Genomic DNA, 68,589 nt, shown 5'->3' with positions numbered 1-68,589 from the left:
TTATGAATAAACTCAGACATATCTAAGACACGATATCGCGGTGCATGTTGTTTGTATTTAATATTATTGTCGTAAACGAGACACGGTAAATGCTAAGTTGGAATCTTGATAGGAAACACTAAAAGGAAAAGGTTTTGAGTTAGTAAAGATAGAATATACGAAATTTAAGTTTAGCAATATTAAATTTAATGAAACAATTGTTAAGATAGGACTAGTCTATAACCGAGAGATTTAAATATTTAGGATCATTTTTACAAAATGATGGAGGGATTGAGAGAGATGTCTTACATAGAATACAAGCAAGATGGGTGAAATGGAGGAGAGTGTCGGGTGTTTTATGTGACCGTAAAGTACCTCTTAAACTTAAAGGTAAGTTCTATAAAGCCGCAGTTAGACCTGATATGTTATATGGAGTTGAATGTCACGACACACGAGCAAAAGACGAGAGTCAGAGACGAGGATGTTATGGACGCTGGACATACGAAGATGGACAAAATAAGAAATGAGAGCATTAGAGAGAAAGTCGGAGTTGCATCTATTGAGGACAAACTCCGAGAGATACGTTTAAGATGGTACAGACATGTACTTAGACGACCAATAAATGTTCCAGTTAGGAAATGTGAAACTATGATAAACATGCATATCAAACGAGGAAGAGGAAGACCAAAAAAGACTTGGTTAGCAACAATAAAACAAGATAAAATTTATTTAAATATAGATGATGATATACTAGGAGATAGAGCTCAATGGCGTAAAAGGATTCATACAGCCGACCCCACCTAGTGGGAAAAGGCTTGGTTGTTGTTGTTGTTGTTGTTGTTTAGTACAAATTGTAGGACCATTGCCTTTACCTTAATTAGTGGATTTTGGTTGTGTTTCGAGTCAGGATGCTTGAGATTATCTAGGCCAAGATCTAGAAAATAAAAATTTTCAATCAAAAACTTCATCTTCCACACCAACATTTCCTCTATCTTATATGTTTCCAATTTGCTAAGTAAGAAATTGAGATGGTCTTGGTAGATCGCTTGCTTCATCAAATAATAAATTCTTAGCCTCAATAGCACTCCACCAATCCATCATGAGATCATCCTTATTCTAAATGAATCCAATCAACTCTTATTCTTCTTTCTTTTCTGTTACGACTCTTAGTTGAAGATAAATATTATAATGAACATAGACTATCTTCTCCAAGTGATAGTAACAAAGATGATTTAGCACTTTTGTTTGAATTAGAAATAAAATTGACCAATTACTTTCACAACCACATGTCTTTTGCGAAAAAAAATTGCTCTATAATCTTTTTTAAAATTCGTGGTTGATCCTCTATATTGTAACCATCATTCAACTATAAGATAAATAAGAACAAAATTAAAATAGTCTATATACATTAACAATAATTAATAATAAATTATTCTGGATTTACCTATATTCATTTTAATCTGCATGTATAATAAGTTTTTGTGCCTCCCTACCTTCAATGGTGCTTGTATTGGGAGGTTTCCCAATCCTTGGAAATGAACATGGCCTTCAATCTAACATTTTTTTAGACAACAAGTTTAACAGGAGAGTGAATTACAAACCTAGTTGTTCCTGGTCATAGAATCTCCCCAACAATAACTTTCATCATCAACCCATGAACCAATTATGATTGAAAAGGAATTTTGTTAATGATTGCTCTCATTTCGCTACCTTCTTCACTTAAAAATGTCCGCCATCATTACATCAATGCAATGTGTTGCGCATGGTGTCCAAAATAATATTAGATATTCGTACTCCAATAGTTCTCCAACCCTCTTAAAGTTGGCACCATTGTCTATGACCACTTGCACTATATGTTCTACAACAATCTCTTGAACTACATCATATATCAAGTGATATATATATATATATAAAAAGATACATCTCGATATATAAAAGTTGTATCAATATATTTATGAAATATCACCTTTCTATTACAATATCAGAAAATTGATAATGCATGTAGGTATTGTCCCGTTATCACACTTTAATGTAAACTTATAGAAGCCCAATTGCCTCTTGCACGATAGGATCCATGTGTTGAACTCCTCCACTTGTTCGTCAAAATACATACTAGCAATTTCATCTAGTTAAAGGTTGGATACCAAGACTAGACTTTTGAATGTTAGATACCATGCTACAGTAGCATGCATTATTTGCTACATTAGGTGGAATTTGATTGAAATAAAATTTGGCAATACTTTAGCGATCGATTTCTTCTTCTCCCTTATATATGCATCATCAATCCTAGTCTTATTCATTATCTTAGTCTAGGAATGCTAAGGGATCAATATCAACAATATCAATTGCACATTTTTGTTCTACGGAAGAAAAGAAGCAGATACCACCTTGTGATGACGTAACACGAACACATGCACTCCTTCTCAATGTTGATAGTTGAGTTACTTCCGCTAGTACTGATTGAACCACTTCCACTAGAATCAATTGTATCACCATGATATCACATATTTTGTTCATACTCATATTGAACTTCAAAGGCATGACTAGGAATTCTTAGCCATCTGGAATACTTTCACCATGACTTCAACTTCATCGTAGACAAGCTCTCCAAAGGTTCGTCTGTCAAAATCTTTACAGTATTGGTATTGTTTGTACTTTAATTTTTTTCACTACTATAAATTCTTAGTCATGTAGAGTACCTTCACCATGACTTCAACTTCATCATAAGCTCTCTAGAGGCTCATCTATCAAAATCGTCACATCGTTGCTATTGTTTGTACTTTAATTTTTTCCCATAATTTCCTTCTTTATTACACAACAAATTTCTAAGGAACTTTTGGGCACTTAGAAACGTCCGCATATCCACTAGCAAGATGTTTTATGCATGGGACCCCACTGTCACGTCCAATCATATCATTGCGAATGAAATCGATTCTTTAATCAACATGAATATCTCAGACTACTATTTTGGATCATTTGTCTACTCATTCATTATTCAAAAGTTAGTGTCAAAAAGATAAATAAATTCATAACAAATAAATATTCATAATTTATAGCATTAACAAAATTAAATATTAACTTATTCATATGAAGAATATTTAGCTTTAATAAAAATACTAAATAAATAAAATGAATATATTTTTGTGCAAATAGATTATTTAAAACTTTAAATAACTATTAAATTGACATAATAAAATTCATTTAAAGTTTGTTACACTTATAAATATGAAGTTTAATAAGATTAAAAGTAAACACAAATATAACTAGTGGATGCTAGCATAACAATAACAACAACCAAACTTTTATCCCACTAAGTAGAGTCGTTTATATGAATTTCCCACGTCATTGGGCTCGATTCCCAATTTTATATATATATATATATATATAAATGAATTTTATCTTGTTTATCAACCAACTCTTCTTTGTCCTCCCTCTTCCTCGATGAATGTGTATATTTGTCATATCTCACCTTGTCTAACTAGAACATTTATTGGTCGTTTAAGTACATATTCATATCATCTTAAACGTGTTTCTTAAACTTTTCCTTCAATAGGCCTATCCCCAACTTTCTTTCTAATATTATCATTTCTTATCCAATCCATCTTCATATATGATGTGTGTGTCATGTATATGTTTTCGGTATTGTTTTGCATGCATTTGTTTCATTGCATGAGCATATTTTGCATACTTTCATATCTTTTGCATTGGTTTTACTTTTTTAGTTCAGAGTACTCTGTGTATTTTATTGACAAGACGTGAATTTGGAACTTAATTAGAGTCAAAGAAGCCTTGAAGTGTGCATTTTAGCATGGTGAACGATCTAGCTGTGTCCCCTAACATGGCCATGCACCACCCTTAGAGTTAGGCGAGTAGCAGCGACAAGACTTCTAGAGAGAAACACGAGCAAGCCATGCTAGGGGCACGACCGTGCTTTTCTTTGTTGCTCACCAAGGAGACACACAACATCCGACAGGGCCAGGGCGTGCTTCCCAACATGGTCGTGGCTTGGTGGCAGATTGGAAAGCTTTTGGAGCCTTTAAAAGGATAAAGAGGGCTCATGTCGAAGGAATCAAGGGGTTTCCTAGTAACAAGGAACCCGCCCTAGGAAAAGGATTTCATCCATTGAAGAGTTTGGAGATCTTCCGAAGACGTCTATGCACACCATGACTAAGCCTTCTCTCTCTTTTCTTTTCGATTTGAGTTGTAGACTATTATTTTTCATGCCTTTGTGTCAAATCTCCATCTCCTGGAGTAGATTAACGAGTTCTAGGATTACGGAGTAGCCCGATGTATTATTGAGACTATTTTCTATTAATTTATCTCTTTTTATCACATGATGTGTTGATTCATGATCCAACTTTAGTATGCATACATGACTACAGTGCTAGCATGCATTTTCATACCATAGAGATGCGAGGAAGGACCGAGAGGTGAACCTAATTCTCCAATCTATAAATCCGAGACTCTAGGATTTGTTCACAAAAGTAGTCTAAAACCTTTCGTTACATCATCAAACATATACTTACTTATCCCAATATACTCTACAGAATCACCTTTCATTTCTAAAATTCTCCATAAAATTTGTCTAACTCTATAATAAATTTTTTCTAGATTAAAAAATATCATGTGTAAGTCTCTTCTCTTCTTGATAATTTTAAATCTGTCATCTAAGAAGATATATAGTTTCTATCATTGATCTTTCAAACATAAATTCAAATTAATTTTCGATCACTTGGGTCTCTTTTTTAAATTTTTTTAAATCACTCTTTCTCAAAGTTTCATATTATGGTTCATTAGTTTAATACCCTTACAATTACACAATTTTCTACATCTCTTTTATAGGGAACTAGAGTAATTATCCTCCACTAATCGGGTATTTTCTTTATTTTTAATATCAGATTAAATAATTTCATAAATCATTCAATACCTTGCTAGTTACATTAATCCTACTTAAGATACATAAGTGTTAATTACTTTAATAGTTTCTTTTGCTATCGTTATCTTAAGAGTTATAATATTATCTCCCTAACTACTACTACATCATCTCTTAACGAACTATTTACAATAATTCCTACTGTACTTTTTGCTTTATTTTTTCCTATATACCACAATTTAAAACCTGAATATTATATCATCTTTGCTTTCTCTCATACTCATTGTCTCTTGTAAACTTAGAATATTAATTTTTCTCTTAATCATTGTATCTCTTACCTACATTATTTTCTTAGTGACCATTCATATGTTTCATGTTCCAAATCTAAGAGAAATAATATTCCTATAATATATATTCTTATCCAACATAGGATGTGATAATTTTTGCATATTTAATACAGCACCCAAGTTCTCATAGAGATATAATAATCATTGCTAAGACATTGCAGTCGAACTTACAATGTGTTCCTTTCAGGAAACAACCTACCTAGCATTAGCGCATAATTTAATGGATCTACACATAATATTTGTCTATATTTTATGTTAGCTAGCAACCTAACACAATTCTCCTTTATCTGGGATTAAGACCGACCATGACAAAGTTTATTCGCCAAAAGTGGAGTTTACTTTATCAAAGAATGTTAGCTAAAATTTCATAAGTGCTTACGTAAAAATGTAATTTTAAAGGCTTCACTATAAGTTTTACAAGTACTACTATATAAAACTAAAATCATGGGATTGGATATAATAAATCATGATACAAAATATAATAATTTTATAGCCATATATAAAATTTCTTGATAATATTACAACAGTTAAAGATATTTATATATAACTGCTATGTTATATGGAGCTGAATGTTGGGCTATAACTCAGAGTACATGACCAGAAGATGAGAGTTGCAGAGATGAGGATGTTAAGGTGGATGCGTGGGCATACAAGAATGAACAAAATAAGAAATGAGAGTATTAGAGAGAAAGTCGGAATTGCATCTATTGAGAAAAAACTCTAAGAGACGTTTAAGATGGTATGGGTATGTATTTAGACCGACCAATAAATACTCCAGTTAGACAATGTGAAACTATAACAAACACGCATATTAAACGAAGAAGAGAGATAAAAAAAAATTTGGTTAGCAACAATAAAACAAAATAAAATTTATTTAAGTATAGATGATATAGTAGGAGATAGAACTTAATGACATAAAAAAATCCATATAGCCAACCCCATCTAGTGGGATAAAGCTTGGTTGTTGTTGTTATATAATTTCAACTTTAAGATAAATAACTTCTCTTTTCCTTATCTCCTTCTCTAAAAGAAGCTAAGACTGTTGTAACAAAGTAAAGGTAGCATTTAAAAAACTATCAAAACTTCCTCTTTCTAAACTTTTGGATTTAATGCAAAAGTACACATATTCTTGTTCCACTTATTGAACTAGAGCTAAATATCAAATTGGGAACTGCATGAAAAAAACACTAGCTGAAATCTGGAGCCACATAGCTATTAAGCACCATGATCAAAATTCTAACTACAATTGTGGTACTCAATCGAGTAGGACAAAAACCAAGAGTATACATATATAAATATAAATTCGTCAAATTTTATGAACTCATGTTGGAATAATTAAAATTTTATAATTATTAAAATATATAATTAATTTTAAAAATATTTGAAAGACAAGAAAGTAATTATTGGAATGAATAATTTAAAAAAATATATCAAAATTATCAAAAAAAATTCAAAAGTAAATAAAAAATTATAAAAATTTTAGAAGGCATGATATTTAAGAATATTTTGAAAAAAAAAATAGATCATTTTAAATTCATGAAAAATTGTTAACATTATTAAAATTTTCAAAATTATTTAATTTATTAATTTTAAAAAATATTCAAAAATTCATAAAACTGTTTTAATTTAAAATTAATGTTAAATTTAATTGATTACCATTTAAATTAATCAAAATCATTTTAAATTACTTAAATACAATTTTTATAACTAAAATTATACTTAAAATTTTATTTTATTCATTCTCTTATCGGATAAAAAAATTATATTATTATAAATAATTATTAATAAACTGATATATAATAACTAATGAAAAAATAATTACTAATTTTTTTATTAATTACCTACAAATTTGATAACTAATGAGAAGTGAATATACATAACAAAAAATTTAATTAATTAAATTAATTTAAAAATAATATTTAAAATTAAATTGAAATAGTTTTTATTAATTAGTAATTAATTAATAAAATAATTAAATAATAAATTTTATGTTAATTAATAATATGATTAGCTAATTTAGGTGATTATATATAAGAAGAATTTAATTAATTCTTGATAAATATTTATTTTAAATTATTTAAATAGTAGATTTCATATATAATCAGTTTATTAATTAATTATAATAATTTGAAAATTATTTAAACAGTAAATTATAAATATAAACAATTAATAATCCGTTATAATAAAAATTAATTAGTTAATTATGCATTTATAAAAATAATTAACTAATTAATTTATATAAGTATTATATAAATTATATAAACAGTTATATTTATATAATATTTTATCATAAATGTAAAATCGTTATATTATTAATAGTAGTTATATAATATAATATGCAAACTATTATAAATAAAATACAACTGCTATATATATATAAACAATGATATATTATTTATATATATCAATTTTAACATAAATATAATTAAAACTATTATATAATTTAATTATTTTTCTATTCCTTACCTCTCATTCCTCTCTCAATTTCACAAGCAATGTTGGCGAGGTGATCACTCTCCAACAATCGCATCCAGCAATCACCTCCGGTCCCCTCTCTTCAACTACCTATTGTTGGTGCTCCAAAAAAATTATTGTCACTTTGTTATTCTCGTCATAGCTCATCTTCTCCTCACTATTACTTCTCCCCGTGGTGATATTTCTATTTCTCATCCGTTTTGTGATCCAGATTGATCTTTTCACGTGATCTATAGAATTTTATTCCAATATAGGTTGGTTCATCTTGGCACCATATGGCATTCTCAACATGTTAATAGAGATTTTGGTTTGTTCATATGTATTGGTCAAAATATACAATGCAATTTGTCTGCTCCTAATATCAAATGAAATCACAAACCAAATCAAGGCACCAATTGTGCAACTATTGGATACAGAGCAAGTGTACATTTAAATTTGATTAGAGTCTGAATTACATAATTTTGCAGGTACATCAAGAACTATCTTCGAAAAGACAATAACCAAAAGAGAAATGGTAAACAAGAACTGCATTAAGTGAGTCAAAACAAAGTTCTTAACATGGATTATTTGAAAATAATAAAGGTTTTAATCAAAATGGTGTGGTCTGATACATTAACCAGCATAAGATTCCTTGCAAGTTACAAAATCTAGTGCTAATAAGTTGAACCCAAGAAAGCAAAATGTAGTCAGACTCGGTTTGCCTAATGACAATCAAATATATGTAAAATTCACCTGAACATATGAATCAGCAGCAGGAACCATGTGCAGATTTTCTGATCCAACAAAAGCTGGAAACATAGAGAAAATTGAAAATAAATTACTTTCTAGAGTTTCATTGCCAATTCAATAGAACAATTCCTACTATCTGGGGAAAATACAAGTTTTAATAAACAGTTAAACAAGCCAAGGCAAATGTTCAAAATTTCAGAAAAAGAATGTAAGCCATAGTTTTTCTCAGAATTCCCACGACTTCTCTAAGCCTATTTAATCAACCTAATTTAAGACAAGATCCACATGAAATCTGACTCGAATGAAGCCAAGGAATCTAACCATCTAGTATACAAACAACCTCAAATTTCTATCCACCTATTTCACCAAAAATAGCCCAACTGAGCAGAGATGTGTAGTCAATTCTTGGTTCTGAGAAGTTCAACATATAAATTGAAGATCTAAAATAAAATCACTCTGCCTTGCTAATCAGATTAGAAGAGAAGAAAACAGTGGCTGTTAGAGAATGTAGATGTGGAATGACAACATGATCTCATGGCCTGAGATGACTTTGTTAGCACCCTCATCATTGATTCTACCAAAGTAAATATATTTCAGTTAAGACATTGCTAACTGAGAAGAATCCCAAAATGATGTAGATAAATAAACCCCACTGCCATGTCTTCAAAAGACACAGTTAGATACTAATATCGCAAATGAAAGAACAAGTGATGACAAACTACAACCAACTAGGCTTATAACAACTTCGGGTTGCTTCTAGCAAAGTCAAACTCCAAAGTAAACCATTTTGCATGGTACAGACTGACAGATAATTAGTTCCAACAAATAATGAAATTTTGATAACAGTAACAAACATAATTAGGCAGAAGTCTTTCGATGTTGATTTCAGTAACTATGCCAATTTCAATAACAAGACTCAACAGTACCCTCACTGTCCTGACACTCGAAAAAGGGAAGCCAATATGGTTTTGGACTTTGATCCCCAGCTATTTAGTTGCTTTTTACCAAAACAAAAATGTTACTCGGAATATGAGTTATAATTTCTATTAAATAACTGAAAAAGATACAAACAAGCATCTCAACTCTCGAACATGCTTTACTAGTAAAGAGTATCCCAACTGAGGTCTTATTAGGATTCTACAAATATGGTAATACCAGAATGAGTGTTTTGCTGTCAAAGGGAGCAAAGATTTTCATAGTTGTTTTGTGAGATCAACACTAAATTATTCTTAAATCAATGCAGCTCCTGAGACATTTGAAATTTGAATCGGTTAATCAACATGTACAGTGATATATCTTGGTCAACAACCAAAATGTTGGACTAGTATAAACAGATTAGAATGGGTACGAGTATTGATGCATAGTCTCAGATCTGATTTGATATCATCAAAGTATGTGTCAGAACTATAGCAGTTGGAACTTGGAAGACTAAGTACAACTAACTTAAGTCATGGGTTTGAGATGAACTTCATTGAATTATATAAACTTAATATTTTGTTGCATGCACTATACAATTATACTTATAATATACAGTTATTGTCATGTACAAGTCATTGTATGTTTAATTGAGTAATTACATGGAATGAGATCTAAGTTAGGTTTCATCAGGTTTTAAATGAGTTAAATTAGATTTATAGGGTTTAAGTTTGTTTAACTTGATAAAGGCTAAAACAAAATGGAAATATATGGAAGAAACATGTCAATTATGTGACATATGAAACAGTTGGTTTCTATTTCAGTGTACAGATGAAGATGAATGCAACACCAATGCAGACTAGCATGGAACCAAGTTTTAAATTATACTTTTAACACCCATATAACTAAAAAAACGTGAATCAAGTAAACTACATCATGAAAAGCAAGGTAAAAAATTCAATTTTATTTTTGGTCTAAACTAAAAGTTGCTATTTTGTTGAACCAGATTGTAGACTCTTTAACAAATTCACATAATCATAGAAATAAAATAATTTCAGCTCTTCTATGTTTCAACCATTGGAATAAAGTTGAATATTGTTCAAAATATGAGTTTGATTGTAGGGCATTGCCTATTTTGAAGAACACCATCCATAAAACATGCCTAGATCATAAAATAGAAGTAGCTGATATTAATAATTGAAAAGGAGACATATTTAAGAATTTGTTTTTCTACCCTTAGCCTTTAAACCATGTAGTCATATATGCTCTAAGCAACACTTGGCCAACTTTTTTTTCAACATGTGTCATCAATCACACATGAGTAGAAAAATTCGATGGTGTAGATAGAGGATATAGATGGGTTCATGATGTAGTGCCTTCACATAGAAATCACATAGTCGTGACGCGTAGTTCCTTATTGCCAAGATCACATTTCTCATGCGGAACGAGTGAATGTTCATGCCTTCAATTGGACAACACTCCTTGGTGTGGCATGAAATATTTTGAAAAAGATTGCTTTGCATAAGCAAGCCACAAAGAAAGTCAACACAACCTACTTGACCCCATCACTAAGATAACCAAGCCCTTTTCCTCCTTAGCTCTCAATCATCTTCCACTACTCTTCCATCATCTCCAAGAAGACTAACTTGAGTTTCTTTAATAGAAGGCGTCCCCTACTAACCATAATTCATTGTCACCATCATTCCTAGGAAGATTCACAAGAAACTAGCATATTAGAAGCCCTCACGCCCACAAAATGGGGCAACATTGCGGTTAGAGAAAAAAATTCAATACCTATTGAGTCTAACCTTTAGCAAAGAAGAGCTGTATTTTATAGCTATTAATGCAACAATATGCAACAATCACATACATTCGATTCTACTATGACAATTGGGACCGAATCTCTAGTTTTATAAGTTCATCAATTGTAAATTCCAGAGCTTCACACTGCATAACTAGGGATAGAGAGACTAACAAATCTTAGCTCATGCTGTGAGTGTTGGTGCAATCAACCTATGGTTAAGGTTGATCAAGTTCGAATTAGGTTTCGATATTTGATCAATATGGTTGATCGAGATGAAGTCAAGATTGACAATATACTTAACCGTCAAAAACTCCAAGTAGATCACGGTTGATTGGACACTTGTTAGTTAGAAGTCAAATTGAGAATTAGCAAGGGAAAGGTCTGAATAGGTCATGGTTGACTGGACTTGACAGTTGAAAATTCAACAGGAAGTTGACAAGAGAGAAATCCAAGTAGGTCATAGTTAACTGGACAATTTTAGTGATGGAAGTCCTAACAAAGAATCGAATGTTAGACATATAAGTGGAAATCCTAATAGGTCATAGAAAATCAGAAGTTAAGCATGTGAACGGAAGTCCTAACAAGCCATAGAATAACGGAAGTTGGACACATGATACAAGTCCTAATAGGTCACGGAGGATTGCATGTTGGGCATGTAAAGGGAAGTCTTGATAGATCATAGAGGACTGAATATCGGTCATGTAACAGAAATCTAAGCAGGTTATGGAGGACTGGATGTTTAGCAAGAAATGAAATCCTAGGAAGTCAAGGGTGAGTGGATGCTAGGCCAGGTTGAAAGTGCTAGAGAAGAAGATTCTAGGCAATGAAAGTCTTAAAAAAAGTCGAGGTCAACCTATCATAAGCATACGAGGAAGCCTCGGAGACTTGGGATCTCTTAGCATAAGAGAATTCGGTGTGAATAATGGTTTTAGCACTATGAACAGTATTTTTGGCACTTCAACTGACACAGTCGTACTAATCGACTAGCACACCTAAAACCATAAGTTGATTTATGATTTTTGCATTAGTCAAATGTTAAGAACAAAGTAATCAACTAACGCAACTAAAACCACAAATTGGTTTATGATTTTGAATAAACCCTCAACTTCACGGTTTTGCACAGAAAGTTTATTAGTCGATTATGGCAGTTGACTAACTTGAATTCTGAGAGAACTGAATCTTCGAGTCGACTAGGTCAATCGACTAGGAAGAGTGTTAGTCAACTGATATACACTTTCCAACAAGTATTAATACAGATTTGAATGTCCAAAAGTATTGAATGGTCAATTAATCACCAAATAAAGCAATCAGTAGACTAGTGGGATGCAAGCAGTCAACTAATGCCTAGAAATTTCGAAGGATACCTGCTCGATTTGAATGATGATATAAAGCTTCAAGAGACTTCATCTTCCATAAAGAACTCCGACAAAACAACTTTCATTCCCCTGTGTTTTGTGCAAGAAGAAAGTTTTGTTTCTCAAAAGATTTTCTTGTGTTTTACATTACTACTCCTGCTTTGAAAAGTTATTTGGCAAGGAGAAAAATAGTGGTGTTTTCGGTGGACTCTAGGATCATGGAGTAGCAACCTAAAAGTTATGAACAACATAAAATCAAGGTGTTTCTACTATTGTGGTTTGATTAAGTGTTGTTCTTTCCACTGCGTATTCAACATTACATAAGCATCAATCAAACCTCGAAAGGAAGCTATTCACACTCCCCCGCCACCCCTCTAGCAGCACAACTTTGAGCTGGTCCAGCAATGAGAACATAAAAGTTGTAGCAAGCAGATCACCTTCCAAAGCGATTGAGACTAGATTACTAAAAATTTCTAAAGACGTAATACTCAACTACGTCCTTTTAGTTCCTCAACTAAACTGCAACTTACTATTAGTTAGTAAATTCACCTGAGATTATAATTGTGTTATTATATTTCCTCTAACAATTTTAGCTCATCTCATGAGACATAATAGTCGGTAGGGGTGTCAAAAATGAACCCGACCCAACCCGAGTCGACCCGAAAAAAATCAAGTTCGGGTTGAGAGTTGTCAGGTTCAAATTGGTTCGGGTTGACCCAAGTTGACCCAAATTTAGGTTTTAGTGGATTTTCGAAGTTAAATCAAATTTTATTTTAAAAATTAAGATATTTTTAATGTATACCAATATTAATGTTAGTATGATAATGAAACAGTATTAGATAAAAGTGAAGAATTATTTGAAAAATAACAAAAAAAAAAAGTCATTTTTAATCTTATTATTTGGGCTATTCGGGTCAGGTTCAGGTTTAGGGGTTTTGGGTTGTATCGGGTTGGATCGAGTTTAGGTTGAGATTTTTTATAATTTTTTTTCAACCCGAACCCGACCCGACCCACCCAAATTGACACCCCTAATAGTTGGTATAACAAATGGATCACTTTCCAAAGCGATTGACACCGGATTAGCAAAATTTAAAAATACCTAACACTCGACTTCATCCTTTTAGTGCCTCAATTAAGCTACAGTTTACTATTAGTTAGTAAACTTTCCCAAGATCATAATTATGTTACTAAATTTTCTCCAATTTCTTATGAATTTTATGTCTTGGACCCGAAGATGATTGGTAATGGTAAAGAGTGCTTAGGGTTTTATCTACTCGAGGCGAATGATTGTTCTAAAAGGAAAGATCATTCTGCGTCTTTAAGTCAAAATCTAATTTTTGCTTTTCGAAGGGGTCAATGCTATTATGTTATGGTACTATAGTTTAGGACATCAAATTGTATATATCCTACAAATCTTTTTCTAGCTCTTTTTAACGATAACAATCCAAATGAGTTTCACTGTGATATTCGTCAATTCACAAAACATGTTGAAAATTCTTATCCTAACCTACTATACAAAGAATTCCTTTTGCATTAATATATAGTGATTTGTGGGGATTGTTGACCAAAAATATTATTGGATCGCGTTGGTTCATAACATTTATAGATGATCACACTAAACTTATATGAGTTTTCCTAATGAAAGAAAAATTAAAGGTCGGTCTAATATTTCAAAAATTCAATACCATGGTTCAAATTCAATTCCAAACCAAAATCCAAATTTTGAAATCAGACGATGTAAAGGAATATTTTGCATTCATTCTTAGTGATTTCGTAGTAAGTCAAGGGATCATTCATCTAAGCTCTTGTGTTAACATACCTCAAACTAGAATTGGGGAAGACATATTCACTACAATCTACCTCAGCCCCGTGTTAAATCATATTTAAAACACATTATTTGCACATCTCATATCCTCCATCCCTCTCAAGTTTTTTAAACGCTCCGCTATTATCCATATTTATAGCCAATACAGGGGAAAACGTAATCCCAGAGTCATTAGTGTATTTTATTGGGATATTCTTCCCATAAAAAGGGTATAAATGTTATTCTCCAATTACAAGAAAATTCTAGCTCCATGTATGTTGCATTTTTTGAACATCAATTGTACCCAAAGGCCAAAGTTAGATATTCAGTGGAGTAATTTCACACAAGAGTATCGGCTTTGGGACATTAATGTGATAGATATTCCTCATGCTTCATCAAATCTAGTCGATACCCAGATAGAAACTTTCCCTGCTCACCAAAATGAACCCACAATCCCATACCTTGACTCATCACCAAAATGAACCCATGATCCCATACCTTGACTCATCTACAGAAATGTGCGAACTTCCAATAGCACCCCCATCCCTGCTCACCAAAATGAATCCTCAGTCCCATACCTTGACTCAGCACCAAAATGAACCCATGACCCCATACCTTGACTCATCTACAGAAATGTGTGAACTTACACACACACACACACAAAAACAAACATTTCTACTTCTCCAACAGTTATTCAGCCAAACAAAATTCCAAGTCTCCCTAGTCTTTTTGTTCCCTAAACACTACTCAATCCAAAAACAACAAAACCCTTAACACCTATCCAATAAGGAAACAAAGCTAAAGGAGATAGAGCACCAAGTACCTCATGAGCAAATCCAAGAATCAAAATCGGACTCAAGATCAAAAAAAAAAAAAAAATACAAGGCAACCCTAATCCTAAGTCTTCTAAAGATAGCGATCTTCCTATTGCAAAACAAGAGAGTTAGAGAATGCATAAAACATGCAATCTATAACTTTGTATTGAATCAAGGGTAGGTTCGACTTAGTAGCACAAGGTCAATTGAATAAACAAACTTGAACAACTTATTAACTAAATGAATAACTTTGAATACATTTGTGTTCAACTCGTTAATGTTCATGACTAGAGATTGTGAACTATTCGTGTGTCCACAAACAAAGTTTGACAAGTTTAAAAATATAAAAGTTTCAGATAATCAAATAAGCTTGAATTGAGAGTTCGATAATAAACAAACCAAGCTCAAGCGTGTAAAAAGGAAATCAAGCATGAACAACCATTTCAATGGCTTCATCATTTTAAGCTCGGCTTGGCTTGACTCAGTTACCTTATCAAGCAAACTTGAACACCACAAAGTTTGGCTCGATTTAGCTCATTTGCATGCTTAATCAAGGGCTATATGACAAATCAAGTGTTTTGTGGCAAGTTTGGACTAAACATGGATTCTTATATTTATACATGAAGCTCTCACAATATTGAAATGGAAGGCTACGATTGTAGAAAGATCCAATTACTAGAGAAGATTGAAACCTACCATCTTGAAAGTGCTTTGTAGGCTACAAATGTGTCATTACAATTAAATATAAAGAAGATGGAAATGTTGATTGGTTCACGACTCGACTAATTGCAAAAGTATTCACACAATCCTATAGAATCAATTATGAAGAAACTCACTCCAGTAGCTGAATTGAAGATAGTTTAAATTCTCCTATCTGGTCACAAATCTAGACTGCTCACTCCATTAATATCAAAAAATGTTTTCCTCAACAAAGACCTAGCAGAAAAAGTTTACATGGGCATCCCTCCTTAATGAGTCACAAGTATGTAGGTCGAAACGATCATTATATGAATTTAAATAATTCACAAGAGCCTAGTTTGACAATTTACCAAAGTAATCAAGTAGCAGTATGGTTATAAACAATGCCATGGGATCACTTGTTAAAGTTTCACCTCAAGGGAGAATTGTTAACCTTATTATATATGTGGATGACATTATTCAAACAGAAATCATATGCAAAGATAAGCATACCAAAGAATTCAAAATTAAAATTTAAGAAGCTTCAGGCATTTTCTTGGAATGAAATAACTCAGTCAAAAGTAGGGATCTTAGTCTCTCAACAAAATATGTTTTGGCCCTTCTGAGAATAACTGATGGTCAGATGCAAACCAACAAAGACTCCCATGGACTCAATAATCAAACTATGAACAAAAGAGGATTGTGCACCAGTTGATAATGACAAATAGCAAAGACTCGTGGAAAAAAAATCATATTTGCTTCACACAAGACCCGCAAGATCCGGCATTGGCTATTTGATTAGTATAGTGAGCCAATTCATGAATAATCAAGACATGGAGGCAGTTTATAGGATGCTCAGATATTTAAAACTAACATGAGGAAAGGAAAGGGCTTTGTATTTTAGAAAATAGATATATATACTGACTAGGCAAGATCAATAGTAGAACGAAAATCACTTCTAGGTATTACACATATGTATTGTTAAATATTGATTTTTATATAGAAAAAAATCAAATATTAATAATAAATTAGCCGATAAAATATCAAATTAAGTTTTCCAAAAATTTTGAATCGACAAAATAGATTGAGTCGGACATTAGAAATGAAACTTAGACATCAAGTTGAATTCGGATTGAGTTTGGATTAAATCCATAAGATAGGCGCAGGGATTATGATTACGTAGATTCAAACTGGGGTCCATTTGTGTTTGATTTGGCCAATTTATGGCCAAACCAAATTTTAAATAGATTAAACTAGTTCAATCAATTTAAAACCCTCACCATTCACACCACCTCTCCTCTTCTTCTGTCCACACACCAGCTTCCCATCTCCTTTCTCCTCCTTTTTATTCTCCCCTTCTTCTTCCAGCATCAGAAGATTGCAGCTGTTCCTCCCTCTTCCTGTATTCTTCCCAGAAGCAACTCTTGCTTTTACTCTCCTTCCAGCCAACAGCAAGTCCAGCATCTCACCAGCAACGACTTCTCCTCCTCAATTCCAGCCTCCAGCAACAGCAAGCAAATCCTATTTCCTTTATTTTTTCCTTTTCCAGCAACACAGTTTTTCCTTTCGTCCTTTTTCTAGCAACCCCAATACAGCAGCTTTCTTTCTTCTTCCAGCCAAAAACAGCTATCCACTTCTTCCTTGTCTTTTTCTATCCCACCAGCAGAATAGCTTCTTCCTGTTTATTTTCCAGCAAGAAGCCAGCATCATCTACTCTTCCGGCCAACAACAGCAGCAGCTCCACCAGCTGCTTCTTCCAGCTAGCAACCATGCCTCTCCTCCCCTCCACGCACTCAGTGCAGGACAAGCAATAAACTTTTCTTCTGCTCAGATTTGGTTTATTCTTGGCTGGAAATTTCAATTAAACTTTATGGTTTGAGAAATCCTACAAATTGTGTAGCAGTAATGTTGCTGAATGGACTTTTATTTCGGGGGAGATAGATCGGAATTTGTTTTAGTGACCTTAGAAGATTAGTGGATCCTTTTGCATCCTAAACAACTTATACTAATGTTGTTCATACCAGTTCATATGGTGTAAACTATTGTTAGTAAGTCGTGTTTAGTGATGTTATGGGTTATTAGAAGTGAGATTAAGGTTGCTAGGATGCTTGGTATAGGAAAAATAAATGGTTGATTTGGACTAATTACGATTTGTAGCATAGGTTTGAATGAAACATTTATATTGTTTCATTGATTGGGGAAAGGCGAAAGATTTTAAATTTAGAATCTCATTTTTAGGTTGACATTATCTAGAATTTGATAACTAAATAAAGTTGGCATACAATAGTACGAGGTATCATGTAGAAATTGGAAATATATTGAGGTAGCAACATTAAAATTTGGTCAAATGACTTCAAAATTTAGTAAATTTTATGTTCTAATAATATTATCATTATTAGATATTTATTTTGAGTTCTAAGTTATTTTCATATTATATTTGTAGATAAGAGTTCGAGTGTTGTTACTTGGAGTTCCGAGCTTTTAGCTATATATAAAGGTGAGTAAATATATCCTTTAAATTGCATATATATGTCCTTGTGCATGAATGAATAGATAAAATGGATTATATATGCTTGTATAACTACTTTTGAAAAATAGGATTAAAATAATATTTAAAAATAGTAAAATGGGTTTTAAAATAATTAAAGTATTATGGAATAAATAATTGATATCCTTTTATATTCACATGGGAATTAAGATGGCTATTGTAAAAATTAAAATGAATTTCTAAATTACTCTTCAGTTGATACTAGCTATATATTACTTAGACCTTCTATGTTATTTGATGATTTATATGAAGCTACTTGCACTTTCATATTGTGTAACTCATATTTGCGAACCCTATATGATACATCAATAAATTAGCATAATTTATACTAAAAAGTTAGTTTAGGTTATTTGTTCAAACTAACTAATAAGATGTGAAACTAGAATAAAATAATTGTAATAAAAAGAATTCCAGTAAAAGAATAAAAATATTAAATGGCACTATACGGATGTAGTAACGAATAATCGCCGGTGGTCAAGGTTTAAAATCTCATACCATGCCGGATGGCACGAGCAAAATTTGTTGTTCCTCCTGCCAACCAACATCGGCACCATGGGCAACCGTGATCCCACAATGATCTCTACAGGGTCGCAGGGATGTCGTGATCGCGCTATCCCGCGGGTCGTGGGGGAGCCGCGATCCATGGGTTGTGGGGGTGCCACAATCCCATAGGTCGCATGGGCGTCGCAATCTCACGGCTCACATTTTCTTTTTACAAAAAAAAAAATATTGTATTTTGTATTTTCGTTTTTTTATTTTTTTAATATTTAAGTTAAAATTTTCATTTTAAAACCGAAACTATATCAACATAATATGATACCGAAATCGCATCATTGCGGTTATAAACCGAAACTTCACTATTTATTTGTGCGCTGCCGATATATTATTGTATATCACCGGTAAGTGGGTTTTTATCTTCTATGTCAAATAACTTATTACATTTTGAGAATACTGGCTCTAATAATTCATTTTTTAGTGAATTTGCTGATAGTTGATTTTTACTAGACTTATAGCATTAGTTGTAGCAAAAGATGATTATGCTCACCCCAGGTGTCACTCATAGTCCATCCTCTGGTTATGTGAAGAGAGGTAAATCACGGAATCAACTTATAGCCGACCGCCAAATTGGCTAGGAGGTGAGAGGGATTTTTTTCCCTGAGGGCATGTGCCCTCCGAGAATTGATCCCTTGCCCCATTGTAACAAGTCTGTCACCCTCTAACGAACTAGGCATCATGAGTATTTTTTTTTTTGAATAAGTGGCTGAGACCCTCTTTTAATACCCTATTGCACCATGAAGCTTGATCTTGTACATAACTTCCTCAAGATTCAAAATTTAACTTGAGAAAATATGTGTGATGTAACTAAAAGTTGTGCATATGAAGTGTGCAAACTGTCTCTAGTATTTACTACCATGAAAAATTGTGAAGATTATACAGCTGTAGGTATAATCGAATTCTAGATGTACAAGGATAAATAAAATTTTTCTCTAGCTTCACTCACTTCAAGTTATAGGTTAATCTTGGAATTAGTTGATGCCACAAATAAAGATAGAAAATTTTGTCCTTTGAGTAATCAATACCATACAAGTGCATTTCTATTTAACAAGCACACCTCGATGATCATGCGCATAAACTTCTTGTTGTATTTGCTTAATCTATTTTTCTTAAATTATCCCTTACAGAAATAAGTTAATAATAATGGAAATTTTCTGTCAAACAACAAAACCAAATCATATCAATTGAAAAATTAGCAGTCAATTTTAAACTACTTAAATTCCTGCAACTATGTTGGCTTACCAGATAGTATCTGTGTGCCCATACCATACAAGTGCATTTCTATTTAACAAGCACACCTCGATGATCATGCGCATAAACTTCTTGTTGTATTTGCTTAATCTATTTTTCTTAAATTATCCCTTACAGAAATAAGTTAATAATAATGGCAATTTTCTGTCAAACAACAAAACCAAATCATATCAATTGAAAAATTAGCAGTCAATTTTAAACTATTTAAATTCCTGCAACTATGTTGGCTTACCAGATAGTATCTGTGTGCCCATCAACTTTGTAAACAGAAACATTCCGAGCCCACAAGCAAAAGCCACAAAAAGTAGCATAGATATCTGATGTTGTACTATTTTTCTATCCTGCAACAATAATATTCAATTATCAACTGATGCTTTACAGTGAAAGAAACCAAAAGAGGGGAGGGGGGAGGCATGGAATCTTCCACAAACATACAATGCAAGTGTTATGGTGGAAATTGATAAAACTTTTATGTAATTTGGTTTCAATGGTATGCCAAAACATAAGTCGAGCATATACAAGACAGGTAAATAATCCAACCTATAATAACTGGTAAACAATAGATATTTCGATTGGATCATTAATTAACTAATAGATTATGCTTAAGTAGGGAGCTAAATTAAATATTTAAATGGACATGTTTGCACTTTTCTTGTAGTTTATTCACTATTCATGCTTATTGGACTGTGAGAGAGGATGTTTAACAATAAATCAAGAAATTGTGTACCTTCCACTAGATTGTTAGGGTGAAGTATAGTCCAAAGGAACCATTGACATGCATTAATCAATTATTCAGATAATATAAAAGTGATCACGGTATTGATCAATGCTTAATTACAGTTTGCTTTTTTAAAAGTAAAATAGTATAGCACAAATTAAGAGTACAAGAGGCCCTATAGGAGTTGCTTATGTCCGACATAGTGTTAGATCCGAATATCCTCCCAAAGACAGATATATATAAATTTGCACACTCCTAGAAATTTTCTCACTGTCTAGTTATCCCTCACCAAAGAAACTACTATTTCTAGCCCTCCATGCATAATGTATCATAAAAGACAAGGCAAGCTGACAAACCTTTATCAACATTATGCTCCCATGATAATGCCTTCCAAAAACTCGCATCATTTGCTGATATATGGACATCTCCTATCACATGTGAAGCTAGTCTCTAATCCGCCTCCTATAACTCTGCTATAGGGGGCATCCAAAGAATAGATGGTCTTGTGTCTCCGGCACCTGTCTACAAAATGTGCACTGACGATCCTGCATGTACTCCTTTTTGTCTCTAGTGGGAATATATCTCTATGCTAGCATATAGAGGGTAACTGTGTGACTTGGCTGTACATAGGTCTTCCACATTGTCCGGACCATGGCTTCTTAGGACTATGATGCCTAAAGAAGTCATATGCTCGAACACATCGTCATCCCTAGCAAACCAATTTGCTAGCCTCTGTCCAACGACCTCTAGTGATCCAGCAGCTGATGAAAAAGATCTCATATTTGCAACACACGCTTGATCAGAGGAGAATCTGTGTGGGTTGCTTCCCAGGTCCATACATCTGCATGCCTCAAGTAAGTATGGTGGATCCACTTTATCCAAAGTGCATCCTCTTTAGCTTGTATCTGCCATAGTACTTTAGCCAAGATGGCTAAATTCCATGCACGCAAGTCTCGAAACTCCAAGCCGCCTTCATCTTTGGGTCTGCACATATCTGCCCATGACATTGGTGGGAGTTTAGAAGTGCAGATGAAAGACATGCAAATGTAGTAAATGCGATCAATAATACCCAAGGGTATTGGCAAAATAAATAACCAAAAGCACTCCACTCCCTTAAGCACAGAAGTAATGAGTTGTGCCTTGCCGGCATATGATAGCGTCTTCTGCGGCCAGATGTTGATCCGACGGACCAATGAGTCGAGTAGCGGGCTGTAATCTGCAATCCGAAGACGCTCAGCAGCCATCGGAATCCCGAGGTATCTGAAGGGCATAGTGCCCTCCTGAAAGCCCGTGATGGACAGCAGCCTCCTGCGCGTCGTGTCGTCCACTCCAGCCAGATAGATATTCGACTTCAGTCTGTTCACCTGAAGTCCTGCCGCCGCCCCAAACTCCTGTAGACAGGTGGACATTGTGTATGTTGCATCACACCTACTAAAAAGGAGTAGATTATCCACACAAGCCAAGTGAGTCAATCTGAGGTGAGCAAACCGTGGGTGAAACCTGAAGCCCTCTTTGAGAGTGCACTATTGTATCTACCTCGCAAAGATCTCAACATTTATACCAAATAAGTAAGGCAACAATGGGTCCCCTGTGGCAGTCCTCTGGCCCCTCTGAAAAGTCCAAAGGTTCCACTATTAATGGCTAACGAGAATGAGGTAGTTGTCACACATTCCACAATCCATGCCATAAACCACTAGGAAAATTCAGTCCAATAAGAGCCTCATGTAAGAGATCCTAGTACACTGAATCAAACGTCTTTTGAAGGTCAATCTTCATAGTGAATTTGGGAGAGATGTGTTTCTTGTTGTATCTTTGAAAGAGCTCAATGCATAATTATAGTTGATATATAGAAAGCATTTTTTGCAATTTCACACAATGCTATTAGGTTGTTAAATTGATTTCAAATTGATTATATTAGGGATTTCAATGATTAATCAAATAATTTATATTTTCGCATTAGGAATTTCAAAATCAACAATCAGATTTCAATTGTATCTTTAAAATAAATATTATTCTTAAATATGAATTTGTTGTCATATTAAATAAAAAAAATTGTGTATATTATTTTCAAATGATATTGTATATTAATTGACAAGAATGAAGATAAATAAAGTTTGAAAATTGAAATTATGGAGAAAAACTTTAGAAACTAAGATTTGGTTTACTTGGGGAGAAAATAAGAGGGGCGGAGAAAGAAGAGGTAAAGGAACACAAAGTGTAAACAAATCATTCAAAAAAACTTTGAAACTAAAAATTGGTTTACCTTTGCAGAAAAATAAAGGAGGTAGATGGAAAGGATCACACTGTTGTACAGGGATCATGAATCATGGATATTTTTGTACTATTTTCCCATCCTCTTTTCCTTTTTCTCCTAGTTATCCACACAAATGAATCAAGTCTAAAGCTTTTAAGTAGAAGAATGCAATATTAAACATATAATTTCATTGACAAGAAAAGAAAATAGCATGAATAGTTAAAAGATGGCATTGATGGAATTATTAACATGGTTTAAAATTTCAAACCATATCAAAATTTCAATTTATGACCAGAAGGATATAGTCTTGATATTGTATCATAGTGTGCCGATACAGTTTCGGCATTTTATTAATTAAAAATATTATTATAATATTTGATTATTATAGATACTTATTATTAAATTAAATAAATATTTTAAAAATTAATATTAAATAAAAGTCAATATAGGATTAACTGAAGTTCAGAACTAGGATTAAGTAGGTTTAAATTAAATTGAATTTAATTTACTTTAAAGAGAAAAAGAATTTTTTTCTATATGTTTAAGATGATAAGAATAAAAAAAGAAATTAAAATATGGGGGAGATAGCAGACAATTAAGAGGGGAAAGAATTAACTATTAAAAAAGAAATTAACAGTTTAAAAAATAAAGAAAAAAATTAAATTGAAAAAAAAAACTCAACTCACTATCTTGAATGAGGCCTTCGCGAGGTCTCGCTCAAGACCTCCGTACAACTTCCGTGTGGCCGTAGGGCTTGCACGAAGCCTTCTCACGGTCGCAAGGCCTCATCCTAGGTCTCCACGGGGTCGCAAGTCCTCACACAAAGTCTCTGCGCAGCCGCAAGTCCTCACGCGAGGTCTCAAAGCGGTCATAGGGTCTCACATGAGGCCTCTGCGCAGCTACAAAGTCTCGACCATGAGGTTTCGTTCGAGGCCTCCACGCAATCTCGGGTCCTCACGTGAGGCCTCCGTGGGCCGCAAGGTCTTGCGTGAGGCCTTACGCGGCCACAAGGTCTCGAGCAAGGCCTCCGCGCAGCCTCAGTTCCTACTCCACAGTTAATCGATCCTTTAGATAGATCACCCCTGAACACCCATATTTTTCTCCTTCACAAAACTCTTCCAGAGGCAGAGACACATCTTATAAAATCTCAAGGAGCGAAATCACCTTTTTCTTCTTGAGGATCTATAATGTAACATGCTCATAAATTGCTAGGAACGTTAGCCTTTAATCCTGCTCCAACTCCTTTTATAGCTTTCATTCAATTGATTTATCATTGTTGCTCGATGTCCATTAGTCAACTATTGAGTATTTCATTGTTGTCGTTAGCAAATTTTGTCATTGTCGCTTTGTATACAATTCCCTCCACGCACTATAGCAATAAACGATTGGAATTTGTCAACAGCCGACTAGAATTTGTAATCGACTCACTAATCGACTCTGCTATGAACAGAATCATTCTCCATCGACTAATAAACAATATCAATCAACTCAAATTACCACAAATGGATCATAACCCCAAAAATCTCCTCATTTGAGATTTGGGATTTCTCAATTGATTAGTCCATCAGTGACCGGATCAAATAACCATGCACACAACCACTTTTATCCAACCATACCAAGTTACGACAACCATTTGTCAACTAGTGCGCTAACTTTGACCATTTCTAAGGTCAAGTCCACCTATGTTGAGATCCTACCCTTGCTCAAGTATATTCTCTTAACACTCAACTCTCACGAAGTTATATCTACCTAAAATTCATCTTATAATATGCCACGTCCTTCGAATACACCTAAGCCTAAAGCCCCTCTTCATGTCATTCTTCACGCCTTTACCTTAAATTCTAGTACCCTCTTCTAAGATTTAAAATCTTGACCCATGCCGAGGTTTCTATCTCAAACCAGAACAATACGATTTCGGTATCGTATCGTGCCGTGCTGATACGGTTTCAATATTTTTTATTTATATATAATAATTATTAGATAAATATATTTATGGTGTATAATTTAAAAATAAATTATATATTGATTTTATATAAATTCTCAATCATTGGACAATGTAATATGATTAAAAAAATAATTAAATATAGTTTTATTTAAATAAAATTAATCTATCAATAACTTGAATTAAAATTGACGCATCATAATATATTAATTAAAACTGATACATCATAATATATTACTTTACTTATACCAAAAGAAGCAGCGTGAATCAAATGAAAGCATTGACTCTTAGAACATTCTACTTAGGTAAATAATATAAAATTTAAATAGTAAAAAAATATCAATTAAACAGTAAAATAGTAAAATAGTAAAATAGTAAAAAAAATAAAATAATAAAAATATATCAAAACATAAATTTAATTTTTAAAAAATAATAAAAAAATTAGAATATAAATCAAAATTATTATATATTTTTTCGAATTTTGAAATGGAATTTAAAATAATAAAAATATTAAAATATAAATCAAAATTATTATAATTTTTTTAAAATTTTAAATGAAATTTTAAATATTAAAAAAAATAATTTTTCATAATATTAATTAAATAAAATTTATTTTTAAAAAATTTAATATATTTTTTATATATTTTATTTGGATAATTAAATTAGCATTTACAAAAGCCTGTTTAAAATATCACACATGGGAATTGTTTAAATTAATTAAATGAACATTTTAATTTTTGATAGTCAAAATATCGTCACAGGGCAACGGCGGATCGCTGGGAGCCGCGGCGAATAGCGGCAGGATGTCTGGCAGCACCAAAGGCGTCACCGGACGCTTCCAGCGGCGCCTAAAGGTCCAGCAACGCCGGAGGCGTCCCACGATGCCTCCAGCACCATCGCGGGAGCGTGATGCCTTTGGCGTCAAAGGCATCACGGGATGCTTCTAGCGCCTCCGAAAGCGTCTGGTGACGCTTCCGACGCCGTCGGAGGTATCCCGCGACTCCTTCGACACCACCTGATACGCATCAAGACGAGGAATCTTAAGGTGCTGGTTTCGGCCGAGAGGCGGAACCCTAAAAATCGCTTGTACCGCTCGACACGGAACGACATTAAGTCCATGCCCTTTTCTCTAATGCTCCTTGTGTATCCCTCAGATGCTTCACATCATCCTTCACCGATATTCACGGACCTCATATGTCCATCGACCTTAGTTGTGTCAAGTCATCTCCATGTGTATTTCTCCAAATCCTGCAAGACTCAAATATACACATCAAGACCAAAGGCAAACCTAAATTAAACACTTTTCCCACACATCAAAAACTATTGTATAACCGTTCTTAGTCACCAAGAAGATCAATTACACCAACAATCTTCCCCTTTTAATTTGTGACAATATATTTAAGTTAGATAAAATATGAATAAAATTTTGGACATTAAAGTAGGTTTATACTGTGCTCTCTCTCATAGGAGGTTTAAAATTTCAAATTTTGTCTTCAAGGTGAGAAATCTAAGTTTCTAACTTAAATCGTACCATTTCTCCTCCCCCTTTGACACCATCAAAAAGATTGCACCATCCAAATCATACTTTAAGATATTTTATCAATTATCAAAATAGTGTAAACTTGCATTTTGAAACATTTCCAAGTCTGTAAACTGAAATCAGAGATCTATTTCATCAAAAATAACCTTAAAACTTCGAACCTGAAGTTTTTTCTTAAGCCAAACGACCAAGTAGTAGTCAACTACTCCAAGTACCAATCAACTATTAACTTTGAACATCAACTGATTTCTAAACTCCTCTAGGGAACCAAGTTTAGAAATGCATTAACAATTCATGAAACCTTGAAAAAACAATGCATTAACAATTCGTGAAACCTTGAAAAATCATGAAGTTTGACAAACACATTTGTTTTAAGTCATTTCATCATGGAAAAATAATTCTTCATAAAAAGCCTTTTTAATTTTCAAAATTGACTACAAACTCAAAATTCCCAAAAAAAAATTTGTAATTATGTATCAACTTTGAAACCCTTGTTTTGACTTCTTAAGTTTAAAATCCATAACACTAAGTTTTCAAAACCTTAAATTGTATTTTTCAACAAAAAAAAATATCCTACCATGATCTTAGAACCAATTGTACACTATAAATACATTGGTCTTCCCCATAATTGATCAATGATTACTATCTATGGTTTCATTAAGATGCCTCAAAAAATGTGAACCATTAGTACCATCGTAACATCTCATATGGTATCTATATGTTTAACACAAAAATTAAATGATACCTATAGTTTTGTTGTGAGATATAAATAAGGTATGTGTTCATAACATTCTACCCATGCTAAGTACCAAGTCAACCATTTATAAATGATGTGAAGTAATTTCCATTATGGTTAACTATCTTACGATCCTCTTAGAGGTAAGAATCGATTTGGGCATCCAAAATTGGTTGTGTCCAACCGGATTCACCAAATACTCCTTAAGGATACATTTCCTAGCTACCATTCTTGCCCTTGATTGCCCCTAGCAATTAGATTGTAGGATCTTTCATGCTTTTACCCTTTGTTAATTCAGTCTTTAGCTCCTTATAATCACGTTCAATGCTCGAGGAGTTAGAGCTAATGTGAACTTTTCTAGAGCTAATGTGAGTTTATACTTTTTTCTCTTAAGCCCTTTTTTCTTCCTCTAATTTTTGAAAATTTTCAAGAGAATGAGCAACTTCTAATCTATCCTCCAAAATATTAATTAATTCCTTCAAATGAATATTTTTACTTTTGCTTTATACAATAATGGAGTTAAACTAGAAATTGCATCAATTAAATTTTTGTAGATGGAAGAGACAATTCATCAAACACATTGTAGGCATGAACCTCCTTTCTTCTTCTCCTGATGAAATTGAGACACCATCATCAAATGCCATGGGGCAATACTAGCCTGGTACCTATTCCCTCCTTCCAATGAAGATGATGATGAGGAGGAGGAAGCAACGTATATATCATCCCATGTTGCTTGCAAATTCCTCTCCTCCAACCTTATTTTTTTTCCTTTTGCCGCCTTCTTCTCTTCCTTTTTTTTCAATAAGAGGCATTGGTCTCTTATTAATGTGCTCGTACCGCAAGCATACGGTGTTGCCAAATAATAAAAATATTGAAATCGAATACTAGTCCAAATGCGAAACTAGTTATCTAAATGAATTGGAATCAAGAGAATCGTGTATAAACAAACTAAGAAAGCAAATGAGAAGTAGTGGGGAAAATCAATTTTAGGAAGCAATTTTAGGACTTCGGTTTCACCACGCTGATCATTGACACCCTAAAAGTAATTCACTCTTTTACCTATGTTTTTGATATGCATGAAGGTAGTCTATCTTGAGGTACCCAATACTTCCTCACAATATCGCTATATCTATCCAAACGTAACGTCTACTTTCAAGGTAACCTTACTAGAGCGATCACTGTCTTAGGGAGACTCTTGTCACAATGCCCCATGATCCTCTAAGCGTTATCTCTTACTTGGTCACGTCGAATCAAGATAGACCAATTAAGCTTCGTGATAGCCAACGGAGCTCTCAAAAGATTTTGAACTATTTTCGTGAGCAAACCCTCAAGTTCAGGCTTGATAGGTTAGAGAATTTGGATCACCTCTCGGTCCTTCCCTGCATTTATGTGGTATGACAATGCACACTAGCACCGTAGTCATGTATGCATACTAAAATCGGATCATGAATCAAACATGTCATGCATTAAAAAGAGATAAAATAATAGAAAATAGTGTCAACAATGCATCGGACTACTCCCTAATCCTAGAATTAGGAAAACTACTCCATGAGATAGAGATACAGCACAAAGACATAAAGAATAGCATTCTACAACTCCTAGCAAAGAGAAAAGAGAGAGAAAGCTTAGTCATGGATGTCGTAGTCGTCTTAAGAAGATCTCCAAGCTCTTCGATGGATAGAATCTTCGTGACTCCTTGGAAATAACTCTCTCCTAAGGTTCCTTGTCAAGAGGAAACCCTTTGATAGGAAGGGGAGAATCCCTTGATCCCTCAATGCCATGTAGCCGCCACCCCTTGCCTCCTTTTATAGTTTTAAATCCTTGTCAAAGTATTTAAAAAAGTAAAATAACTCTAACATAAATTCCTAAAAGGTCGAGGCGACTAACTAATTTCCTAAAATCAAGGGAGCAACTAACAAATATTTCCTAAAATCAAGGAGAGACTAATAAAGTTTCCTTAAAATAGGAGAAACGCCACCATCTGACCACGGTCGTGTTGGAAAGCACGACCAGGCCATGTTGGCTCTTAGTCATCAATGTTGGGTCGAACACGGCCGTGTTAGGGGACACGGCACCTTGTTCGGCTTTGGATTCTCCTTGTTAGAGGCATCAGTGCAAAACATGATGCACAGCCGTGTCAAGGGACATGGGCATATCATGCATCATGTTGCAATGCATGCTTCCAAAGACTTTTATCTCCAATTGAGCTCTAAATTCATGTTTGTCAATGATAATGCAAAAAGAGCAGTTTTTTGAACTAGAAAGAACAAAACAATACAAAAGCTATGAAACTATGCAAAATATGCTCATGTAATGAAACGAAATGCATGCAAAACTATACCAAAACATATGCATGAAACACATATCACATATATAACCTTCTTCATGGCAATTAGAGCATCTTACCCTGCATTTGTCATTCTTCTTCTTCCTTACATACTCTTAACATCATTTTTATAAAATTTTAAAGTTCTAAAAGCTATACTTACCTTTCTTATCATATATGCCTCCACATTGCTACTCATGGAAGAACACGATGATTCAGATGATGATTTCAGTGAAGTGGGAATTTCTACTTCTTCCCTTTATCCATATTTGCCACAAGAGTCACTCCTCTTAATCTATGAATCTCTACTTCTTCCAACCCGACATCGTGTTTCATGCAATTTGATAATCGAAAAGAAGTCATCCAAATATTATACCTCTAGATTCTTTGATTTATAAAAGGAATCTACTGTGAACATCCACTATAGGGTTCTTAAGTCATTGATCATACTCCTTAACATGTCACAACAAGAAATTGTTTCTCTAATGTTTCTCAAACCAGTTACCAATTCTTTGATCTGTGCATATAAACTTGCTAGTTTCTCCGCTTCCTCCAATTTCAAATTATTGATTTATGATCTTAGGTCTTTTCTAGCTAATTTTGCCTTCATTGTTCCCTTATGAATTTCAACTAATCTCTCCCACAATTCCTTGGCACACTCATGTCTTCCAACTCACTTGATCTTAGGGGAGCACACTCAATAAATGATGTTTGGCTTTTGAATTCACCATGTACTCCTTCCTTTTCTTCTTGGTTCATTTATTATCTTCTAATTCATTCCCCTTATTGTGCCAGGTATTAAAACATATAAATAAGAAAGACATGATTATAAACAAAGACACTAAGATGTAACGTGGTTTGGTAGCCTCAACACCTACTCCATGATCTATTAATCCTTTAGGTGGATCACCCCCGAACATCCACTATACTTTCTCCTTTGTGGAACTCTTTCATAGGCGGAGAAATCTCTTACAAAATCTAAAGGATTTACAAAGAAATACATTTTAGAATGCTTAGAAGAATTACAATAGAGCTTTGGAATTGCTTGTAATATTATTGGGAATGTTAGCCTTCAATCCCACATAGCTTTCATTCGGTTGGTTTATTGGTCAACTTGAATTCTTCAGCTGTTCAACTATTGTCGTCGGCAGGTTCGACCGTTTATCAATGGCTCCCTCCATGTTGGCATTATAGTAGCAGTCGATTGGACTTTGTCAATAGTCGACTCACTAGTTGACTCATTCACCAACATAACTAACCATTCTATTCACTGGCTAATTGGACCCAATCGACTACATTTGTCTAAATTTCACTAGTAAACTCATATAGTTCATCCATCAATTGACTAGACTGAATAACCACGAATAGAAACCACTTTTGTTCAACCGTTCAACCATCAATTGACAAGTATTAAGTACCAACTAGTACACTAACTCTAATAAGTTTGCTTATATTAAGATTCTATCATTACCTAGGTACAGTCTCTCAATAATCAATTCTCAAAGGATTATACCTGAAGGATCGAGAAAGTGCGATAGAAGGAGGGGAGGTGAATATCGCTTTTTTAAAAAACTCTTTCTTTTGGAACGTTTAAAACACGAGTAGTGCAGCGGAAAATAAAAGCACGTTTTGGTTACTTGGTTCAGAGTCTAGATCGACTCCTACTCCAAGGCCCGCGATCCTTAACCGTGTTGGTTGCTACTCGGAATATCGTCCTAGTTCCCCTGTATAAAAATTTGTACAAGCATAAAACTATCCTAGCTACCCATATGCTCTATTGAAGTTAAATTTGAATTGCAAACGATGCTTAACATTATTAATCCAAATTGTCCTTTAGAAGTTAAACTTGGATTGAAAACGATACTTAACATTTTTACTTCAAGTCTAACCAATGTGATCTTCCTAAGTTAAACCATATTACAGAAGTTATCAAATATCTATTTCAAAGATCGGCTTCCAGGTTAAACATGGCGAGGCACTAGGCCTTCTTGGGTATGGGATCATCCACCACTTCCTAGACAAAGCCTCTCAAAAAAATCGGATATTTAACTTCTTGCAGTAAACTAGGTTTAACTACAGAGACCTCAATAGAAACACATTATCGAAACATGAAATCGAAAAATAAAATCGATAACAAAAACGATAACTTAAAACCGATAACCTCTCTTGTGTTTGGTTTTTCAAGATCTATATAAAAAATGAACTAGTTATGATGCGGAAACTAATAACTAGTTATACCTTTGGTAGCTTATAGACCTCTTGATCTTCTGATGTATTCCTCTCCTTCTCTTGGACGCCGTGTGGGCGACGATCTTCCAAGATGAAATCCACCCAAGCTTCTTCCTTTGCTTCCAAGATCCGGCCACCAACTAACCTCCAAGGGATGCTAGACAAGAGAGCTTCCTTCTCTTCTTCTTCTCCTTCAAGCAATCGGCCACCAAGAGATCACCACACTAGATGTCGCCGGCCTCCAAGGAAGAAAACAAAAGGAGAAGAGAAACGGGCAAGGGTCGTCCACCAAAGGATTGGAAGAGATGAACAGAAGATGTGTTATCTCATGAGGCACCCCTCCATCTCTTTTATAATCCTTGGTCTTAGCAATAAAGAAAGTTTTAAACATAATTAAAACTTCCTTATATTCCTTGCCAATGACTAAAAAGGAAAGTTTTAAAACAAAAAATTAAAACTTCCTTTAATGCTTATCATGGCCGGCCCTATACTTGTGCTCCAAAAAAGAAAAGTTTTAAACACAAAATTAAAACTTCTTTATTTGTTTCCGGTAAGAAATTAAAAAATTTCTCTTTTAAATCCCTTGTTGGTTATAAAAGAAAAATTTTATAAATTAAAATCTCTCTTTTAAAATATGTGGATGGTTACAAAAAAGGAAAGTTTTATCAAAAATTAAAATCTTCCTTTTAACTACAAATAAGGAAAGATATCAAACCTCTTTCTTAATCCTTTGTAGAAAGCTATAAAAGGAAAGATTTTAAAATTTAAAAACTCTCTTTTAAAACCATGGCTTCCACAAAAGGAAAGATTTTAAAATTTAAAATACCCTTTTATTTTAATGTGGTCGGCCACCTAGCTTGGGCTCCAAGCTTGGCCGGCCATAAACTTGGCTCCAATCTTTGGCTTGGTCGGCCATAGCTTGGGCTCCAAGCTTGGCTTAACTGGCCACAACAAGATGGGTAAGAAGCTTGGCTTTAAGTGGATATAAAGCTTTATAAATAAGAGGCTACAACAGAGACCGAGGAATTGGTTTTGGTCTCCCGATGAGCTTGAGCTTCCCATGTTCGCCCCGAACACTTAACTTAAGTTCATCAATAATAACTCATACCACTAAAGATTTATTATTGAACTACCGCACCAATCTCATATTATATTATGGGCTCTTTCTTATCATGAATGTGTTACTCTCCCTGTGTTTAAGAAATCAAATGTCCATTAATTAAATAAGTTACTAACAACTCATTTAATTAATATCTAGCTCCAAGAGTAGTACCACTCAACCTTATTATCATGTCGGACTAAGTCCACCTGCAGGGTTACATGACAATCCTTATGAGCTCCTCACGCGGGCATCATCAACCTAGATTACTAGGACACAGTTTCATTCTATAATCAACAACACACCATATAAAGTATAATCAACAACACACAGTTTCCCAACTTATCAGGTATATTGATTTAACGAACTAAATCGCATCCTTTGATAAATTAAAGAAATAAATATTAAGTATATGTGTTTGTTATTATATCATGATTAAGAGTACGCACTTCCATAATAACAGAGGTTTTGTTCTTTTATGTAGTCAGTATAAAAAGAAACTACCTCAAATAGTCCTGCTCAATACACTCATAGTGTACTAGTGTAATTTTATAGTCAAGATAAACTAATACCAAATTACACTACAATCATTCTAATGGTTTGTCTCATTCCATCTTGGTTGTGATCTATTATTTACAATTCATAAGGAACTGATAACATGATCTTCTGTGTATCTCCTCACACCATGTTATTTACAATATAAATTAAATGGACAACTATACTTAGCATAAATGTAGACATTTGACCAATGTGATTCTTATTTCTAAATAAATGTTTTTACAAAAAGCTAGGCTTTTAGTATACATCCTAACAAACCGCACCCTTAGGCAATCCACCAAAACTCTTCTTTCTGAAACCTCCGAAAATAAGCAATTTGTACGGTGAAATGAGTAAGATAGTAACAGCCTACTATCTTACTTGAAATTAAGTACAAAGCAAGCTAAATAAAATATTCCGATACTAGATGTAGGATGAAGCTCGGTCGGTACTTCTTGGATGGAGTAGTCGCTTGCTTGGAGATGAGTAGTAGACTAGTTGAACAACAGTTTTACAACGGATGAACTCAGAACCAATTCGTTGCCCAGCGGCGGACCTCGAGCTCCTTTTTATAAGAATAGTCAACATTCGGTCGACTGATACTCAAGTTCGATCGACTGAACTCGCTTCCTCCCTTCTTCGCTGAGCTCCGATCAAATCTAATCTTCGAGCATTAATGACACTTAATGATTCGGTCGACTCATCCTATTATTCAATCAATCGAACGGTGAGTTTTCCTCGTTCGTTGAGATTCATTAATGTACCTTTAATGTGATGATAATTCGGTCGACCGATCCACTGCTTCGGTCAACCGATCTGGCTAGCTTCCATCTTTGCTTCTGATCGATCTGTACTGTGTCACATCATCAAGGTGGTCGACCAATCCTCTGGTTCAGTCGACCGATCAAGCTTCGATCGGAATATGCTCTGCTTTAGTCTGAACTGATCTCTGGTCTGAGTCAAGTTGGTTCGGTCGACCGATCCCTACGTTCGGTCGGTCGATCCTTGCAACACAGAGTTAAACAGAATATTCCTGCAACACGAAGGTTAACACAGTAGTATATATAATGCATGAGTAGTATTAGACAGTAGAACTATCTTAATCTTAACTTGGAAACCTTTTCGGTTTCTTCAGTTGGATCAGCGACCTAGGGTTTGTTCCCTTCCGGAACACGACCTCACTGTCGCTCCTCCAGTTGCTTACCTCAACATATCTGCCAAACCTTTATCCTCTAGACCTATTTGGACTTTTGTCACTTAGCATTGGATCAGCCACCCAGGACTTTCCCTCGATCTTCGGTCCCCCAAACCTATCAAGTTTCCCTGCCAAGTGTCAAATCTTCTTGACCCACTTGATCTTTCTGCCTGGCTTCCACGATTTGCTAAGTCTTTCCTGCCTAGCCTCCAACTAGGACTTTCCCGGTTGAGTAAACAACCTGCACACTTGATCAACTTGTTAGATCACAACAAGACTTAACTTGAACCTTTGACAATATCAAAACTCATGTTCGATTCTGGTGCGTCCTACACCAACAATACTTATCTCGAAAACATCTTCCAATATGTCTCGTATCCTTTGGATGCACCGGAGCCCATGACTTCTCTTCAGGTCATCTTTCGTGCCTTTACCTTCGAATTTGCTTCCTCGGTTCTTCTCTGATGGACCCTGAAATGCTCCTAACCATCGGATGTCCATAGACCTTAATCATGTCAAGTTATCCCCATGTGTTTTCCTCCAAGTCTTATAAGACTCAAATACACACATCAAAACTAAAGGCAAGCAAACTTAAACACTTTTCCCACACATCAAACCCTATGATGGTTACCAATCACCACGGAGGTCAATTACACCAACAATGATAGTTTTATTGAGATTTGTGTTGTCATTGTGTGGCCCCATAAGCTTAAAAAAATCTAAAAGACCGTGAAATAACAACAATACATTATCAAAATAGAAATATTTTTGCAATTAAAAGAGAAGAAATATAAAAAGTTAATAAAACAAAAATGATAATACTAAGAAGAATTGTGTAACTACTAGAAAAAAAAGAACACTTATATATAGTTCCAATAAGTGATAAAATGAGAAAAATAAGTTAAGATAATCAAAACATACTGAAAGACGAACAAAAAGGTTTTATGATGCATCCTAAGTTGCTTTTGGCATTTTTCTTTAAATAGGTGAGCCAAGCATGTTGCCTATGGGTGATAAAGAAAAAACTAGTTTCGTTCGTACTTGAACCTATTTAGATTAAAAAGAAATACCAAATTTAATACATTTTTCCTCTAGAGAGAGGATGTTTATTTTCTAAAGAGTTAATTTTTGTGATTGATAAAAACTAAATAATGCAGAGGCATGTAACTTTTAAGTGTTAGGCACTTTAGATAATAATTATAATCATGCTAGTTATAAATATGTCCATATAATACATTACTAAATTGAATTTTCCATTTTAAAATTGGCATATACTTTTTCTATATGGAATACTAGATTTGATTAAATATTATACTTAATTGAATATATGTTAATCATTTTTTTCAATAAAGAAATTTTAATATTGTTTATTCCAAGGTTTAAATCTCGACCCGTACCGAGGTTTCAGTCTCAGACCGGAACGATACGGTTTTGGTATCATATCGTGCTATGCCGATACAGTTTCGATACTTGATTATATATATATATATATATATATATATATATAGAGGTTGTTGTATTAATGTTATGTAACTTGACCATATATGTAAAAACTTCTAAAATAAAATTAGACATTTATATCAATAAAAATGTGTTTTATATATTTAGGAACTAAGAATATAAAAATAGAGAAGATATGTATTATAATATTTATTATTTCAAATCTCAAATTATTCTAAGATAAAAAAAAAATTATCTATAATAATTATATAAATTAACAAAAATCATAATATATATAATAATTATATAATTATAGTTTATAAATATTCTAAATAATATTATATATATATACATAAAATCAAATTTATTTTAAAACATTTATTTATATTTTATTTTTTTTAACAATTAATTTTTTAAGAATTATTTATAAAATTTTAAAATTATTATAAATTTCAAAACTATTTTAAATTTATAAAAATAATTTAAAGTTTGTTTTTAAAATTATTTTAAATTATCTATTTTTACTTTAATCTTTTTATAATTTAAATAAAATAATAAAAATATAAAATTATATATTTTAATTAGATCAATTAATTAACCGTTTCTTTAATTAATTATTAATTTATATAATATAAAACTATAATTTATATAATAATTAATTAGAAATTAGAAATTAGAAATTAGAAATTATATATAAAATATAATAGTTTTATTTAAAAGTTTTAATAAACCTTAATGTTTTCTCAACCTCTCCCATCACGATTTTTGCACTCGTCGCCGCCTCACCCTAGCCACCGCCACCGCCGCCGCCTTACCGCAACCGCCGCTTCGCACCAATGATTCGAGGTAGGTTTTTATCCCCAAATTGATTCGTTTTTTCTTCTTTCTTCCTTCTTCTTCATCCTTCTTCTTCTTCCTTCTGTTGCGCCCGTGTGACGCATGCGAAATTGTTGTGCGTGCGGTGCCGGTGCCGGTCCCGAGTCGGAACGATAAAAATCGCCCGTTTCGGGCGGCACGGCTCGAGATTTCATTCACTGGTTTATTCCAGCCGCATATACAATTACATAACATGTATTTTGCAGTGTTGATTGTGCATGCTGCTTACATACGCCTTTTAAAACATTGACAAGTTATAAACTTTATAGTGGATCAAAGTGAGGGAGAAAGAGGGACACAAAACAAAACTCTAGTTAATGCAATTAATAGTGGTTCAATAAAAGTAAATATTAGTAATAATGGAGTTTTACATAAAGTTTAATGGTGATAATACACAGTAAAAAAAAATTAGATATCAAATGAATTTAGCAATTACATTTCTTTTGTTTGTTAAAATGGCACTATCGCACACCTTGCACACCTTACATGTTAAAACATTTTTCATTTAAAAAATAAATCTATTAATCATTCTCTATTGGTTTCACTTCTATGCTTTCACAATTTCATGTGTATTAATTAAGTAATATGTTTCATATTTTTGATAAATTGGTAATTATAGCTAATTCGTAACATATACTAAAGTAGGACATGAAAGATAGGTTCTAGTCAATCATCCTATTTAGGTAAGAGATAGAAATTGTTGGTGTTAAAAGCACCAAGTAATCAAACCTGATTTTGATATTGACAAAGGGTTCAAAATTAAGTTGTGTTATGAGCTAACAAGATTAATTAAGTGTGCAGGTAGTTCAACCAGAAAGTCCTAGCATTTTTTCAACTTACTTAAGGGGAGATATCAAATTAATGGGAATGGAGCATTTTTTTCAAAAGGAAAGCCCTAGTTGCAGCTAGGCAAAGAAGTCCTAGTCTGTGGGACTAAGCAAAGAAGTCCTGGTTAGTGCGACTAGGCAAGAAGACTTGGTTGATCTATTACACCATGCAAAAGTCTAGACGGGTATAGAGGCTCGGACATCTAGTAGTTCGATGGGTCTAGAGGACCAGATATTGAGAGGAAGCCCTAGGTCAGAGGATCAGATGCTGAGCAGAAATTCCTAAAACTATCAAATTATTTCTGCTTTTATGTATTATTATGCTTGTTATGCTAACTTTATAATGCAGGAAGGTAGTCGGAGTCCCAAAAAGGAGCTAAGCGTCCAGAAGTCCGAGTGGTCAGATGGATTTAGGCGTTCGGGATGGCCAGAATCCAACCACGTGTGCAGCTGAGTTGCATGCTCTAATTGGCTGGCACACGTCAGCTTCCAAGCGCTAGGGAGTGGTGCGACGTCCGGGAGTGGTCCAGCGCCCCATAAGGGATAAAGGTGACTCGGATAGAGTTTCGACTTAGTGCGGCCACATCAACTGTCCAAGTGTCCTGAGGTGGTACAAGTGCCTGGAGTGGTCCAAACATTTGGATATGGATAAGTTAGCGAGGAAAGGGAGTGGGATAGGCCTCAATAGAGATGTCTGGAGTAGTCCAAGCGTCTCAAGTCAACCTAATAAAGGCTCTTTGTCCAAGAGTTCAGTACAACTTTTTCTAACATCTTCAAGCACTCCAACTGTAGTTTCACTCCCGAAACGCCAACGCCATAGTTATTTAAGGCGTAAGGTGCCTAAAAGCGTATAAGTGTGGTGGAGCCTGAGGCGCAATGCACAAGGTGAGGCGTACGCCGTACCAAAGTAAGGCACTCCGGATATAAATTTTTACAATTCAAATATATATAGGGAATTTCTAGTAAAATATTTCACTAATAAAACTATAGTGGATAAAATATTAAACAATAATGTAAATATAAAATTCACTAGTAAATAAATACATTATACACATAATTCAAATTACAAAAAAAACTTCAAATATCTAAATCATCAAAATCTTTCATCATCTTTCTCAATGATATTATTATCATCATCACCCGATGTTTCAAATTTGTATAGTTGAATCTTCATCACTTTTCTAAGACCAAGCGCCTTAAGCGCACCTGGTGCCTCTCACAATACGCACGCTTAAGGCGATGAGGCGCAAGAGACTTGCCTAGCTGCGCCTTACGGCTAGCGCTTTTAATAACTATGACCTACGCTACACCGAGACTCTACTCCAACAAACGTGCAAAAGTCTACAGCTTAAGATTGTCAGTATACTTGGTGTATAATTTCATTTCGTCTTATTCATACTTCATTTTTAAGGACGCTAAAGTTGTTACCGATCCTAACCTTTGTAATCGACAGATTGATAGTGAATTGCCTATCAAAAGTGATCAACGATAGCAGAGCGTGGACTAGCAACATAGCTGTGAACTACGTAAAAAAGAAAGGTGTTAGTGTTGTTTCTATTTTCTGTTTCCGTTGCTATCTCTCGAATTTCCAAAAAATCGTGAAAAAGCAACACAGGTTCTTCCCCCCCCCCCCCCCCCCCCCCCAGCGCTCAATTCAATCCTATGGAAATCACCTCAAACTAAACAATAATTACTATTTTTCATATTTCCAAAGAATGCTCATAATAATGTTATAGTAGATCCCTTTTAGTTGCAAGAGGAAGTTTTATCTTCCTTTCTCTTCTTTCACCTTTTATATTATTCAGTGTAATTCTCCTACCAATACTAGTTGCTTATACTAATCTTTGCTAATTTAACCCATTGCTTATCAATTTTGACGCAACTAACTTGGGCACTGTAAGTGTTTACTACATTTAAACCATATTTACATATTATATAATTGGCATTCCAGATTAACATTCAAAATTATTCACAGAGTAGCCATCTTAAAATAACAGAATAGCTGTTGCTACTAAAGAAAATGGTATTTCCTGTGATGGATTTCTGAAATTATGATGATACTTCATTTATAAATTCCCCAAGAGAAAACAGGTTTCTCTCTTTAAATCCACAATCCGCTTTAACTTTCACAGTATATGAACTTCCAAAATTTGATAACAGTGGTCTGAGCTCATTAAAAGCACCTAGTACGACAATGAGACTGAGCATTTACCTTCTTAGCAAGTGAGGTGGCAACCATGTTGGAAGTGGCAATCGACAGAAACATGAACACGTAGCACAGGTAATCGCAAAACACTGTCCCCGGCCCTGATAAAAACCAAACACTCCATAATCGAACCCGATACAAGTAATTCCACACCAAAGGGAATCAAACCAATTTAAATATCGGACCAATAACAGGAACCAATCAAGTACCATTCAAGCAGCCATCAAGGAAGGTAATTACCAAGCGCAGCGAGCTCCAAGGAGCTTCCCTGGCCTATGACCATTGTATCGATGAGACTCATCAACGGACCGCAAATCCAGAGCCCTGTCGCCGGCCCAGCAAACATTACGATATCCTTCATTTGCTTTAAAATGTTAGGGGACTCCGATTTCTCGTCCTCCGCCTCTGCCCGAAGAATTTCGACTTCAGGTACATCCGTCTCAACACTATCACCCTCGCAAAGCATTGAGACACCATCGACGATCTCGTTACCTTGGGGATCGCTTCTTGCGGCCGCAGCGCGCTGCGGAAGATCGCGAGGACTGGCTTTGATTTGAATCCTTGATGTGGCGACAACGGAGAGAGGCGAGAAGGAAGCGAGGCGGCAATGCGGACGAGTAAGGCGGGCGAGGGAGTAGCCGGGAGGAATGAGCGGGCGACAGGTGAAGAGGCGGAGATCCATCCGGAATGGTAGACCTTCGGCGAGGCGTGTAGAGTACGCACCACTGCGATTCAGAACAGAGAGCACTAGCCCGCTTAAATTAGAAGTGAGACCAGTTTCGAGTCCGACACAAGCGGACGGGAATGCTTTCGGACACGTGCGACACCTGGGTTGAAACACGTGCTGCACTTTTAGGTTGTGTTTAGAGACGTTAAATTAGTTATGATATGATGGTAAATTAGAGAAAAATTCTCAATCATAATATTAACTTTGCATGTAATATTCATGTCTAAAAAATTTTATTTTTACTCCCTGTATGTAAAGTATTACTTGTTTCAACTCCCTCATACAAATATTGATACCTAAATTGCCCCTCAAATTTTCCAGATACAAAAATTCCAAAATTGAGTACAAAAAGTTTAAAAATGAGTATAATTCTTCTTAAAGTTAGTACTTTATATTAAAAATCGAGTATATTTTCTATCAAAATTGTCCCTCTTATTTTTTAGGTATAAAAAGTCTAAAAATAAGTATAATTCATGTTAAATTCAGCACTTTATACTATAATCTAGTACTCTATACTATGATCGAGTATATTTTCTATCGAAATTAACCTTCATATTTTTCGGTACAAATAGTCTAAAAATGAGTATAATTCCTATTAAATTCAGCACATTAAACTAAAATCGAGTATATTTTGAGGTGAAAAAAGAATCGTACTCAATTTGATAGAAAATATACTAGATTCTAAGTTAATATACTTAATTTAAGAAGATTTATACTGATTTTTAGACTTTTTGTACCTAAAAATATCATGGGCAATTAGGTAAAGATGTTTGACTGGGGAGTGAAAATAAAAATTTTCATGGATAGGGACTGCATGCAAAGATTTGTTTGCCAATAGGGACTGCATGCAAAATTACCCATGATATGACTCATATACGACTAATCGTACTATTTGAGCATCACGTGAAATTGATGGTGGCAAAAGATAAATATATTTGTCTCTAATATCTTTATAAATTTATCTCGAGGTTAATATAGAGAAGGTAAATTACGAACGATAACTACTTAATCTTACCATTAATGGACTCACTTCAATTGTTAAAAGTGTCCATGTCGTCATCTCTGTCTTGGAATAAGATAAGAGCTCAGGACTATACAAGTTAATTATTATATGATAGATTTATAGAATTAAGCAAGAATCGAATCTTAGTAAAAATCGAGGAATTACCCTCTGGCTAGTTTTGATTTCTGATTTACTCCCTTCCAATAATATAGAACAATTTTCAGGGTTGTTGGAGTGAGGGATTTCATCTTTTACAGAAGTATTACAAGATGTTTAAGCCCTCGAGGGAATGGTTCATGTCGAAGACCTCGAAGGTATGGTTATGAGGTAAATGTTTGAGATAAGGCTGCAACTGTCAGGGGGTCAAAATTCAACAAAGGATTTTACCACTTTTGTAGACCCTCACCTAGGCATTTGCCACTTGGGCTTCCCAGCTTTACCCCCCTCCCAATGGTAGTGGACAACCTAAGGGGGTGTTAATGTAATAGTTCCATATTTTTTTTATTATGAGATATCTAACGTTCCCATAGGGTGCCCAGTTGATTAGAGGATGACAACTTTGCTACAATGGAGTAAGGGATCAATTCCTGATAAGCGCATACCACCAGAAAAAAAACTCCTTCCACCCTCTAGCCACTTCGCAGCCGGCTATAAGTTGACCTTGTGATTTACCTCATTTCACATAAACTGGAAACGGGTTGTGAGAGACGCCTAGGGTGAGCGTAATTACCTTTTACTATAATATTACGAGATGTATAATGCCCAAGGAATGTATGGTAGTTTGTCTATAGTGGACAGGGTTCAAGTCCTAGGGAATGCATTATCTGTGTTCGTCCCGTCATACACTTAACACTTATGCTCCTGATGAGCCTCTTTCCATTAATGTGGGTCTATCACTTAGGGGTCGTTAATATGGTGATTCCATATTTTTTTACGATGAGATGTCTAATTCCCTAGGGGCATAGCACAGTTGGTACTCAGATGCTGATTCTGATTTACATTAGGTCGAGGGGTTAATTCTCATGGGGTTCATTTTCTACAAGAAAAAATCTTCACTCATATAGGAGCACATTGCATACTTTGATTTGCCTGTCTATATCTTGTTATGATACTAAGCCACTTGGGATGAGCAACATCATATTTTGTCACATATTACAAGATATCTAATGTCACTAGGAATTGTGTAATGGTCAAAGCTAGAGTGCATTTTCAAGTAATCAGGTTTTAATTTCTACACAAGAACATCTACGACAATTAAAGTACTAGTGAAGTTACGACATCATGTCAAGAGTCACCATACTTCTTGAATTTACTGAAAGGAATATAAGACCGAACCATCTACCTTATTTGTCGGATTATAAGATCTGAAATATATGATATAAAAATATATATATTACTAGATGCCTAATATGATATAAAAATATATATATTACTAGATGCCTAATAAGAGCCAAAGCCTTTGAGTTTGAGTTGATTCAACCTCTCAAACTTACAATTTTAAAAAATAAATAATCAAAACTAAAAAAAATTAAAAATAGGGAAAAATAAAAAAATATAAAAATAATATATAAGTAGAAAAATAAAATGTTTGATCTTGTCTGAAAATTGAGAAGATGGCTAGTTGGGGATGTGGCTACTGTATTGACTAGATATAGGTCTCATTCCGCTCTGTAACACAAGAAATGTTAGTGCCGAGTCAGGAAAGGGATTCCCAGCGTTGACCCTCCAACATGTTAGTGCTACTCGAAATTCCGTTCTGCTTCCCTTGTACAAAAATTTGTACAAGCACAGAATTTTCCTAACAACCTATGTGTTCCTCATGAGTTAAACTTGAATTGGAAACGAAACTTAACATTTTTACTTCAAGTTCAACTCGTGTGTTCTTCAGTAGTTAAAACTTGGATTGCAAATGATGCTTAACATTATTACACTACAAGAAAACAGGGCTTCAGAAACGGATTTTTAAAACGGACTTAAAATCTGTTTTAAATTTTAGTAAATCAAAAACGAATTTAATACGGAATTACTAATTAATTATATTTAAATAAAATATAATATATAAAAAAAATATTTGAGACGAAATTTAAAACGAACCAAAAATGAATTTATAAAAAAAAATATCTAGAAACAAAAATAAATACAGATTTAAAACAGAATTTGGATATCAAATTTTATTTGTCAATAAATCTATTTATATATTTTTAAACAGAAATGAATTCTGTTTTTAATTTATATTCAATTATAAAATAAGTATATTAAATTTTTTTATTATTATTGTAAAATACGGCAACAAAATAATAATTAAAAATAGGATTATTTGACAAATAATCTAATTGAAAATTTTAAGAATTTTTATAAATTTTTCTGAAATTAATCGAAGCTCATATGACTTATTTAGAGAGATATAATTATGAGTTTGAGAAAAAGTCTGTTAGAAATATCCGAGAGTGGAAATTGATTAAAGAATCAACTTAGGGTTTAATCGTACTAAACCTACGTATAAAATAAAAACCCGAACTCTAGTTTTTCCCTAAATCCCCCGCCGCACTCCCTCTTCCCTGAGCCCTCTCCCTCTCTCACGATTTTCTCTCTATTCCATCGACGATCTCCCTTCTTTGTTGAGCCACGGCAGCCGGCTCTCCTCCTCGCGTGAGCACCGCGGCGCCGCCTCCTCTACCCTTACCGAACCTCTTCTCCCTCACGCGAGCAACCGCCGACGATCTTCTCCCTCACATGAGCACCAGTCAGAAATCTCTCCCTCACGCGAGTACCAGCCGACGAATAATGAAGGGGTGGCCTTAGTGCGTGGGTGTTGTTTGATTTTAGTTGTAGTTATCCTCTATGAGAATAATGGGTAAAGGTAACATGAGAAGGTAATATTGTTTTAGTTCATGCCATGCTCTGCTCGTGAGAGGGGTTGGGCTAGCAATACTATGCTATAGATGCCATGCTCGAGCTTCTCTAGATTTAGCTTTGAACAACTTTAACCAAATTTGAACTCATGATACCTCAATAATGGTTTTCTTCCAATATGTACTTGAGTTATTTGAATTGAATACGCATGACTTGCAATTCCAATAGGATCACTTCTTCTTATCAGTTTGGAAATTTTCGTACAGATTTGGAAGTAAGGGGAATTGGTGTGATTTAATAGTTCTTCTTTTGATCAGATTGAACAAAATAAATGACAAAAAAAATATAGTTGGATAAGTATGTGATGATAACTCATTTTCCGCAAAGGTTTAACTAATTATCATACATGTATGTGAGTCCCTTGCTGTGCTTTTATCGTTGAGGTTGCTTTACCATGTTAGTTTGGTATTTCTGTGTTAGATTTTGGTGGCATGCAACCTAGTTGTTGCTCCTTCTTGGTTCTCTAGGGCTATGCAGAATTTTAATATTTGAATGAAAAAAAAAATCTATTAGGTTGCTGTATCAGTTTGTGTTCTTATGGGTTCTTTATGAAGGATAGTATAAGACTATGTATGTTTACTGGTAAACTATGATATGCATTGAGTCATCTGTGATTTATATTTAATCCTTCATGATAATTGGATGCTTAGGGGTATGTGTATGGTAACAATACGGGATAGGTGCTCCGGGATGAGCTACGGGGAGGGCTCCTCCATATAGATATGATAATGAAGAATATGATGGCTTAAACCATAAGAATACAAGTCTCCTAAGAGGTACCTCTAGAGTTCGATAATGGACTGACTAAACAGGCTCAAATGACGGTTACCATGCTCTGACTAAACAGGCTCAAATATCGGTAATGTTATTTGCTTATATATATATTGTTATTATCATGCTCAATGCTACCCAGCTTCTCTTCTCTTGAGCTAACTTTATGTTTTATTCATGTATAACATATATCGATTTTTATGCTTCATACATTAAGCTTCAAATTTGTTATTTATGTTATATACCTACTAGTATACTTGCTGGGTCGGTGGACTCATTATATATGATTGCAGATGAGGAAGATACCACCCAGAACGGGACGATGGACTCGGAGGCGGAGTAGCTGAGGATGTGAGGTCGGATGCATCACACTATCTAGGGGCTCTAGGTGTCAGTTAGTAGTCATTTCCTATGATTGTTATGGTAGTATGGGATGAAGACTACTTGTTAGCTTGCTTCGGTAGGAGGTCACAAATGTTTCTTTAAAGATGTGTGTTTTTTTTTCTTTGACGTTTTATATGATTACAGAGAAAAAAATAATCTGGACAAATGTGTGATGCAATGATGTTTCATTTAAATGTGAAGTTTATGTTTTAGTTCTTAGCAAATCACATGACAGAGTATTTTTTTTTTTTCTTTTTGGTGATTGTATGGTTCAGTCATGCCTAAGTAGTAATTTGTGACAAATTTAAAACAAAATTATAAATGAATTTTATATACGGATTTATAAATAAGATTGTAAACAGATTATAAACAGATTAAAATTATATGTGTTATATAATTTGAAACAGACTAATAACGGATTTAAAACAAAATTAGAGACGAAATTTGTTTTCAAAAACAATTTCATTTAGTCAAATTAAAAACAGATATATAAACAATTTTTCAATTTGTTTATGAAATTAGAGACAGAATAGTTCCGTCTCAAAATTAGCTATGGGGCTTTCAATAACGGAATGTTGAGACGGAATATTTTGTTTCAAATATTGTTTAGAGACAGAAAAATGACCTTCAAAAATGAAATTTTTCGTCTCTAAAGCCCTGTTTTCTTGTAGTGATTAATCCAAGTTCATCCCATATTACAGAAGTTGATTAAATATCTATTTCAAGGATTGACTTCCAAGTTAAACATGATGAGACACTCGACCTTCTTGGGTATAGGATCATTCATCACTTCCTAGACAAAGTTTTTCAAAGAAATTGGATATTTAAACTTCTTATAGTAACCCTAGGTTTAACTACAGAGACCTCAATAGAAGCACAAGATCAAAATAATAAATTGAAACACAAAAAATGAAACATGAAATCGCTAGCCTCTTGTGTTGGTATTTCAGGATTCATACAAAGAAAAACTAGTTTCGCTGCGGAATTAAGAACTAGTTATACTTTTCTTTGTAAACAAAGACCTCTTGATCTTCTGCTGTATTCCTCTCCTCCTCTTAGGCGTCGTGTGGGCGATGATCTACCAAGATGAAATCCACCCAAACCTTCTTCTTTGCCTACAACTTTCGGGCACCCAATGAATGCCAAAATAGGAAACTTCCTTCTCTTCCCATTCTTCTCCAAGCAACCGCCGACCCTTATGTTCTTCCCCTCCAAGTAAGGTTTCGACCACCAAGCAAGATGAGAAGAAGAATAGTTAAAAATAGTGGTCGACCCTAGGAGAACAAGCAAGGAAAGAATAGAGAGAGGGGTGCCGACCACCAAGGAAAAGAGAGGAACTTTTGAGAGATTTTTCTACATCTTGTAAGGCACCCTCTACCTCTCTTTTATAATCCTTGGTCATGGCAAAAAAGAAAATTTTAATAATAATTAAAATCTTTCTCTTTTAAATTTCCTATTGTGATGGCTACAAAAAAAAAGTTTTTAAAATTAATCTCTCTTTTTTAAACAATGTAGAAGGCTACAAAAAAGGAAAGATTAAAATTAAAGTTTCTCTTTTAAATCATTGTTACAAAAAAGGAAAGTTTTATCAAAATTAAAATCTCTCTTTTAATCCTTTATAGATAGCTATAAAAGGAAAGATTTTAAAATTTAAAACTCTCTTTTAAAACCATGTGGATGGCTTCAAAAAAAAAAGATTTTATCAAAATTTAATTTTAAATAAAATCTCCTTTTCTATCATGCTATGGTCGGCCCCTTGCTTGGGCACCAAGCAAGGCTTGGCCACCAAGCAAGGCTTGGCCGACCACTACTTGTGCTCCAAGCTAATGCTTGGTCGGCCCCCTTGCACCAAGCAAGGATGTGTCCGACCCATTACTTGGGTAAGAAGTGAACTTTGTGAATACAAGGCTTTATAGAGGCTACAACAGGGACCGAGAGGAGAAATTAGTTTTGGCCTCCTGATGAGCTTGAGCTTTCTGTATTCGCCCCGAACACACAACTCAAGTTCATCAATAATAACTCATACCACTAAAGAATTATTATTGAAGTACCGCACCAATCCCATATTACATTATGGACTCTTTCTTTTCATAAGTGCATTAGTCTCTCTGTGTTTAAGATATCGAATGCTCATTAATTAAATAAGTTACTGACAACTCACTTAATTAATATCTAGCTCCAAGAGTAGTATCACTCAACTTTATTGTCATGTCGGACTAAGTCCACCTGCAGGGTTTACATGACAATCCTTATGAGCCCCTCAAGGGGACATCATCAACCTAGATAACTATGACATAGTTTCCTTCTATAATCAACAACACACCATATAAATAATATTATTTCCCAACTTATTGGGCCTATTGATTTAACGAATAAATCTCACCCATTGATAAATTAAAGGAATAAATACTAAGTATATGTGCTTGTTATTATATTGGGATTAAGAGTACGCACATCCATAATAACAGAGGTTATGTTCTTTTATGTAGTCAGTATAAAAGGAACAACCTCAAATGACCCTATTCAATACACACATAGTGTACTAGTATAATTTTATAGTCAAGATAAATAATACCAAATTACACTATAATCATTCCAATGGTTTATCTCAATCCATCTTGGTTGTGGGCTACTATTTATAAGGAACTGATAACATGATCTTCTGTGTGACACCACACACCATGTTATCTACAATATAAATTAAATGGGCAACTGCATTTAACTAAATGCAGACATTTGACCAATATGATTCTTATTACAAAATAAATGTTCATTCAATAGATGTTCATACAAAAAACTAGGCTTTTAGTATACATCTTAACACGACACTCAAGTCAGACACCAAAAAGAGAGAAGAAAATGAAGCAATAGTAAGCACATGCGTGAATAATGAATAATGCGTACCTCCGTCAGTGCATGGACCCTTTTTATATAGCGTCCCAGCAGGCGACGTGAACGCTTCTCGAGGCATGAGCACGTTCTCGAATTTATCGTATGAAAGGACCTGTCAAGAAAGTGCTTTTGACATCATACCGTAATAGGGCATGCATATCCCTAACAAGACAATAGAAGCTTTCGTGGTATGATCCGTCTGTTGATTATGTCTTATGTCAGTGGCACTATCTCCCAGAAGGATATTAAGAGATACATCAATGACCCCTCTGCTCGGTCGAACGGGATAGCTGCTTGGCCGAGAACTCCTCCGCTCGGTCGGACTCGGCTGCTCTTCCATATGATGACTCAACTCGGTAGCTTATTTCAGCTCGACCGAACTAACGCTCCAGTCGTTCCAACGTTCCTTTGCTCCGTGATGAGCGTCTGATGATCTTGACTGTATGACCATTCTGTTTGAACCATCCCTTTGTCGGTTGGGCGGTTCATGCCTGATCGACCACTACAGGAGGGCCCTTGTTTGGTGAGCTCATTGGTTCTCTTTGACCTCTTTGATTTTGACCTCCACATCGGCTACTATCTCCATCTTTTGACCCGCACTTAGTATGCCCCCCTTATTACTGCATCAATATTAAATAGACAAATAAATTTTAAAAAACTTTAAAATTATCGAGGGTGAATAGCACCAATATAATTTTTTTATAAATAAATAAATTAAACATGGTAGAATTTAGATGTAATAACAAACAACAAATAACAAACAGTTAAACAATCAAAATATGCAAGAACCATTGATATAATAATGCATATTCAATGTTATCATTAATAGTATTAGCTCTAAGAGTCAATTATGAGATGATTGATATATCCGGATTAGAATCATTGAATTAGACTCAAGTGAATCCAACCATATAGATTCAATCTAATCCGAATTAGACTTGAGTTAGACTCGAGTGAATTCATTCACTAAAGAGGATTAATGAAGAGTTAATTTTGAAATTCATTCAATTTTGAAAATTGAATTTAAAATGAAGAGTTTCAAAATAGCCTTAATGGAGTGTTAATGCTCATTAAGTCTCATTAATTGAATTAATGCTCATTAAATATTTTCATTGGATGAAGTACAAGAGCATTTTCTCTCATTTTTTAGTATGATTTTTCATTCTTCTTCCTCTCCTCCCTTTCTTTGGTCGAAACTCACTAAAGGGTTGCTAGCACAACCTTGAGTATTGGTCTTCTCAATTTTCTTGTGTTCGTGTGGATACCGAAAGAGGCACGAACACGTGATTGTGATGAGATCCTAGCTGTCGGGAGATCGAGTACACGCATCAAAGGTATAACCCTTGCATATAAAATTTAGTATATGTATTTTTCCTTTCGCATAGATCTTCTAGAAGAACTAGATGTTTTCCGCTGCGCTTCCACGTGTTTAGTGTCCTAGTTCCTTACAGTGGTATCAGAGCTACTTGCGAAGGCATATACTAAGTTGTTAGATTTTATATGTGATATAAAAATTACATGATAGATTTACTATGATTTACATGTTTATGAGTTTTCTGTTGGGAACGAAACAATGAGTATATGAACAAACTAAAGGATATAACATCTTCATACTTGTTATGAATGAGTGTTATAACCTATTTCGTTTGATATAAATATACTTCCAAGGTTTTGGCCAATAGAAGTTGTGAAAAGCAAGGTGGTCTTGGCAAAAGCGTTGTAAACAACATGATCTCTCAGTCTTTTGTGGGTTGCAGGGTCTCGGGTATGGCAGCAGCTCATACAATGAGTATGTGAACTAATTTTTCGCCGAGGGCGCTGCCCCCTCACCCCGCAAGAGGTGTTAACCCCTTGACCCTCACCCGCTAACTGGCTAGCGGGACCACCGTGGCGTTGTGACTCATAATTAGTTGTTGAAATCATAGTAGATTTATGTCATAAGGCAGGGTGCATGGTTATGACCTTTAACCCCAATGTGATTGGATGTGTGTTGCAAATCATAATACGGCCTACGCGTCGTGTCTTCATCTTTTTATCACTCTAGTTGTAAATTTAGACTACCCTCAAATGTAACTCGAGATTTCTTTAGGTTTTGTAATATACAAATTAGAAAAGAATTAGTCTACTGAACGACGGTGAAAAATGGAGAAGGACAATAACACACAGCGACGAAAGAAGAACTTGGAGAAGATGCTTTGACCTAGGTTGACTTTTCGATCTTCTCATTGGCTTGAGAAGATCGTAGATGATGGGGCTGTAACCATGTCACGTTTCATTTTGCATATATGTTGATGTGTGCTATGATTGTGTGCTAAGTGTAGTTTAACAATAATTAGGTCCTTTTAATATATACCTACCAAAGTTTGGTACTCACTTCTAGCTCGATCAATTGTAGTCAGGTTTTGTCAAAGCAAAGTGGCTTGATTTATCTTGTTAGAGTGCGACAGGACAATTGTGATGTCCAACTCTTAAACTTTGGGTGTGACTTAACTAAGTTATATCAATTAAATTCAGAACTTAGAGGCATATCCCATATGATGAAATTCAAATTATACTAGTCTTGAGCGATTAGCTAAAGCTAACTCAAGGTGAGCTATAATATGGATTTCATAAGATGGGCAAACAAACAAATAGTCTTGTTCACTGAATGATACAAGAGTTACATAGAATGTAATTGGTAAACGTTACCTACCTAAGTTATACTAAGTCTTGGGCAATTAGCCAAAACTAACTCAATATGAGGTATAACATGGATCTTGTCCCACATGAATATCATCGCGATTAGATTTGGAGCCAGTAGTATGGGTAAAACCACATCCATGACTTGTTCCTACCAAATGTTACAATTCAGTGAGAGAATCATTTAATTAAAGTCCTAATTAAATGATCTAAATATTAGGGGTGGCAATTTTTGACCCGACACGAAAACACGACCCGAACCGAACACCAAAAAATCAGGTTAGGGTTGGGTAGTTTCGGGTTCGGGTCGAAATCGGGTCGACCCATTTGACCCAATTAATAAACAGGTCGGGTTCGGGTCAACCTGAAATGACCCGATTACAACCCGCGAACCCGTTTATAAATAATTATAAATTTAAACTAAAATTACAAATTTAAAAAAGTTAAAAGCCCTAAACATAGAGATATGTTATGCTATTGATTGCAATGTTACTATGGTTTATCATTTATTATATGAATTTTCAATTTGTGTAGATAAATGTTATTTTTAATTTTTAATTAAATATACAAATTTTATTTAATGAATTCAGGTCATATTCGGGTCAAACGGGTCAAACAGGTTAAACGGGTCAAACGGGTCGAACGAGTTAAACGGGTTAAACGGGTCAAACGGGTTAAACGGGTCAAACGGGTCGGGTTCGGGTCAAGTGTAAATAAACAGATCAGGTTCAGGTTGAATATTTTGACCCGAATTAATAATCAGGTCGGGTTCAGGTTGTCATTTGCCAACCCGCCAACCCGCCAACCCGAACCTGTCAACCCGAACCTATCAACCCGAACCCGAACCGAATTGCCACCCCTACTAAATATGATACTTATTTCTGTATTTTATTGTTGTAGATTACCATATCATTAAATACGTCGAATACCCTCTCTCTGCGATCTGTCCTTGATAAGGACAAGCTCAACGGAGCTAACTTCCTAGACTGGTATAGAAACTTGAGAATAGTTCTCAAGCAAGAAAGAAAACTGTATGTCCTAAGTAGCCCATTCCTGAAGCACTCTCACTACTGCCACTAGAGCTGATAAAGATTCTTATAAAAAAAACATCAAGATAATGCATTAGATGTATCATGCCTTATGCTCGCCACCGTGAACTCTAAATTTAAGAAGCAACATGAGAACATGGATGGATGTTTATGATATGGTTGAACATCTTAGACAACTGTATCAAAGACAAGCAAGACATGAGAGATTTAAGATCTCCAAGGCTCTATTTCAATGCAGAATGCAAGAAGGAAATCTCGTAGGGCCTTATGTGCTTAAAATGATCGGGTACGTGGAGAATCTACAAAGGTTGTGATTTCCACTAGGCTAAGAATTGACCACTAACCTTATTTTGCAGTCGTTGCCCGAGAACTACAGTCAATTTATAATGAACTATAACATAAATGAAATTGACAAACCATTGCCTGAGATACTAAGCATGTTGAAAACTACTAAACTCAACCTTAAGAAGGCAAAGCCTAGTACCATTTTGATGGTACACAAGGGCAAAGGCAAATGGAAACCCAAAGATAAGAGTAAGACCCAAGCTAAAGGCAAGGCAAGACTCATGCATTGAAACCCAAAGGTGGAGTTGTTAAGGAAGGAACCTGCTTCCACTGTGGTCAGACCGGATACTAGAAGAGGAACTACAAGGTGTACTTAGAGGAATTGAAACGGAAGAGAAGTGAAATTTCTGCCTCAGGTATATATGTTATAGAAGTCAATCTATCTATTTCTTCTTCATAGATATTAGATATCGGGTATGCATCTCACATTTGTACTAATGTGTAGGGGCTGAGAAATAGTAGAACATTAACAAAGGGCGAAGTGGACCTACGGGTAGACAATGGTGCAAGAGTTACTACTGTCGTTGTAGGAACATATTCCTTATCTTTACCCACTGAGCTTATTTTAGAACTAGAAGAGTGTTGTTATGTGTCTACTTTAATCAAGAACATTATCTCTGTTTCTTGTTTGGACAAGAAGGGTTTTTCATTTGTAATAAAGGACAAATGTTGTTCCGTTTATTTAAATGATATGTTCTATTGTAGTGCACCTCTAATAAATGGACTCTATGTTCTAGACTTTGAAAACTCAATTTATAACATAAATACCAAATGGTTCAAGTCTAACAATTTGAACAAAATATATTTCTGGCATTGTCGCTTGAGCTACATAAATGAGAGTCGCATATCGCAACTCCATAAGGATGGACTTTTGGATTCATTTGAGGCATGTGAATCTTGTCTTCAAGGCAAGATGACAAAGACTCCATTTAGTGGGCATAGCGAAAGAGCTAATGACTTATTAGGACTCATACATACAGATATATATGACCCTTTCAGAATAGCAGCTAGAGGAGGCTACCATTATTTCATTACTTTTACTGATGATTTTAGTAGGTACGACTATATGTATTTGATGAGATAAAAGTCTGAATCCTTTAAAAATTTCAAATAATTCAAGAATAAAGTACAAAATCAACTTGGCAAGAGTATTAAGATGCTTCAATTAGATCGAGGTGGGGAATACCTAAGCCAAGAGTTTTATGACCATCTTGTTAAGTGTGGGATCATATCTCAATTTACTCCTCCTGGAACACCACAATGGAATAATGTATCAGAAAGGAGGAATCGTACTTTATTAGATATGGTACGATCGATGATGAGTCAAACAGATATTCTTACTTCCTTCTAGGGACATGCTCTAGAGACGGCCGCTTTCACACTTAACTGTGTTTCATCTAAAGTCGTCATAAAGATACTGATGTGCGTAGATTATATACTCTTTTATGCATGTTTTTACGCACATTTACATATTTTGAGCATGCTTGATCTATGCATTTTTATACTCCCAGCTTGTACTCTTTTGGTTCGGAGATCTGCTTTTTGTGCATTTTCTGTACACAGGAGTCGATTTGGTGAAGAATCTACATCTTTGGGCATGCATTGGAGGAAATAAAGGGAGAAAGCACCGGGCCGTGTGCCTCACACGACCATGCACTGGTATGGAGCTCGGGCCGTGTGGAGTTTGGCACCAACAGAAGAGGAAGATGACATGGCCGTGTGAACCTCGCACGGCCGTGTCAAGATTTGAAGCCAACCAGAGCAGAAGCCTTACATGGCCGTGTGGATCTACACGGCCGTGTGAAATTTCCAGAGACCAAGCGTGTGCACCACATGACCGTAGCATTTCCGAGACTAAGCGGTCGTGGCTGTGCACCACACGGCCGTAGCATTTCCAGAGAGCAGGAGGGTTGGCCGTGTGCACCTGCAGCTGGCGGAGAGGGAATGGACATGGCCGTGTGAATCTCACACGTCCGTGTCCGCCCGATTCCCTCCTCTATTTAAACCCTTCTTCATGAATGGAAAGGGGATCTCTCCCCCTTTGGGAGAAAGCAAGATTTGGTGGTTTCCTCCCAATCTTGGGAGGATTTCTGGGCGATTCAAGGGGAGATCTCGACGATTTCGACTCCGGAGCGAGGATTGGATCCGAAGACGAGGCTTCTTCGTAGATAAGTTTTCTCTTTCCCCCTCTTCTTGATTTCTTGGATTGGGGACTTAAGAAATGCTTGTAATTTCTATTTCTTCGGGTTTTCTTCCTCGATTCATGGAGTAGATCTTGTATTCTAGGATTAAGGGAGTATTTGTATGATGGATTGATGTAATCTCTAATGGATTTGCCATTTTCTTGTTTTAATGACATTGACTTGCTTGTATCAATTAGATCTTGAATGATTAATGGTGATTTTTGCTTAATTCTCATTCTTGATTGATTGTTTGGATTTCTTGTGGACTTTGTAAAGATAAACTCTCACTCGATCATCCGAGGGATCCACGTGACAGGTGCAAGCCCGTGTAAGGACGTTTGAGAGATAATCTTGAAGAGGAAATGAGAATATTCAAGAGAGTAGGATGGATCTTGTGATTAGTTTCTTGTATCTTGATAGATTAATGAGTTGTGGGCTTCTATGTTGATATCCGAGGAAGGCATAGTAATAGGTGCGCTTCTGTGTAAGGACAATGTAGGTTCATGTCTAATTAATCCTACTTAGATACATTTCTCAGTCCTTAGCCGGTTGTCTATTGCAAGAGAGAACCGGTAACTTTCTACATGTTTGGCAATTGAGGGATAAGAATTGGTGAACCATTTACATTCAAGAAATCTTACAAAGAAACCGAAACTCCTAGAATCTCCCTTTATCATAACCTAAAACACTAAACTCTTGTTTGTTGATCTTTAAGACTAGATTTGTTTACCTTTACTTTGCTTTTGAAACGATTGGATAGTTGTTTAGCTAATTCGCATTGAGACATTTCTAGTGCTTATTCCAGTCCCTGTGGATACGATAATCTTTTATATTACTTGCGACATTTCCGTACACTTGCGGAGCGTAACAGATACCATATACGATATAGTTTGGGAAGAGTCCCAACATATCTTTCATGATGATTTGGGGTTGTGAGACTTACGTTCGACGACAAGTCTCAAATAAACTAGGACCCAAATCAAACAAGTGCTACTTTATTGGATATTCCAAAAAAACAAAGGGATATTACTTTTATAATTCCACACAAGGTAAAGTGTTTGTTGCCAGAACTAGTGTATTTCTAGAAAGGGAATTCATTTCTAGAAAAACTAGTGGGAGTAAAATTGATCTTGAAGAAATTCAAGATACACAAACTAGCACTGACACCTTGATGGAAACTGAACATAAACCATAAGATGTTGTGGATCATGATTTTGTTACACCACAAGAAGTTGTGGAGCAACAACCTGTTCAAGTAGCACAAGCTCTATGCAGATCTAATAGGACCCATCGCCAACCTAAGAGATATTCTTTTATCTTGTCTGACAACGGTGATGTAGTGTTAGTTGGCCTCAATAAGCCTACATCTTATCAGAAAGCTGTATAGGGCCTAGATTATGAGAAATGGCTAGAGGCCATGAGATCCGAAATAGAATCCATGTACACTAACCAAGTATGGACCTTAGTTGATCCACCTAAATGGATCAAACCAATTGGGTGTAAGTGGATCTTCAAACTAAAGACTGACATGGATGGTCTTTTGTAGACCTATAAGGTAGATTGGTGACTAAAGGATTAAAGCAGATTCATGGTATAGATTATGATGAAACATTTTCACCAGTTGTGATGCTTAAGTTTATTCAGATCATGTTTGCTATTGTCGCTTACTATGATTATGAAATCTAGCAGATGAATGTCAAAACCACATTTCTTAATGGAAATCTACTTGAGGATGTGTACATGACACAACCTGAGGGTTTTATAGATCCAGAGCATGCTGGAAAGGTATGTAAGTTGCAACAATCCATATATGGATTACAATAAGCTTCTAGAAGTTGAAATCTTTGATTTGATGATGCAATCAAAGCGTTTAGTTTCATCAAGAATAAAGATTAACCTTGTGTCTACAAGAAAGTTAGTGGGAATACAGTCATCCTTCTTATATTGTATATAGATAACATACTTTTCATTGTTAATGATATCCCTACTCTTCAATCAGTGAAGACTTGGCTTGAGAATTATTTCTCAATAAATGACTTAGGTGAATCAGCCTACATCTAAGGCATCAAGATCTATAGAGATAGATCTAAAAGATTGTTTGGCCTAAGCCAGAGTACATATATTGACAAAGTTTCTAAATGTTTTGCCATGCATAATTTCAAGAAGGGGTTCCTGTTGATGTCACATGGCGTGAGTCTTTTGAAGATTCAATGCCCCCTTCTAAGGAAGAAAGGGACTGCATGGATCAGATTCCTTATGCATCTGCTATATGGTCTATCATGTACGTCATGCTTTATACTCGCCCAAATGTTTCATATGCATTAAGCATGACAAGCAGATACTAGTCAGATCCAGGTGAAGGTTACTGGACAGCAGTCAAGAATATTCTTAAGTACTTGAGAAGAACTAAAAATTATTTCTTGATTTTTGGAGGCGATGAAGAGCTTGTTGTAAAGGGCTACACAGATGCTAGCTTCCAAACTGACAAAGATGATTCTAGATCACAGTCAGGGTATGTATTTTGCTTAAATGGTGGTGTTGTGAGTTGAAAGAGTTCAAAGCATGACACAATCATTGATTCTACAACAGGGGTCGAGTACATTGCTGCTTCAGCTATAGTAAAGGAGGCAGTTTGGATTATGAAGTTTATTACAGAGCTTGGTGTTGTTCCTAGTATAGCAAATAAACCTCTATTGTGATAATAATGGGGCTATTGCGTAGGCTAACTTACTCTCATCAGCGATACAAACACATACTACGACGATTCTATCTCATTCAAGAGATCATCGATATAGGAGATGTGAGGATATGCAAAGTACCAACCAATGCTAACATTGTAGATCCTTTGACCAAGGCTTAGGCACAAAGAAAGCATGATGGTCACACTAGGTCACTAGGTATTAGATGTTTTAGTGATTGACACTAGTGCTAGTGGAAAGTTGTTAGTATCAACCCTGAAAATCAATTATGAGATGATTGAAAATGACACTTTTTGTATCATATTTCATTAGTTAATAAAAGACAAAGTTGGTTATTATATTTATTTTAGTTCAGTGACAAATGAATAAGTGCAATAATGTCCTAGGGTAGTAGGTTCTAATATACAACATCAATTGATTAAATTGATAGTGAAATATGTAGATATATATAGAACACTACTCTAAACTATTCTTAGTCAAGCATTAATATACAAGGACAATATTAATGCATTGAAATTAGCATGTAGATCAACAGATGACTTAATCTCATAAGTCATGGATATGAGGTATCAGATTGACACATTAGAGAATATATATTGAATGACCAGTTATAATAATGTTTCATGGATCATTATACAAGTGTTATAAACATTCTCATGTGACTATGGGCATGAATAGTCCTTAGACCTGAAGTCACTATGGTTCCCTACATAAGGAGTTGTGTACTTTGATATCGTCAAACATCACCTATAACAGGGTGGACTATAAAGTCAATAACTGGGTATACAATGAGTTATGCGAAGGGATGTGAGTGATATAGATGAGATCTATGCCTTCAATATAATGAAAGTGATATCTGTGAGTCTCTTGATTAGTAAGATACATGAAAACATGGTCATGCTTATATGAATCAATATGAGATATATTGAGCTTATTTGATTGAGTGTGTCTACTTAGAGATTAAAAAACATAAATATTAGTAAGAGGATGACATGGTTTATACCTCATTGATCAATTTAGATATTAAGGATAGAGGGGTTGAGTCATACAAGATAATAGTCACGGAAAGATTAAGTCGGATCTCGACATTCTCGTCACTTGGGAAGCAATGATGTATTGCTAGATGTCACTCATTACTTATATATCTAAAATAATTTTAGAGACATTGCCAACATTACGAGAACCTATTGAGTCACACACAAAGAACATATTGATTTGGAGATAGGTTCATTTTAGTTTGACTAAAATTTAATGAATCATTGTAAGGGATTATTTTAGTGATTGACACTTGAGCTAGTGGAAGATTGCTAGTATTAGTTCTAAGAGTCAATTATGAGATGATTGACATATCCGGATTAGAACCATTGAGTTAGACTCAAGTGAATCCAATTATATGGATTCAATCTAATCCAAATTAGACTTGAGTTAGACTCAAGTGAATTCATTCACTAAAGAGGATTAATGAAGAGTTAATTTTGAAATTCATTCAATTTTAAAAATTGAATTCAAAATGAAAAGTTTCAAAATAGCATAAATAGAGTGTTAATGCTCATTAAGTCTCATTAAGTATTTTTATTGGATGAAGTATAAAAGTATTTTTTATTGGTGCGGTTAGCACTAACGGTCTAACTCAGGTTTTGATGAATGACAAATTAGGTTAAGTTAGGTTTGTCGTTATCTAACACTCTGATCGAGTGTGCAGGCTAAGTCCAGACAGGTCGACGGGCTGATCGGATGTCTGGCACGAAGTCCAAGCGGGTCGACAGGCTGACCGGATGCTTGGCGAGAAGTCCAGTTAGGTCGACGGGCTGACCGGATAGCTGGCGAGAAGTCCAGCTAGGTCGACGGGCTGACCGGATAGCTGGCGAGAAGTCCAGACGGGTCGAAGGGCTGACCGGACGTCTGGCAGGTGAGTGAAGGTAAGTCACTGGAAGGGAGTGACTGTGAGGACGTGTTCCCGGGAAGGGAACATTAGGCGTCGATCCGGCTTAGATCCATTTCGGATATCTAAGTCAAGATCGTAACTAGATTCTGGTCTCGGAAAGACAGAATCTAAGTCATACTCTTGATATTGAATCTATAAAACTGTGCTAACACTTTATTTTGCAGGAAACATATTATATATTTGCCTCGAACTAACCTTATCTTGCAGGAGAAGGAATCTCTGGAGAAAGGTGGTTCGGGTTCCCGGGAGGCAATTTTATCTTGATCGCGTCGTCGCTACGTGGAGCTCACTGGTTGGACCTGCTACGTCTCACCAGGGCGCCCGGAAGGGATCCGGAGCGCCCCGAGCCTCATATAAAAGGAGGGTTAGAGGTGGAGCCAAAAAACAACTGATAAGAAGATCTTCTACTGCTTACTCTGCTGCTCTGCGCTCCGACAACACACTTTTCCTTTTCGATTTATTCCTTTGTCGGTATTGCTTTTATTTTTATTAGCATTTTCTGTACTTAGTTTGTAATAAATTTTGAATTGCTAGTGATTGCCCACCGAAAGCACTCAACGAGTGCGGGCCTTGGAGTAAGAGTCGACACAGGCTCCGAACCAAGTAAAATTGGTCTGTGTTAGCATTGCTTAATTTTTTCCGCTGCGTTTAACTCTCTTCGAAAGCCTCTATCGAAACATCATGGTCCAACATTTTTATCTCATTGTTGAGTATGATTTTTCATTCTTCTTCCTCTCCTCCCTATCTTTGGTCGAAACTCACTAGAGGCTTGCTAGCACAACCTTGAGTGTTGGTCTTCTCCATTTTCTTGTGTTCGTGTGGATACCGAAAGAGGCACGAACACGTGATCGTGCTGAGACCCTAGTTGTTAGGAGATCGAGTACACGCATCAAAGATATAACCCTCCCATGTAAAATTTAGTATATGCATTTTTCCTTTCGCATGGATCTTCTAGAAGAACTAGATGTTTTCCGCTGTGCTTTCGCGTATTTAGTACCCTAGTTGCTTACCAACATGGTTCACAGCCTAGACTTTATGTCCATATAAATGTCTCACCAAATATATTATTATTTTATCTCTTTTTTTTTTTAACTCAATCGTAAATAGAGAAACTCCTTACAAAATACTTTTTTTAAAAAAATATCTTACATAGATGTAGATAATAGGTTCAAAGAATTTAGAAGTAAAAATAGTAATATATAAGAAAACATGGTAGAAGATATCTAGCAACTAAATGATCTTGAACTCTTTGCTAGGTGGCAATCTTTCTTTTGATCACAAATATAAAGAATGACAAGAAATTATTACAGATATCTCAAACTTCACCATTGTTGTGGAAATAAAGGCACACAATTTTTCAAAAATAGGAGAGAATGCTTGTTATTATTTAAATGAACAAGTGTTTCATGTTCTTCTTAGTTTACTATTATATATAATCTTATTAAATATCAAAGAATTGATAAGGCTTTATTTTCAAGATGGTAGCAGGTAACTTTTTGATTTTATCTCTAGTCGACTATGTGACTGTATATTGAAAAGTCAACTTTAAAGCTTCTATTTAATATGAGAAATGGTCAATCAACTTTGTTACACAATTGTAATTCTTTCATTTTGATTATAAATTGCTTCAATCCATTTTTCAAGTCAACTTTGTTTGGTTCACAAATATATTAGCCAACTGTTCAACATTCTATTTATCCCGTGTTAAACCATGAATTCAAACCATATTGTGGTTATAATCATTTGACTATTTGCAAAATCATAAACTTTTCAGTATTTGTAGTATCAATCAGTTAACTTCACTAGACATCTTATACCACGAATTTGAACTTATTTAAATTAAATGTTTGTGCTCTTCTTATGGAATAGTCAACTATTACCTCGATAATAATTGATTAAGACACTATGACTCAACCTATCTACCTATTGAGTCTGTTAGCTTCGAGTCTACACCCATTCTCAGGTTATAGTTGCTCAAATCTCTAAGATTCAATATTATTATCTTTTTATCATATGATCTCCATGCCTTCTAGACTTCTATGCATAAAGTCTTCACATGTTTGAGTCTTCACCTTGCCTAGAGTTTCCACACCTCTAGGTCTTCAATTTACCTAGCATCCAACCATCCTTAGCATATTGGGACTTCCCTTTTGCCAAGTTTTTTTTAGACATCGCTTATCTAGCATCCAACCACCCTTCGTCTACTAAGATTTCCCTAATATTCATCAAGTTGTTTTCTTCTATATGTTTGACACACCATATCAAATTATCACAATCATTTAATTTAAAGATGGTCCAAACATCAAAATATATGCAACACATACTCTGGCTTAATTACATCAATAATATGTATAAAATATAACATTCTCACATTAAGGCCATGTAAGCAATATAATATAATTTTAATATTATATATTAAGACTCAACTTTAAAGAAAAAATATTCATGTTTGTAATCTAAATTCAATTTACTTTTACTTACAATACATGAGGTGTGGTAAGGATGAGACAAAGGAACATGAGGTGTGGTAAGGATGAGACAAAGGTAGATCCTGGTTTGATTCTATTATATCTATATGCTAGAATGACTTCATCCATATTGAGTTCTAGCCTTAATTTTAGTAGGTGTTTTTTTACATCTAGTCGACCATTAAGTATATATGCATCTCTAATTAGAAATGAACAAAATCTCAAATAAATTAAAATAACTGATCGAATTTGAAAGTCCGGTTCGATTAATTTAAAATTTTAATTTTTTTTAGTTCGATTTTGATTTTTAAATTCAAACTTTAGTCAAACTAATTGAACCAAATCGGTTGATAGCAATTGATTGTTAACATATCAGTTGATTGTTGTGTTGGTGCAGGGAACATCACATTAAACCTATGTTTTTATCAAGGTTCTAAAATTCGCTAGGCGCTAGTCGGGAGCCAAACCAGCGCCTAGTGCCTAGGCTACTTAGGTGAGGACTAGGCGCTGCTAGGCGAATTTCACGGTATCAATATAAATTACATAATAAATCACATTCTATAACAACAACACAATAACATCAAATTTAAAATGAACTTAAAATTACACAGCTAATAAAATATCATATCACAAATTTATTCTACTTCTCTATAATTTTCAACAACTTATTCTTCATTGGACACAAATTCAATATCATTATTGTGATCCTCCTCTTCTCCTTCAGATGCAAAATCATCCTCGTGAAGTTCTCTCACTCTAGAGTTTCTTTGGGGCTATCTGATGAAATGACATTTTCAAAGGATGAGGCTCTGGCTAACCTTCAATTCAATTGCTTCCAAGTCGCTCAGTTAAGAAAAGATCAAACAATAAATTTTTCTTCAAATTGATTTTTCTAGTCTTTAACTCTCTGATTTCTCATGAATGTGGGCTTCTTCATTTGCTCTGATTTCTTCAACTTTGATTACTCGGTACGTTGAAGATGAAGTTTGGTGCAAACCGCTTGGGCAAACTAACAAATCGATTTTCTTATTGGACCAAAGTTTACGACTTATAAAACTTAAGCCCAATAAAAAAAATGTTGCATTTCTATTTTTCTAATTGGGCTTTAAATTTAAAAATTCAAACTAAAAAAAAATCATGAAAACCCTGTACTATTTTTGTCGTGCCTAGATGATTCGACCGATTAGTCAGCGCCTAGAGCCATCTAATCCCGCCTAGGCTGGTCGACTAGCATATTTTCGGTGCAACTGGCTGGCGCCTAGCATCTAGGCGGCACCTAGGCGGCCGCCTAGACCAATTTTTAGAACACTGGTTTTTCTGTATAATCAGTTTAAAGTTAGGTTGTCTTGTGATCTGACAAGAGTATCAAGTGTGTAGATGTAGATAGCTTGACAGAGAACAAGTTTTGGCAGGGTAATAAGCATTGAAAGTCACAGTGGATCAGCTTAGAGCTGAGCACTTGACAATGGAAGTCCTAGTGGATCGATTGGGAGCTAAGCACTTAGTAGTGGAAGTCTTGATGGGTTAGGAGCTAAGCACTTAGTAGTGGAAATTTTGGTAGGCCAGTTGAGAGATAAATACTTGGTAGTGAAAGTCCCGATGAGTATCTCTTGTTGGTTCTAACAATATGAATTTATTGATTAATAATAAAAAAAAGTTTTGTAAAAGAAGATTTAGGGTATATGAAAACCTAAATAATTTTTCCACCTTAGCCATAATTTCTTGTCCTTCTTGGGAACAAAGTGACTCCTCTTTTACTTTACTAGTCGGACCTAAGGAATGATGGTAATGCTTCATCATTTGTGGGGAGATTCCAACCAAGTCATGAGACAACCCAATGTATACCTCCCTGTTCCTCACAACATAGCATACCAACTCCTTCAAGTTGGGGTTTAGGTCCACAACAACTCAAGTGACTTTCTCTAAGCACCCTAGGATGACCTCGACTCACTTGAGCTCCTAGCATGTAGTTACTATGGAGGTCAACTCCTACAAGATGTGCACCTCTTGACCTACACTCCTTTTATATTCCTCAAATTCACCTACTCCTTGAGCCCTCTTCTAGCTGATCTAGACCATTTTCACTTAGTACCTCCAAGAAGCTTGTTAATCTCCTTCAACTTCACCAAGCTTTACTCATAGTGAAAATTTGATCTTTTGGAGGTAAAGGAAGACTACTACCAAGAAGGTGCTTAGGGATGGATGCCCCATAATTACACTATAGGCAAAAGGATCATCTACAATAGTAAAATGGACCATAATGATCCTCCTCCATGGCTTTTCCTTAAGCGATAATGCGAAGCTAATTTGACATAGGGGCCGAATGACATGCCTTGAGAATCCAAACAATTCAATTGTCACTAACTCCAACTCATCTTGTTTGATCTACATTTGATCAGATACTTGCTTGAAGAGTACATTGACTTAACTTTCAAAGTCAATGCACACCTAATAACTAGTGAATATTATGAAGGAAGGTCACCCTCAAGATCTTGATATTCAAAACCAATCAAAGAAGACCCTTGTGAGTAGTGACCTCGATCCTCCATTGATTCCTAAGCTCTCCGTCTCATTGTAATCCATTTGTGCTCATTTGGAATCTTTGTTCGTAGTTACCTTGAGATCATGTTGATTATTTCTTAGGTTAGGGTAATTGTTCATGTCCATTCTTCTTTGAGGTGCCTCCCTTTCCTCTCGAGGGGTGGATCGCATCTGTCTTGATTTTGATCTCTCTAGTTTTTATGGTCCACCTACGATGGTCTCGGGTGATATGAAGTTGGAACCTTCTCTTGTGAGCCCTACTTTAAAACTTGGAGTGACCTTAATCGAGGATTGATGCCGATGACTTGCTTGTCGAGGTTGTACTCATAATAAAAGAAAAAAAAAAGATTAGATTGGGGCTTTCTAGGCCCCATTCCATAACTTGGGGAACATTGGAGTACCTAGTTCTTTTTGCAAATTTCATTTGTTTTTTTTCTTGGATGGACTGAGGGGTGTATAAGGAAGGAATAAAGCATCCAAAGAACTCAACCTTTATTCCAACCTTCTCTCTCCTATTGGCAATTTCAACAGCTTTTTATTCATTCCTCAACCACTAACCCTTCTCTGTATTAATGTATTTCTCAGCTCTCTCGAGAAATTTATCTTAATTAGTCAAGGGCCATTTTATTGGGATTCAAAAAAACTCTTCTTCTCAAACGCCTTGGGAGAATCTAAGGCACTTGTCACAGTCTCTAATGTTGCGGAAGGGACCTCCAATGCCATCTAAGTAAAGCATTTGATGTACTTCCAAATTGACTCTTGCCGCTTTTACTTCAAACTAAATAAATTGAGTGGGGCCTTCTGATACTTCTTGCAACTAGCATAGTGATACAAGAACACTAAGTATACATCTTTGAAAGAGTGATTGAGTGGGGCCTTTTGATACTTCTTGCAACTAGCATAGTGATACAAGAACACTAAGTATACATCTTTGAAAGAGTGGTAACTAGTATTAGATTCACTAGTTGGACCGAAAGACCCTACCTAAAAAACATTTTTAGGGGTGTTTGGTTGATGGGTTTGGAAATGAGGGAATGAAATAATAGTAAAAGATAGTGTTTGGATTGTGGGTTTAGGAATGACATTTTGGGAATGATTACTATATTTATGGGAATCAACCAAACACATATAACTTGATGAGTTTCATTTCTATTCCTATTCTCATTCCATCCTACTATCAAACTCATACCCATAGTCATTCTCATCATTTAACCAAACGCCCCATTAGATGAAGATGAAAACAGAATAAAAATAAAGGGGAAAAAGAGATTTATGGGAGTTAGGTCATAGCATGTCGAACACAAAGGTTGAATGAAAGTATAAAAATGGGAGAAATATAATGTTTGGTGGTCATAGGCCTTCTTGTCTGATCTGATGGTGCAAGGAGGCCTCAATACAACTAGACCACTTGATTCAATGGTGCAAATAGACCTCAAGAAAACCAAAGGTTATTATGTGAACATCTTTTGGTTTGATGTTGTACACAAGCCTTAAGAAATCCCCGCTGCATCCCATGATGCAAAAAAGCCTTGAAAAGATCAACAGTCACAACCAATTTGATGGGATGGTTGTTAAAGATTATGTCATGATTCAACTAATTACGGTGGCATAGTTTGGCTATAATTTATAGCGATATAGGTCAACTTACAAAAAATTGGCAAATCTGAGCACTCAGGTGTGGCCTACCTGAACTTGCTAAACTTTTCATGTTCGACTCTTAACCCTTTTTCTTGAGATCTCAATGTAATGCTAGACTTCCCACCAACCTAAGAGCCCAAGTTGAGTCTCATTCACATATAATTGGTTGTGCTAGAATTAAATGGTAGATACACTGATTGGTAGCTGTACGTTAAACCCCTTTTCTCTTTGATTTCAGTTCTCTTTGTACTTCTTATTCTCCCAGCTAATGACTTAAGCATTGGAAGAACTGGCTACAAATAACCTCTGGCGCCTTTAACTTTTCCTTCTACATCCATGTTGAATCATATTTACACCTTGACGCCTAACTCAGTGACTTACCACATTTCAAGTCGACATGGGGATCCACTCTCCCCTCTGCTTTAACACTACAACTAAGCATTGGATTTTTGTAGCATCGACTTCAAATCATAAATAGATTTTATATTATAATTCAAATTCTAAATTAATTTTTATGTTGATTCATTGATCTAAAAATTTATTAATTATAAGTTCTAATTTCCTTTTAAAAAAAAATCAAAAAAATTAAATATATATTTTCTAAAATTTTGATTTTTTTTTTAAAAATAAAGTATATCCTTTCAATACTAAATTTTTATATTTTATACTAGAAATTGATAAAATCATTTGTTAATTTTTTAAAAATGTAAAATAAATTTACGATGAATAGATAGGAGAGTAAAGATGACTATAATATATATGTGCATATGCATGTAGTAACTAAGAATAAAATAATTATAATTAATTTAAGGCCAAAGAGTGAGAAACAAATAATATATTAAATTGCTAACTCAAGAATATAAATCAGTGACAACACTTGGAAGAAACAATATAATTAGCCAAATAAGAGTGATCACATCAAACAATTAACTCCATGCATATTTATATATATATGTGTGTATTTGTAAGATCAACTCTGGCTTGTTTTCTCTTGGGTATTGACCTTCACCTCCTCAATCTTCTCCTCTGTGATCGGTGGGCTCTCACTTACCTTCTCTGTCTTTGACTCTTCTTTATCACTATCACTCACCTCATCAACCTTGGGCTCTTTCTTGTTGTCCCGGCTTAGGTCTATCGTATCCCCTTCTTCTTTGACACCAATTGGCTCTTCATTCACGCTCTCTAATACGGGAACCTATCATGTCATGCACACACACATAAGAGTTATAGAGCGAGGACAAAAGTTTGGTCAATGAAGATAATAATTTTGCCTCAATTTGTTGGATGCCTATACCTGATCAAGGATCTCTACAGGAGTTACCGGTGGTTGGTCGGCAATGACAGGGACATTGTCGTCCTCGGGGGCGTTGCTGCTTATATCCTTTGGTCTGCTCGCACAACCGCCCATGGCTGACAAGGGTCAGGCTGTGGAGCTTGTGTGAAGGTTTCTTTTGTGATTAAAGGAGGTGAGGTGAGTTGGAATGATGAAATGGGGATGGTTATATAGGAAGAAGTAAGGTGGAGGATGAATGGTATGTAATTGATGGTTATATTAAGCAAGGAAATGGGTGGGTATGGCTGATGATTATTCGTCAAAGGTTGACCCGTAGCTAACGGTTTGTGTGATTTTAATCAAATAAACTCACAAATACACCAGCTTTTACTCTTAAAATTTTTGTTATTATCCTCATTTATTACATATAACAAATTAAAGGAAAGAAAAGATGTCTACAAAGCATGAAAATTTGATGTAGGATTTTAAGTCATTGAATAAATTAGGAAGAGTGCGATCGCATCCTTCATATTTCCTCACTTAGCAAGACAGGTAATTTCGAACTCACTCAACTGGTACACTAGAATCATTCAACATTACTTTAGACCCGATCATAATTTAAAATCAATGGTTCAACCGTTTAAAACTAACAATTTAAAAAATCTCAACCCTTAATTTTAATTTTCAAGGGTGGTTATGCTTCACGGTTCAAAATTATCGATTAGGATGATTCATAGTTCACAATGATTAAGGTTATTATTTATATTTTAATTTATTTAAAAATACTTTTTAAAAAATAAATTTGAAAAATAAAAAAGGCTTAAAGTTATTTAAGTTGCATGCGTATTCTCCTACAGTATAGAAAAATAAAAAATACATTTAATTTATTGACCTTTTTACTCTTACTATATTAGAAAATGGCGTTATTTACTCGCTTCCATTTCTTATTAGAAAGTGGCGTTAGTTCATCAAAATCTAATACCTTTGTAAGACCGTTTCTACGCTAGAACTTATGGGGTGAATAAC

The 68,589-nt window shown here is 34.9% G+C and overlaps 1 protein-coding gene and 1 long non-coding RNA gene across 5 annotated transcripts; one reads left to right on the top strand and one right to left on the bottom strand.

The window, feature by feature from the left end:
* Nucleotides 1–8,373: 8,373 nt before the first annotated feature.
* LOC122001473 (protein DETOXIFICATION 47, chloroplastic-like) lies at nucleotides 8,374–40,781 on the bottom strand. 4 transcript variants are annotated; one of them, XM_042556231.1, is made up of 5 exons: nucleotides 40,546–40,781; nucleotides 40,294–40,458; nucleotides 40,060–40,154; nucleotides 20,361–20,469; nucleotides 8,374–8,462 (listed from the first exon to the last, which is right to left on the bottom strand). In XM_042556231.1, exons 1-5 carry the CDS (start codon nucleotides 40,733–40,735, stop codon nucleotides 8,386–8,388), a joined length of 636 nt encoding a protein of 211 aa, XP_042412165.1. In that variant the 5' UTR covers nucleotides 40,736–40,781; the 3' UTR covers nucleotides 8,374–8,385. The 4 variants fall into 4 exon arrangements, 3 of the variants coding, with proteins under 3 accessions (XP_042412165.1, XP_042412164.1, XP_042412166.1); XR_006117383.1 differs by adding an exon at nucleotides 21,203–21,840 and having other exon boundaries at nucleotides 8,430–8,462; nucleotides 40,294–40,781; XM_042556230.1 differs by having other exon boundaries at nucleotides 40,294–40,781.
* A 3,506-nt stretch (nucleotides 40,782–44,287) lies between these two features.
* On the top strand, nucleotides 44,288–46,078 carry LOC122001471. The gene is made up of 2 exons (XR_006117380.1): nucleotides 44,288–45,555; nucleotides 45,761–46,078. It is a non-coding gene; the product is annotated as an uncharacterized LOC122001471 (long non-coding RNA).
* The last annotated feature ends 22,511 nt before the right edge of the window (nucleotides 46,079–68,589 follow it).

This window comes from Zingiber officinale, chromosome 7A (genome assembly GCF_018446385.1).
Source record: "Zingiber officinale cultivar Zhangliang chromosome 7A, Zo_v1.1, whole genome shotgun sequence".
NCBI classification, from domain to species: Eukaryota; Viridiplantae; Streptophyta; class Magnoliopsida; order Zingiberales; family Zingiberaceae; genus Zingiber; species Zingiber officinale.
This window is presented reverse-complemented; position numbering and strand designations above follow the sequence as displayed.

What these genes read in the sequence shown, in the direction of transcription:
- LOC122001473 (XM_042556230.1), bottom strand. Translation starts at nt 40,735, where the DNA reads ATGGATCTCCGCCTCTTCACCTGTCGCCCGCTCATTCCTCCCGGCTAC. An exon ending in CTTGGAGCTCGCTGCGCTTG is followed by an intron (nt 40,155 to 40,293) that starts GTAATTACCTTC and finishes GGTTTTTATCAG; the next exon opens with GGCCGGGGACAGTGTTTTGC. An exon ending in GGGCACACAGATACTATCTG is followed by an intron (nt 8,463 to 20,360) that starts GTAAGCCAACAT and finishes CTATGTTTCCAG; the next exon opens with CTTTTGTTGGATCAGAAAAT.